A 72,089-nucleotide genomic window follows, 5' to 3' on the forward strand; every position below is an offset into this window, starting at 1 on the left:
TTTTAAGGCAGACTTGTTTAACTTATGTCTGTACTCAGATATTGTTGCTTCCGCTGACTCGTCTATGATCGAGCACTTGTATTCGAGCCCTCGAGGCCCCTGGCTTGTATTATGATGCTTGCATGACTTATTTATGTTTTAGAGTTGTGTTGTGATATCTTCCCGTGAGTCCCTGATCTTGATCGTACACATTTGCGTGCATGATTAGTGTACGGTCAAATCGGGGGCGTCACAAGTTGGTATCAGAGCCGACTGCCTGTAGGAATCCCCCTTTCCACACTCCTTGGCCGAAGTCGAGTCTAGACATTGCAAAACTTTTACTAACATGGCTGTGTGTCTTACGGGCCCACGTCGCCATTGGGTGGTATTAGGATCTTTTACTCCCTGCCTATACTCTGGGACTCTGATCTCTCTTCTATTCGGGTTAAGTGAATTTTGCTAAATCTAACATTAGGATCTCGTTATCACTTTCACCCGGAGAGCCCCTTATTACTGATGATCGTCGGCTGCACGTGAAGACCCTGAAGATACTCTCCGCTGATAACCCGAGAACTTGTGTTCATCGCTTTTGCAATTCCCTTTCATCGATAAACTCCTATGGATAACCGCGTATACTCGCCATTCATACAATGTTTCCCAGTTGATCTTGTTATTACAAGATACCCTGAAATTATCTCTGTTGTTCCGAGAATCCTTGAACTTACTGCCTTGCTGTTCTTTGTCACCTGAATACCCCTACGGATAATTCTCGCACTTACCGAGTATCCGCTCATCCCCAGTTGAATTCAAGTATATCACAAAAGTGTTCAGAATACCATTCGATCTTCCAAAAATCCTCAGGAGCCTATTGCTCTTGAAATTCTTGCTTACTAGCATTATGATTAATCCCATAAGTCTCGAAATCTTATTGGCACCCTTTGTCATTATCTTTTTGAGTCCATTGATTCAATATGTTGCGAATGGTCGCAATCCTCAATCAGATCCTAGAATTCATCCTTCCGGCTCAGACATCATTTTTAACATGAGCTGGATCTCGACCAATCAAATCGTCATCGATTGTACCCCTAAGCCTACTCAACTTATCCATCCTTGATCACATCGTTGCTTCTGACCCCCTGATTTGGAAATCATAATTCTTTTGCATTTGAACTTTGAGTTAGTCAGTTGTTTCTATAATCAGATCTCCTTGCATTCTTCATCCTCTGGTTGAGTACCGATGCTCACATCAGATCCCTTGTGGACCATCGGTTCCTTTGTTGGATTTTATCCGACAGTGTCCTTCCTATTGAATAACCTTGTGAGCCTTTCCATGGGTATATAATGCCTTTGGTAAATTGTATCATCTGCTTTTGAACAATGCTCTTCTTTCGAGCTTGTAATATTTACTCCGAAGTTTGTGGTATATGTTCCTAAAATGCCCCGATGGGTTGAACCTATGCCTTTCATAATATGTGTGAACTCGAAAGTTTTCATGAGTCATACTCTTCTGGTATTTTGCCAGATAAAAATTTTCAACACTGCAACTTCATCAAACGCGAGAAGTGAATGAAAGGTTATGCATTGAAGAAGTGGGAGTCGACCTTGAACTTTGTGTTCATGCCCATGAAAATGATTTAGACCGTCTCGGAAGCTTCTTGCAAAATGATTATCCAACTGTATGATTCTTTCGGTATTCTTGAAATTGATTCCTTATAGTTACGGTTTCGCCCATGCTGTCCTGATCTGATATATCTGAGGGAAATCCATTTCCAGTGCCTCGTCTATTTTTGGCAATGTTGAAGTATCTACTGTCATAGGTCAATGACCCGGTTCTACCTCTATCATGTCCTACCTTCGAGTATTACCCCCCTGGTATCTCGGAAATGTCTTGCCATTGCACCACATCTTACTAACTTTGTTGAAGTAATGTTTTTCCTTGTCGTAATCACTCTACGGGTTCTGGGTTGTTATCAACCGAGGACACCAATTAGTGAAATTATTCCGCACTACAAATCAAATACCCCTAGTATTTTTACTAGGAAACTCTGAACTCAATCCGGTCATTCCAAGACTATCGGCTGCATCCTGGTCTTGCTACCTTGGACTGTGCTACCTCGTCCTTCTCTGGTGCACGAATTCTTTAGTGTGTGAGCACGACTTACGTCAAGCTTTCAACATCATGTTGCTTGACTTGAAAGGCAACTTTGGTCCCGAGCTTGCATCTTATATATTGATCCTATAACTTGCCACTTCGTCATTCCCTTGCTGGTTGCCGTTGTTGTTTGATTGCATCCTCTTGAAACCTCCCGGCAAATGTGTCGGATCACCTTCAACACTTTGACTTCTTCCGAGATGTCAACTGTGTTCATGATGAGAAATACCCTCCTTGCCCTCGATGATTTTTATTATCATCGTCAACACCCTTGACTTCCTTTTCATCGCGAACTTGTCCACATTATGAATACAACTTGCTCTCCAGCTAGTGTTGTGTTCTGCCTTGAAGTATTACCGTCTTTTCTGTCGAGAATGTTTTGGGGATTGCTCCACCTCTTAGAAATTCTCGGTATGATGATACTTCTCACCATCACCATTCTCCTTGGTCCCGGTGTTGCTTTTAACCAGGATACCAATATGCTAACGATGTTGTTTGAGGTCTGTACTTCTATCAACCCTATTGCTTTGAAGTTAACGATCGACAGTTCATTCTTAGACTGTTGGTTATTGATTCGTCACTCTAACGTTGATCTTGCTACCTAAGCCCATATCTCACGTGCACCGTCAACCAATGTTTAATCGTGTATGTTTCCTCGAACATACCTCATTATATCATTTGAACTGACAAAAGCTATCTCCTTGTTCACATAATTGTGGAAATCCATCTTCTGGAAATCTCGATGAATTGTCGCTGAGTCCGTCAGCCACCTCCTAACCCTCTCCTTGATTTAATGATGAACTCTTGTTTCGGAACTCGCTTCCATGGTTTAATTCCCGAGAATCATACAATGTCACCTCGACAGTTTGTGTTGCACCTTTCTTCTCAGGCATCCTGAGTCTAAGGTATTTTGACACCAATCTGATCTGAATCTCGGTCAGATATGATGGTTGGAACATATTTTCAAGAGTTATAACATTGGTCCCTATATGCCCCGGTAAGGTGATGTCATGCCTAGCACGCCTGACCAGAGGACCTAGTGTTATAGTTTCCTTCTTAACAGGGTTAATCATTTTTCCATGAGGAAATTGAATGCCTTGTTTAATAAGTTTATCCTAATGGATCCTTTGTGTATCCAAAGTCCGATTTTTGCTTGAAGACCATGACAATGCTATCCCGAAGCATGTCTGTGGTAATCCAATTTTCAACAAGAACATTTGAAGCCCAATGCTAAATGTTTCTCGCTCAATTATCCAAACACCGTTGTATGGGTAATGTCATGAAATTTCTCTCACCTTACCTAAAGAGTTTTCTACATTATATCGTGTCCTGGATATCATGCTCTGCTTGTCCTTGGGAAGGATATACCCTTGAAATATGTGTTTAAATACATTTTCCTTTCCATTGTTCTGTTTAATCTGATGATGATATTTTCCTTTCCATTGTTTTGTTTAACCCTTCTTGAGTTCTATATGATCTAAGCAGTAATATTCTCCTGCTTATGTAAACACCTCGGTGTACAATTCTGTCAGCAAGACCCTGTTACTATTGTTGATGACATCCCGGTAGCCACCGATGGACGAGAACTTTGCCTTATGGTCCGCCTCGTTTCAACGAGCAGGAAAATGGTTCTCTTCGTCCCTCGCCCTTGGTACCAACGTGTTGCCGACATAACTGACAGGGTACTCTCTGACATGCCTTGCTATCATGACCGTGCAACATGTCACTGCTCCTATAAAAAAAACCCCACATGGTGGGCCCATAACCCACAGTTCCACAGGATCGAAACCTGACTCTCATGTACACCGTGTTGTCAGAGTTATTCCTCGCTCTTGACTTTGTATGTAATTCACGGGCCACCTGCCTAGTGATCTATACTCGTATTAGATGCAATGCTTATTCACATTGCTCTAAACCCCTTCAACACTTTGTTTCAGGCAATGAACGATTGCCTATGCGCTTGAAACTTCTATTTTTGTACCTTCTTACTTTGCTCTCGATAATTTCTTAAGTTGCAATTCGAGAGTTACTTTCCGCCACCTTCCCCAATGTTATCGACCAGATAGTCAACCTTACGGAGGTCCGTTCTCCCGGAATACCCACCCTTCATTCCTTCGTAAGTGCGATGGAGTTCCCGAAGAAAGGATGCCGACTTCATCATGATGACCTGAAGCAGAGTAATGAAGACATCCACGTAATGGATCGACCTCTTCGAGAAGAGCAACCAAGTCCGAGAAGTTTCGTTAGAATTTCATAACCAGATCTTCCCCCCTTACACACCCCTTAAATCTCGGGACGAGATTTCTTGTAGTGGAGGAGAATTGTGACGCCCGGATATTTAAGCTACAGCAAAACCCTGCTAATGATGCCACGTCACCACGATCACTGTTGCTAATCTCACATTACTTCATAACCGATCCAAATTCAAATTTGAAATAGGGGCCAACAACAAAAGTTTTGAAACATTAAAACTAAAATGTTCATCATGTGGCCAATAATCCCTAACTAGTTTTGATGGTGGAACCACCCTTTTACAAAGTGTTTAAATGCCCTGAACTAATTAAAAACAGTGGCTAAAATAATAACTTAATTGCTTTTGAAAGTACAAAAATATTAAGCTAAATAATTTTGGGTCCAAACTAGGTTTGGCAGTGGCCTATTTTGATAATACTAATTTAGGTGCTAACTTGGTATTTTAAAGAAACTAAACTAACAAAAGCAAATTAAAAGAAAACAGTAAAAAAAAGTAAAGAAACAGAAAGGAAATAAAAAGAGAGAGAGAGAGAAACCCCCTGGCCAACTGGGCCAAACGGCCCAGCCGGCCAGCCACCAGACCACCAGGCCGGCCCACTCCCGCACGCCCGTTGGCCTATTTGGTCAACCCCCCCGAAACCCTAACCCCTCTCCCCACGATCTCCACTCCCCCCACGAGCCCCCCACTCTCCCTCGTTCCCTCCCCGCGCCGTCACCCACGAAGACCGCACACACACGCATACGCACGGAGGAGGGGCGCCCCTGTTCGCTCCCCTCCTCTCGGAGCGCCCGCGCCCAAGGGCAGTCGCCGCCCGCCGGCGCCGAGCGCCGCCCTCCGGCCTCCTCCTCGCGGCTCCCTTCCTCTCGCGCCTCCACGCCCTCCGACGCTGCCGCCCTGTCGCCCGACCCTGATGCATCGCCGCCCCGCCGCGCCTTCGTCCTCCTCCATGGCGTCGCCTAGCTGGACGCCCCGCCGCCTCGACGCGCCGGACCCCGTCGCCTCACCTCCTCACCTCTCCCTCGTCGGCTTCGTCGAGCCTCGCCGACCCATTCGACTACAATGGGGGTGAGCCCCATCCTCCCTCTCTCTCCCCGTCCCCGTCGCCCGTGCTCCTGACCGGGGCCGCGAGCTCCGAGCGGTCACCGCGCCCGCGCCTGCGTCCCGTTCATCGTCGCCCCGCCCCTGTCCTCGTCGTCACGGCTCACTCGTAGCCGCCCGACCGCTCGCCGTGCCTCCCTCGCGATACGCCTCCCCTAGTCACCCCACCGCGCCCGCGCGCTGCCTCGCCTCGCCAGGCCTCGCCACTGCCGCCTCAGGCGGCCGGCCTCGTCGTGCCCGTGGCCGGCGGTTTCCCCCCTTCGATCTGGGGGTAAGCCCAATCGGGCTGGGCGCCAGCGCCCGTAACCCACATGCCCGCTAGGGCTCCCGTGAGCCACTGACCTTGGGGCCCCACGCCCCCCTGGAACGTTTTATTAAAAAAATTGAAAAAAAATGATTTAAAAAAAAATAAATTAATAAAAATAATTAATTAATTAATTAAGATAATTAATTAACTTAATTAATCCTATTAAGTTAAACTTAATTAACCTAATAACTAGTTAATCTAATTAACCACTGTTAATTAGCTAAACAGTCCCTGACAGGTGGGACCCATCTGTCAGGTTGACCAGGTCAACGGTCAATGTTGACTGCTGATGTCAGCATGACATCATGCTGATGTCATAAATCCATTTTCGAATTAAAATTAAATAATTAATTAAATTCCAAAAATTATCAAAATCTTTAGAAAATCATATCTTTTAATTCGTAACTCGGATTAAATTATTTTCAACATGAAAGTTGCTCAGAACGACGAGACGAATCCGGATACGCAGCCCGTACGTCCGCCACGCGTCCCTAGCATAGTGAACCTGCAACATTTCACCTCCGGCACCTCTGCCCGAAAACGCGAAACACCAGGAACACTTTCCCGGATGTTTCCCCCCTTCGTCGGTATCACCTCCTACCACGTTAGGGCTTACCTAGCACCGCGTTTTGCCTCCTTATGTTTTGTGATGCTTTGTTTGCTCCGTATTTACTGTTTCTTCCCCCTCTCCTTCTCCGGTAGACTACGAGACCGACGCTGCTGCTACCCAGTTCGACTACGGAGTTGACGACCCCTCCTTCTTGCCAGAACAACCAGGCAAGCCCCCCCCTTGATCACCAGATATCGCCTATTCTTCTCTATACTGCTTGCATTAGAGTAGTGTAGCATGTTACTGTTTTCCGTTAATCCTATCCTGATGCATAGCCTGTCCTTGCTTCTACTGTTGTTACCTTTACCTGCAATCCTACATGCTTAGTATAGGATGCTAGTGTTCCATCAGTGGCCCTACACTCTTGTCCGTCTGCCATGCTATACTACTGGGCCGTGATCACTTCGGGAGGTGATCACGGGTATATACTATATACTTTATATACATGACACATGTGGTGACTAAAGTCGGGTCGGCTCGTTGAGTACCCGCAAGTGATTCTGATGAGGGGGCTGAAAGGACAGGTGGCTCCATCCCGGTAGAGGTGGGCCTGGGTTCCTGACGGCCCCTGACTGTTACTTTAAGGCGGAGCGACAGGGCAGGTTGAGACCACCTAGGAGAGAGGTGGGCCTGGCCCTGGTCGGCGTTCGCGGATAAATAACACGCTTAACGAGTTCTGGGTATTTGATCTGAGTCTGGCCATTTGGTCTATACGCACTAACCATCTACGCGGGAGTAGTTATGGGTATCCCGACGTCGTGGTATCAGCCGAAGCTCTTCTTGACGTCAGCGACGGAGCGGCGCGCGCCGGATTGGACTGGAACGCCTACTAGGCTAGGTCTGCTTCCGGCCGCGCACGCAACGTGCAGGTGTGCAATGGGCGATGGGCCCAGACCCCTGCGCGCATAGGATTTAGACCGGCGTGTTGACCTCTCTGTTGAGCCTAGGTGGGGCTGCGACGTGTTGATCTTCCGCGGCCGGGCATGACCCAGAAAAGTGTGTCCGGCCAAATGGGATCGAGCGTGTTGGGTTATGTGGTGCACCCCTGCAGGGAAGTTTATCTATTCGAATAGCCGTGTCCCTCGGTAAAAGGACGACCCGGAGTTGTACCTTGACCTTATGACAACTAGAACCGGATACTTAATAAAACACACCCTTCCAAGTGCCAGATACAACCCGGTGATCGCTCTCTAACAGCGCGACGAGGAGGGGATCGCCGGGTAGGATTATGCTATGCGATGCTACTTGGAGGACTTCAATCTACTCTCTTCTACATGCTGCAAGATGGAGGCTGCCAGAAGCATAGTCTTCGACAGGATTAGCTATCCCCCTCTTATTCTGGCATTCTGCAGTCCAGTCCACCGATATGGCCCTTTACACATATACCCATGCATATGTAGCGTAGCTCCTTGCTTGCGAGTACTTTGGATGAGTACTCACGGTTGCTTTTCTCCCTCTTTTCCCCTTTCTATACCTGGTTGTCGCAACCAGATGCTGGAGTCCAGGAGCTAGAGATCCCGAGGATGATTCTACATGGAGTTCGGCTTCGAAGAGTAGTTAGGAGGTCCCAGGCAGGAGGCCTTGCCTTTTCGATCGTTGCTACTTTTGTGCTAGCCTTCTTAAGGCAGACTTGTTTAACTTATGTCTGTACTCAGATATTGTTGCTTCCGCTGACTTGTCTATGATCGAGCACTTGTATTCGAGCCCTCGAGGCCCCTGGCTTGTATTATGATGCTTGTATGACTTATTTATGTTTTAGAGTTGTGTTGTGATATCTTCCCATGAGTCCCTGATCTTGATCGTACACATTTGCGTGCATGATTAGTGTACGGTCAAATCAGGGGCGTCACACGGCTGTCGGCTCTGTTCGACCTCCTGAACTCGGCGCAACTTTTCACTGTCGTCCGATTCCAGAAGGATATGCTAGGGTGACTGTGGACGAAATAACGGAGGGATTTGAGGACCTCCAGCTTGACCACCCTACCGGTGAAGGGGAGACTCGGCTGGGTTCTGCTCTGAAGACTCCATGCCTATGGCGGAAGGAGCTCATCAGCCTTCCGAACTGGACGCCTCCGGCGAGTAAGGGCACTCCGCCTCCTCCTCCGGCGAGTGATCAGGGCACTCAGCCTCCTTCTCCGGCGCATGGCGGCACTCCGCCTCCTCCTTCTCCGGCGAGTGATCAGGGCACTCAGCCTCCTTCTCCGGCGCGTGGCGGCACTCCGCCTCCTTCTCCGCCTGCGCCGGCGCGCCCGAGCAGCCAGCCTCCTCCTTCTCCGCCTCGTCAGCAAGGGCGGAAGAGACCCGCCGCCGCTCCGGCTGCTCCGGCGCGTCGTAGTCCTTCTCCTCCGGCTCGTAAGCAAGGAAAGAAGACAGCCGCAGCCGCTCCGTCTGCTCTGCCGGCGTCTAGCAGTACAGCCAGAGGCGGGAGGCAATACAGATTCGGTCCTTCTCTGAAGACTCTAGAGAAGTTACCATACGAGAGGACCGAGGAGGAAACCACGAAGATTGTGCGAGCCGAAGTGACGAACTTCTTTGAAGGGGTGAAAGCAAAGAAACATCCACCTCCGGACGAGAAGGTAGATACGGTGAAAGCGAAGCGCACTCTGGCTGCCCTGACAAAACCACCAAATCTCCGCCGAAAGGCAACTATGAGCGCATTATTGCAAAGACATTTGTCGAAGCGGAGCGGTCGGGAAGTACTGTCAGTGATCAAAGGTTAAAAGAACGACGAGCTGGGAAAAAAATTGCCCAGCTCAGCGAACAAGCGAACCCATCGTGCCCCCGCTCAAGGTGTCTAGCGACATCGTCGCTAATGATCCGAGGATGGTGCCCGGTTATAGCAATCTTGGAGATTACCTGCCCGACGATGTACATTATGATTTCTTGGAGGTGGACGAACACAAATACCATTACGGGAAGCCTCTCGTCAAAGATGAAAAATCTCTAACAACGATGATGCGAAGATTACATGATTGGTACATGAAAACCTGCAGAGAGTCTGGCGGGAGGAATACTTTGACGCTGAGAGTTAAAGAGGAGCATGACCTCAGTTGGAATTGAACTGTTGAATGTTCCATTTGAGGAGTTCTTCCAGTTTTTCAATCAAAAGGCCCTCGATAAATCAACGGTCACTTGCTACTGTCTGTAAGTAGTACTACTTCTGTCATTAAGTCTCTCTATATAGGTCAGCTCTTTCATTGCATGTATTTATAATTATCCTCACTATATTATGCAGATTGAAGATCGCCGAATTGAAGAAAAGACAAATCGGTGATATTGGATTCATTAACACAAATCTCATAGATGCAACTGAAGTTAAATATCATGCCGAAAATACTGAGGCCAACTTGCTACGATCGTTGGTAATAAATGAAAACAAAGATATAATACTCTTTCCTTACAACTTCAAGTGAGTGTTACTGTCTTGTGCATATTCGGTTTCCCTTATTAGTCCAGGTTATAGTAATGTAATTGATGACTTATGCATGCGTGCGCAGCTTCCACTATATTCTCCTAGAGATTAAGCTTGAGCAGGGACTAGTAACCGTCTTAGACTCGAGACGAAAAGATCCCCAGGACTATGCGGACATGACTCAAATGCTCGAGAAGTAAGTTAAATCGATCATTATCCACCATATCGGCAACTTTGTTCATTTCCTGATATCAAGTAATTGTTTTCTTTGTCTGGCAGGGTTTGGAGAAAATTCACCAAAAAAGCTCCGGGACTGCCGAAGAACCTGCAATTTAGACACCTGAAAGTAAGTACTATAGTAGCATGTTCCGCGCATCTCCTAGTGATTCAAGCGCTAGTTTCATCAATACCATTTAGCATGCTTGCTTATCAGTTTGATTGACCTCTATTTCTTGTAAAGTGGTTGTGGCAGGAACAAGGTAATGATTTCTGTGGATACTATGTTTGCGTGTCCATCCGCCACACGACCTGTGAGCGGGGCTACTCTCACGAACAATATGAAGTGCGTAAGCAATAATATTCACAAATTTATTTTATTACCATCATTTGTGTTGAGTTTCATTTATTCATATATATATATATATATATATATATATATATATATATATATATATATATATATATATATATATATATATGTATTGACCCCCTTCTTCAAATTAGATCTTTCGGATGCGGGATGAACTCCTAGCACCAGATCGTATGCGAGCAATTCAAGAGGAATTGGCGGCATTCTTCCTTAACCACGTGATCACTGAAAACGGAGAATACTATGTGGACCCTGTGTTCATATATAATTAGGAGATTATATTGTAAGAGATAATTATTGTATATATGTAGCCGGTAGTGTCGGATAGATATACGAGAACTTGTTGTTCGACCAATCTCTCGGAGAAGGAGAGGTGGTCGATATCACTTCTCTCTGTATGCATATGTTCATGACGATCTTCTGTTTCCTTCATTTGCTTACTAGCTAGCGTGTCTAGTCCTCTCTGTACGTATATAGTACGTAGCGTCGACCAAGCACGGAGATAAGAGAGGACACTTCTCTCTATTAATTAGCTAGCTAACACAATATATGAAACACCTAAATTAACCCCCCAAAACCCCCAACCCCCCCCCCCCCCCCCCTCCAAAAAAAAAACAAAAACCCCAGCCCCTGAAATGCTGACGCGTGGATGCCTATTGGTCCCGGTTAGTGCCACCAACCGGGACCAAAGACCCTCCTGCCTGGGCTCACCGCACCGGCCACGTGGAGGCCCATCTGTCCCGGTTCGTGTAAGAACCGGGACTAAAGGGCTAGGGCATTAGTAACGACCCTTTAGTCCCGGTTCAAAAACCGGGACAAAAGGCCCTTACCAACCGGGACAGATGACCCTTTTTCTACTAGTGTTTCATCACTACCCTCCTTACCATTGATGCAAGGCTCACCAATTTTTTTCGATGGTGCGTGTGACGCCACTCTTCTCGAAAGTGAATATGGCCTCGAGCGAGTATGCTCCACTGCCATAGGCCAAACATGCACTACAAACAACCCTCATAACTCAAGCATGATCCGCACCTCCAGAGTCTCAACCATAATGTTGGTCCTACAGAGGGCAATGTGGGAAGCCATGATGAATTAGTATGAGCACACCGATATTATGAGTGTCAATAAGCTCTTCGCTAATACTCGGATCATGCTTGTTGTTTCTTAGTCCTGTATCAAAAAAACCTTCAAAAATTACTTCCAACCCCAAAACTTGTTCGCCACTGATGTCTTTGCTCTTTGTCTCCCCCGCTTTCTCTCCACCAAGAGACTATCCATGTCAAAATCCCACATAGTCGTGCTTTGCTGACGACTTTCCCTTCGGTGAGAACACTCACAAGTGATGTCAACGTGCTCCCTGCGACGCCACGCCATCCCAGGCGCAAAACGCCACGACGGCCGACGGCCCGCCCACCGCCGACGACGACTTTACGCTACCGTACGTCGTTCACAACGGCAGCGTTACTGCTCAGGTTAAAAAGTCAAAGCGAAGTCAGGTCAGAAACGCCCACCTGCAGCGTCAAGCCCCCTCACCAACCCGTTCGCTCACCGGAGACGCCACCCCCTCCCACCGCCAGGCGGGCCCAGCGCGTCATCCTCCCCACCCACCTTCTCCCCCGCCGCGCCGGTATATTTAACCCCGCTCCCAAATTCCTCCCTCCCCAGGAGCCGGAGCAGAGCACGCACGCCCACGGGATCCCGGCCCCCCATTTCTCGCCCCACGCCACCAATTCCGCCCGCCCGGAGACACGCCGGCGGCGAGATCCATGGGCTCCGTGGCGGCGGACGCGCCGGAGGCGCCGGTGGCGACGGAGACGGTGTTCCGGTCCAGGCTCCCGGACATCGAGATCCCGGCCCACCTCACGCTCCAGGACTACTGCTTCGAGCGGTTGCCGGAGGTGGCCGCCCGGCCCTGCCTCATCGACGGGCAGACGGGCGCCGTGCACACCTACGCGGAGGTCGAGCAGCTCTCCCGGCGGTGCGCGGCGGGGCTGCGCCGGCTGGGCGTGGGGAAGGGCGACGTGGTCATGAACCTGCTCCGCAACTGCCCCGAGTTCGCCTTCGTGTTCCTCGGCGCGGCCCGGCTCGGCGCCGCCACCACCACGGCCAACCCGTTCTGCACGCCGCACGAGATCCACCGCCAGGCCTCCGCGGCCGGGGCGCGGCTGATCGTCACCGAGGCCTGCGCCGTCGACAAGGTGCGCGCCTTCGCCGCCGAGCGCGGGATCCCCGTGGTCACCGTCGACGGGCCGGCCTCCGGCGACGGCGGCTGCCTCGCGTTCGACGACGCGCTGCTGCCCGCGGAGCCGCTCGCCGCCGACGAGCTGGTCGACCCCGACGACGTGGTGGCCCTCCCCTACTCGTCCGGCACCACGGGGCTCCCCAAGGGCGTCATGCTCACCCATCGCAGCCTCGTCACCAGCGTCGCGCAGCAGGTCAGCTCAGCCTCAGCTCACTTTCTCACTCCCCTTCCATCTCCATTGCTCCATTGCCACTAGCTGGACCGAGCCCGGATCCTTGGGGGCCAGGCGAGCTTCCCGTTTACGTTTCTCGTGGCCTCGCTTTACGCTTTCCAGCTCGGGAAGTTCCTTTTCCCATCACGCGCTTCTCCGTCGGCGCCGGAGCCAAGCGACCGACCAATTACTCCCCTGCTTAAAATAACGCCGCGCCATTTATTACTCGGATCGGATCGGATTGGACGGGGCGACGTGACCCACGTAGGACCCGCCAATCAGCGCCAAGATTCGCGCCCACGCACGATCACATTTTTCAGTTCAAAATTTTTATGTAAAAATGATTCAAATTTTCTGAACATTTTGTTTCTGAATTTTGTGTGTGCAGGTGGACGGGGAGAACCCGAACTTGTACTTCGGCGAAGACGACGTGCTGCTGTGCGTGCTGCCGCTGTTCCACATCTACTCGCTCAACTCGGTGCTGCTGGCGGGGCTGCGCGCCGGGTGCGCGATCGTGATCATGCGCAAGTTCGACCACGGCGCGCTGGTGAGCCTGGTGCGCGCGCACGCGGTCACCGTGGCGCCCTTCGTGCCGCCCATCGTCGTCGAGATCGCCAAGAGCGACCGCGTCACCGCCGCCGACCTCGCGTCCATCCGCATGGTCATGTCCGGCGCCGCGCCCATGGGCAAGGACCTCCAGGACGCCTTCATGGCCAAGATCCCCAACGCCGTGCTCGGACAGGTTCGTCGCGCATCGGCCCTGGTCTCACACTTCGAATCCATGTCCAATGATTGCTTGCTTAGTTATCCCTGTCATAGCGTCATGCACGCCAGTCACTGCACTAGCCTAGGTACAGTAGTATACATACATAACTGTATGGAGTGTTTGGGAGGGCGAGTGAACCTCAAAAGAATCATCGATGGTTGTTGGGGCATCGGGGGAGCGATTGGGATGGGTTGGCTAGTGGTGGCCCGGCGCGCGAGCCAAGGTCGCAGTTCTGGTGGGTGGGTGGCATGGCGGCGTCGTGCTTTTGGGTGCGGGATATGGCGACATCCCAACCTTTACGCTCCGTGACGGCGTCGTCCGAGCCGAAGCGAGCGCACGCCACCCCCATGAGGCCATGATCCCATCCCGGCGGGCGGGTTGCCGTCCCCGCAAGCCAGGGTTTTGTTGGCTGCCAACAAACTGCTTCTCATCAGACTTTTTGGGTGGGCAAGTCGCTCTCACCACGGATCGATCCCGGCCGTCTGAATCTTTTTTGCAATGCGTCTGTGTGCAGGGGTACGGGATGACGGAGGCTGGGCCGGTGCTGTCCATGTGCCTGGCGTTCGCCAAGGAGCCGTTCGGGGTCAAGTCGGGGTCGTGCGGCACGGTGGTGCGCAACGCGGAGCTCAAGATCGTGGACCCCGACACCGGCGCCTCCCTCGGCCGCAACCTGCCGGGGGAGATCTGCATCCGCGGCAACCAGATCATGAAAGGTACGTGACATGCGTGCGCGCACACTTCCAATGTAAAACAGGTTTATTCATTTCTCGAACAAAATGTCCAGCCAAAAACAGCACAGTACTACCGCCATGTCTGGTCACCGCTCAGGAGTGGCAAACGATGTGGATGGCACGACGATCTCCCTCCCTACGTGACCCACTGTTCCATGGCCAGTTGATTAGGTGAGTGGTTGGCGGCGACTAGGCCGGCATCGGTAGCTCGTGAGCAGGTGCTGTGCTACTACAGTAGTTGGTGATCGGTTCGGACAGCTGCAGGGCCCGAATTATTGGCCACGCCTAGCTAGGACAACTGCACCCCCATTGCTGACAGCAGTTTCGGGCAGATGGATGGGTACCGAACATGCTGCATTTTCCGAGCACCGGCAGCTCAGTCACCTGCACGCATGTGTGCTCGTGTTCTGTCACCGTCTGGTACGTACGTTTGGCCACTAGCCAGCGAACGAACGGACGGCTCACTAGACTAATCTGAGTGATCAGTAGCTGCACGGACCAGAGCTTCTTCCACCTTCTGCTCGCCAGATGCTCGGTGCACCGGTCGGTCGGTCTCCAGTTAGGTACGTAGCTGGTGACCGGTGAGCCCGCTCGATCCGACCCAACACGTCTCCTTTTAGTCCTCCGCAACTGTTGGCAAATCGTCGTCGGCTAGCCCATCGACGGCGACGGCGTGCGTCAGTCGATACGCCGGCGGTACTCCTTTGGCTTTAGCAGCAACATGCGCATCCTGACTGCTCTACCAGACTACCACCGCCGCGCTAGCTATCGTCGCACCGGCGCCTCACAGGTCAATAATGGAGTGCGCTGAACTGAAGGCTGAGGGCTGAGGCCATACGCATCCCTCAGATTCAGACGTACTTGCACCGCTTGGGCATTGGCGACAAGGAACCAAGCCGGCAGATGCGCGGGCGTCTCCAAAACCTGGCCTTGGCATGTTGCCGCATGTGTCGTCCAGAGCGTCAGCCACCATTTTCACCGAGTCCTCGGATGACCGGTTCATGTTCTTTGCTCTGCATTCAAGAGAAGCAGAGAGCTAGCTACGTTTTGGCTACCAGCCTTTGAGCCTGGCCCATCATGGGGCCTACACGGCCCCACTTCGTCTAGTCAGTTTTACTGGACTACTAGAAAAGATAAGATCTTGTTTTTCAGGAAGAAATGGGATATTTTTTGAGGTGCCGCCAATCGGACCGAACTGTTCTCCTGTCCAGCATTTTTGTTTTAGCTAGACTAGAAGGTTCCAAATTAAGTTGCAGGTCGCGATGCGCTACATGTTACACAGGGTTCCAGCAGTGCAACCCAGCATGAGTAGTAGTACAAAGAATCAAACTTGGCATCATCTTCTAGATGGCCCATACATACTTTGTATAGCTTGCACTCATTGATGCAGCATGCTGGCCATGTGAAGGCATTTTCCCCAAGTACTCCATGAAGAATCCACAACAAACTCCCATATGCATGACCAGTTATCTTTGCTTGAAAGTCTATGCTTATATTTTTGGGGGAACATGGCCAAGCTTAGGTCTATGATTAACATAAGAAAACAAAGCTCGTTTTTAATAGTTACAAGTAGAACTAAGTTGTTTGACCTAGCACATGTGGTGAGGTGGAGATGTTTAGCTCCTGCGTATGGATGGATACCTTGTACTATGAATGATTGGATACGTTGTGGCAACAGGCTGTCCTGTGGTGGGCTGTAGCCGCCCATGATTTTCATACAACCACACATGATGGCAACTGGATGGGAATGTTGATGATTCCTAATTTTGTCCATTTCCTATGTATGCCCCTTCATGCTCCGAAACTAGTAAGGGCAGAAGAAGCATTTCCTCGCTTCACTAATACATGAGAGTTTGCAAACTTTAACCCAGCAAAACTAATTTTTTGCTTCATGATCCCCATACTGATGTAACCCTTCATTACATGGAGTGTGGATTCTTCCTTCTGTTTGAAAACTATCTGAATACATCTAGAATTTGGATATGATCAGTATGTCGCTTTCGCAGACAGATGGATGCGTGTTCAGTGACTACGACATTCAATAATTACTCAGCATTTTAATTTTTCACAAAAATATGTAAATTCCCCCAAAAATTACTAATACTGCCATGGATAAGAACTATCACCATGTAGCATGTCTACCAGGTTTCACCCCTGAAGTTGATATTCACTCCATTCAGTAGCATTTTTACAGAAAATTCTAGCACTTGGACTATGTCTGTAATTTATTCAACCAACTGCACCAGCCGCACATGCTTAGCCATTGGTACAATTTATTTTTGCGGGAGAAAATAATAATAATCTTAATATGCACCAAGATGCTCAGAGATATCAACTCATGTAAATGACCAAGCCTATGATTGCAGGTTATCTAAATGATCCGGAGGCCACAAAGAACACCATTGACAAGGACGGTTGGCTGCACACTGGAGACATTGGCTATGTCGATGATGACGACGAGATCTTCATTGTCGACAGGCTCAAGGAGATAATCAAATACAAGGGATTCCAAGTACCTCCTGCGGAACTCGAAGCCCTTCTCATTACACACGCTGAAATCAAAGATGCTGCTGTTGTATCGTAAGTCGATGAACTGTTCAAAGGGATTTAGGATCCATTTGGTTCATGTCAAAGTAGGTGATTAAATTTAGCTGGTCTTCAATTTTTGCAGGATGCAAGATGAACTTACTGGTGAAGTTCCAGTTGCATTCATTGTGCGGATTGAAGGATCTGAGATCAGCGAGAGTGAGATCAAGCAGTTCGTTGCAAAAGAGGTAATGACGAGCCGTCCACTTTCCATATATTGAAGTATGCCACACAAATAGAGAAACAGACAAAGTTGCCACAAACAGTACATTTTTACAAAATTCTGAAGAGAGCATAATTTACAACATGTGATTTGTGAACTGTGAGGCATACCGACCATCCAGCATGTTATTTTACAAGACTGAAGAGAGCATAAAATGTTTGCATTGGTTCATGTATCTTCACCAATTCAGCGCAGATCTGAGAGTTCAAAAACCTAATAAGTTGTACAATGTTATTACAGGTTGTTTTCTACAAGAGGATCCACAAAGTTTTCTTCGCAGACTCGGTTCCGAAGAGTCCTGCCGGCAAGATCCTCAGGAAGGACCTGAGAGCAAAGCTTGCTGCAGGCTTCCCAGGCAGTGGAAGCACACAGTCCAAAAGCTGAGTCCCATCTTACACACACACACACACACACACCTCTGTCCAAAATCATGTAATGTTCTCAATGAAATGGCAATAATATTATTATTACATATAGAAGGGCTGGCTGGCACATGGTCGTCGATTCTTTCAGTTAGATGGCTAAGTTATATGATTTGTTTGTTCGCTCGTTCGATGATGTGTATCCTGTCATGTATAGATACCAAACTCTTTTTGACAACAAAGGCTGATTATAATATAATGTATACTGCTTATGATTTATACCACAAGTTGAATTAAACTCATTTGTTCTGGTGGAGGCCGACTTTCTGAGTGCTCACTGCTCTTGTTAATTTTTCTCCCTGTCTTATAGAACTAGGACTTCCCTTGCGCATCCGGATTTCTCCTTTAACGGATAAAATTGATCTTCTTGCATGACGAACAATATATTCTACTCAATTTTCACACAGCACGGTGGGGACTGTTGGATGATACCTGATCAAAATCAGTCCAGATGTTCTTTGGACTGGCTCTTCTGTGTTGTTGTTGTGTTGTTGTGGGTGGCTGTCCTTTGGACTAGCTAGCCGGGTGTGGAGTTGTTCGGAGCGAGTGGTAGTCGTCTTCTACTTGCAATTCTCTTCTATAAAGCTATGCCACGCAATTTGCGTACTCTCGAAAAAATCAGTCCAGAGGAACAGAGTGAATCTCACTGGAATCAGTATGTTTACTGCATGAATGAGACAGTTTTGCAGGGATTTTTTCCCACTGGAATATTCCTGTGTTCGAAACAGGGCCTATGCATTTTTGCAGGGCAACAATTTCGCTATAAAAAGGCACTTCATTCATATGGCTGCTGCTCATAGTATCAACAGAGAAGAGGTTACACGTTTTTTTTCCCGAGTAGAACACTTGTAATATTACTCAATCACCAACATGATTACAATCAGCTGTTGGGGGGTCCAGAACCCAACCAAATCATAGTTCTACCTTCTAAACGAGCATATAATTAGTGAATAATTGCTTGACTTTATTTTGGGATCGACTGATATGAGTAATACTGGTCCCACGAAGGCTCATAAGGTGCTGGAGGAGGTTACACGGTCTAGGAATAATACACAGAGAATACATACATACATACATACAAACACACTGATAAGTATTTTCTGCGGCAAATACGCTACTGCAGTACACATGGTCACGTCTTCTCACACTAGTTTTTTTTTTCAGAGCAGTATTCTCACACTAGTAGCAACATAACGAAACAGAAGAGAAGCCCAAGAAGAAGTAGTCGCTTGGGCGTAGCCGGGCCGAATGCCTCTGTTGCGGCCCAACAGCACTAGCTAGCTATCATCCATCGGGAGCCCACCGCGGTGTGGTTACTGCTGGGGTTGATGGGCCGGGCCGCCTACTTTGTGGAGGAGGAGCGGTGCGGGTGCGGGCGCGGGCGGGAGAGCGACGGGTAGAGGCGGAAGAGGTTGCGGGCGGAGAGCGCGGAGAGCAGGGCGGTGCCGGCGGCGGCGAGCCCGCCGCAGACGAGGCTCCCGGCGACCTGCTGGCAGAAGCGGGTGAAGATGTTGCAGACCTTGTTCCACTGCAGCGCCTGCGCGCCGTCCAGCGCGATCAGGCACGCCTGCGCCGCCGCCACCGTCGCCGCGAACGTCACGTACGCGCACCCCTGCACCGCCCAGACCATCAGGCACTTCGTCAGGCACGTACAGTTAATTTACGTGTTTTTCAGATCATAATCCCATTGGATTAACTCGATGAATGCCTTTGACACTGTTAACTCGGTAGCAGTAATTTTCTTCTGCTGAAAGATAGTAGCAACTTAAGCAGTTAACCCCCCGAAATCTATCCTGGAATAACCACACCTGACTCTTACATTTGTACCAAAAATGGTCAATGTGGCAAGCCGTATCTCAGAAACCAAATGAGCAAACCTCTCTTAAATTTGTGAGCTAGCCCACACCCACCCATATGACTATGTGCTGCGGATTGAGTGGATGGCTGGATGCAGTCTGCCTCATTTATTATTTGCGTTCTACTGTGTATGCCTAGGTTGTTTTCGCGGCTTTTTTCACAAAAGTTAGTACTAATAATTGTGTGTTTGCATTTACTCCTATCGTGAAAAATCAGAAGAGTTCTAGTGCTACAAGTTCATTGAGTGTTGCCGTGTTACGAATGCACGGTAGCATCCTACAAAGTTGTGAATTTATCGGGAAACAATTGAGTGTGTCATTAAGAAATTTGTCTACAACCCCATAAAATTTTAGAAATCCAAATTAGTTTTAAATTGGGAGACGCAAAAAAGGACAATTCTAGGTATACACAGTATCAAAAAGACAAACACGGATAAACTAAAATGTTCGACACTATTGATAACTGAAGTTGTCTAGCTGGTTGCTCCAATCTTGACACGACAACAAATATGCTATCTACAAGCAGCGTTCTAGAAAGAAACAATAAATAGTTAGTTTATCTGAAACGCGCGTGGTTCTGGACTAGCCTGATTTATCCACAAACAGTGTTCTAGAAAGAGACAATAAACACGCGGAGTATTTTTTTTATACTCTCTCCGTTCCTAAATATTTGTCTTTCTAGAGATTTCGAATAGACTACCACATACGGATGTATATAGACATATTTTAGAGTGTAGATTCACTCATTTTGCTTCGTATGTAGTCACTTGTTGAAATCTTTAGAAAGACAAATATTTAGGAACGAAGGGAGTATAAAAGAAAATAGAGAACTTGTAGACTTTGACTCTATTTATAAATGAAAAAGATTATCGACATGGATGGCACATGAAACTTGATTTTGCTAGTAAATCAGTTGCACATAGGCATGCATATGCGGCACCATGCACTTGGAGCTTGAATGCGCCGATCTTTTCCGATGGGGAACCAAAAATGATTTGGGATGGCCCTCGACGCATTGAAGGAAACATGAATGAGAAACAGCGGTGCAGCTGCAACCAACGCAGCAGTTCACCGCACTGTCCTGGTCTGATTTGCCAGTCCGGGAGACCTGCAGTGAGGAGCCGTTGGTGGATGGCAACGGTGACGGCGAGAAAGGAGGATGCTGGTCACCATTTGCAGTAGAATCGTTGTTATCACGACGGGACCGATCGATCACACGATAGCTCAGTGCTAACTGTTAATTATGCATAGCCTCCGAAAACTATTTCCTATTCCTGTCGCGGAATTGAAGGTTGTTGGTCCGGTCGCCGTCGGGCGATCAATGAGCTGCCCAGTTAGTGCCTATCTTGTTTAAACCACCGGTGCTCATCAGAATTCATGCATGTTGTTGTGTAGTTACTCCCTGTGTTGATTAATTAGGCGCCAGACACAGAACGGTCTCTAGTCCCTAGTGTGTGTGGGGGGTGGAAATGAGCACAGTGATATGGTTTTCACTTTCAGCGAGCCGTCGATGAAATTCACTCCTTTTCAATGATTTCAGCACGTGCTAAAATATTTAGCTTTCGGTCAAAATATTTCTGTGGTCTCATTAGTACTCAGGAGTTCAAATATTTTTCGAGTTTGTCAATATTTTTTGTAGAATCTCAAGTGAATGTTTTGGCCACAAACTGAAACCACTAAAATTCAATGAATTTCGGTCATTCAGGTTGTGTCTGAAATATTCCTGAAACCGAAAGTGGCAGAGGGACTGGCTGGTCATGGATACCGGACTGGAGACTGTGCGGAAGAAACATTCAGGGGCACCTGTGTGTGCTACGGTGGCCGGAGGTGTGGGCAAAGTGATGGGAGCAGTACCTTGTCGAGGAGGAGGAAAGCCCAGGCCAAGGCCCTGCTGTTGCGGCAGGGGTTGTGGGCGAAGCGGCCGAGGTAGAGGCACCGGAGCAGGTGCAGCAGGTGGTACCCCGCCGCCGCGCCGACCGCCGCCGTCAGCACCCTGCACGCACACACGTTACGCGCTCGATCGGTCACACGTACACTTACCATGGTCGTACGGTACATACGTACTGAGTGCTAGCTAGCTTAGCTCACCAGAGGGCGTGGACGTCCTTGACGGTGGCCTTCTTCCTGATGAGCAGCACCGTCTCCGTCTGCGTGTCCAGCCCCATGAGCAGCGCCGACGCCGTCGCCAGCGCCGCGCACGCGCCCCGCATCAGCCCCTCCGCCCTCACCTCCGACGAACCCCTCCTCCCCGCCTGCGCCGCCGTGTCCATCGCGCTCGAGTCGACGGTCGATCTCTGCCTGAGAGCTCGAGCTAGCTTGCTAGCTAGTGTTTTGTCTCGTGTCTATCGCACGCACGCCGTAGAGAGCGAGGGGGGTCACGGAAGCTTTATAGGCGCCGCGCACGGCGAGTGGAGAGGGAAATGAGTGGCTGCTCTAGGGAGTGCGGCGATGGGCGAGAGTATGTGCGCACGGGTGCGGTGGCGGGGTGACGTGGTCGATCGTGGCGGTGTGCAAGCAGTGCTCGGTGCGTGGGTTTAATGCACTGCGGTTAACGGGCCTGACCGCCCAAGGCCGATTTCACTGTTCTGACCCTTTTCGTAAATATTTGCGGTAGACCTCGAAGCTATAAATTTCGTGTTTTACCATGTACATACTACCGAATGTCAAATCCCTAGCCCATTGTACCGGCCGGCAGCTTGGTGTCAAACAGATGTATCTTAACATGAAAATCCCGTTGAGAAGTCCCAATAATGTCAAATCTACATGATTTAGCACCCCCAAGGACCGCTCCTGATTTGCCTCTAGCTGGAATCCAGTGCCATGAAATTTGATCAAGAGGATCAATTTTTCTGAAAAACTGGGAGAGTAATTCCTCTTCATTTTCTCTTGTAACCCCACAAAGTCAACCTCATGGTCTCTTATAATTTCATGTAAGTAAGTAGCCAACCCTTTCTTAGTATAAACCCTACAATTCCAAATGAGACCTATCATTGAAATTTTGTATTTCTTTCTCTTTCTCTGGCTGTGAGATTTCCACCATACAAAGCATGATTGATTGCAGCTGTCAGACCCTTTTTTATGATACCTCTGGTTTGAATACCACCACTCCTCACAAGAACTTGTTTATCTTTCCTGTTCCTCATCTTTTCCATCTTCTTCTGCGTTTTCAAACTAGATTTGGATACCACCAGAGTAAAATCATCATCCAAGCCCCTTCCCTTTCTTTCCCAATGCAATTTTTTTACAGGACTATTATCCTCACCAACACATATATCAGCTTTATCATGAAAATTAGGTCTAGCACATTCTAAGTCCCTAATCACATTAATAGTATCTAAGTTTGAAGAATAGAATCCCAAGACCTTGATCCATGATTCCACTGACCGAATCCCTTGTGGATTCTTTGTTGACTTGTTACTCTTGGAGTTGTTCTTGTTCCTTGACAGTTGGAGTCACTCGCGGATTTCCAATGGATTAGCTAGGGAAAAGTTTGTGAAGGTTGAAAATCACCCCAAGATATACCCTTAGTGGTTGATTTAAGACTATGAACAAAACTCAAGCAGAAGAAGGTTAGGCCATGGTGGCGGGAGCCTTCGTGTCCAAGCTCATGCATGATCATGATGGTATTTTAACATGAACAATTTCCCAATTGGATTCATATCTGATGCCTACTGCATCATGCGCAATTGCGGGATTTATGGTTCTTTGATGCAACTTATGGAAATGGTCACACATGGTTTATTCACGCAGTTTCTTTATGTGGTGTGTTAGTGTAACATCCCAAAATTCTAAATTTTGGAATGTTATAATAAATAGATAGATTTGATTGATTGATTGATTGATTGAAAGTGAGTGAAATTCGAAACTTTTTGAAAGTTAAATGAGAGGGAATACAAAGACTTTCCCAAATTTCATTTTGCTTTTATGAACTCCGTGAATTCAAATTCTTTTCAGATACAAAACCCTAGAGAGAAGATGACATGACTTCTTCCATTTAAATAAAATGAAAAGGGTTCTGAAAATATTTGAATTTCATTTGGAAATATTTCAAATTCTCAAACTTGAAGCAACTCAATGATTTTCATGAGAGAAGATAAAATGACTTCTTCAAAACATATGAAATATGAGTTGGGAGTTTCGAAGAATCAAATTCAAAGTCCCTTTGAAATTATTTTCCAATTTGGAGTTATTTGGTTTTTATTCAAATTATTTTTCTCCAAAATAAAAATATATGGAAAATAGGGTAAAATGATTCCCTACATCAGAAAATTGGAGATAAATAAATGTGAAACCATTTTGGTATTTTTTAAATGATTTTATTGGATTTTAGTAGGGCAGTAGCACTCTTTGAATTATTCTCGATTTTATTTGACTTGACAAAAATGTTCCCGTTGAAGAAAATAAGTTTCTGAAAATTTTGATATATTATATGCCTATATAATATTTTTATTTCATTGGTTTTATTTATTTATTTTTGTAAAAATAGATGTTTTAAAAAAAATCTCTTCTCCGCCGAACTGGGCCAGCCCAGCCCAGCGCGCCGCTCCGTCAGCCCCGCGCGACCGACTCCAGGCAGGAGTTCGCCGCTGCCACGGCTCGCCGGAGCCGTCTCCCCGCCGGACTCCTCCTCTCCTGCCCCCCCTCCACGCCTCGCAGCCGCCCCTCCCCGCCTATATAAAGGTCGCAGCCCCGGGCCCCGTCTCTCCTCTCCCCTCGCCCCGCATCTCGCCGCCGCACTCACCAACCGCCACCGCCGCTGACGAGATCCGCCGCCGCTACCGCGCCTCGCCTAGCCGCGCCGCCCCGCGTAGCTGCCGCCGTCACCCCGCGCCGTCGCCCGCCGCTGCCGTCGCTACCCCAACACCGCTGCCGCGCCGCCGCGCCATCGCCTCGCCGGAGCTCGCCGTTGTCGCCATTCGACGCCGTCGGTTTTTCTCAACGAGCCGGCCGAACCGGTATAACCCCGATCCGGTTTATTTTCGTATTTGGTTTTTCTTTAAAATCGGTTTTTTTATTTAGTCTAGTTAGTTAGCAAACGCTCACTGTTTAACTCTTTGCTGCGAATGGATTCGTTCGTTAGCGTTCTGTACCGAATGTTCGTTAAATAGCCTTTTCGTTTTATTTTATTTCTGCTAGGGACCCATCTGCGATTAAAGTTTTTACAAATTAGTCCCTGATTTTCAAACGATTACTACTTTTTACTCGTTTGTCCAAATCCAATGAAACCAACGCCCACTTCTTCGTTATGATCTCCTCTATCCAGTAATCCAACTCAAACATGTTTTTGAAATTTTGAAATTTTAATTAGACCAGATTTGAATTCAAACTTCGTTTGATCGTAACTTGAGTTTTATAACTCCGTTTGAGTTGATTCTTTTTTGCAAATTAAAGCTCTTGACCTAGACTTTTTGATAAGGCCAAATTCACATAATTTTGGTAGTGCTAGAAATTATTTTATGTTGCAAGAGTTATTTGCTTGGTTTTTGATGTTTTCCGAGTTGTCTTCTTCGTTCTTTCCGATCTTTTGAGTGATTGCTTATGTGTGGTTACTATTGCTTGCTTACGATAGATTGACCGGAGTGTGACGAGTAGAACTATCAAGAGTTTTGAGTGTGAATCATCTTCATCAACAGTACAGGCAAGTTCACACTTTGATCATATCCCTTACATACCCAGTTTTATGCATTAGTTTCATCCTCAAACACTTGCATGGTTAGGATCTAGTTTAATTTGTGGGTTTGGGAAGTAGATGAGGTAGCACATATTCACCTGTTTATTATCAAACCTATGGGAGTTACTTCTACGTTGCTTATATTGCTATGCTATGCTCGTAGACGTGGATTGGGTTTGAGTGTACTCATGACAGATGTGAGCATTCTTAATTAATGGTTAACTTAAGGTGGCAACTTTAATACACATCTGGGTGGATTGAGGCACCTGGGGTATCCAGTGATTGCCTGTATTTTTTGGAAATCCCGGGGTACTGTGTGATTCTCCTATGGACTGCCACCCAGGCTCAAAGGGATCATGAGATTATTCATGCTAGAAACTTTCGTGTGCAGCCACAAGCCATTATGGGCTCTGGCATAGTTGAGTATGTTGTGTGACCTCTTTCAGTGGTAGACTAGCAGATGTAGGGGTTATAGGTGGTACGGTCTACCCATCGAAAGAGTTAATGCTTCTGAAAGACTGTGTCTCGGTCATCCGTTTCTCAAACATCTTGTAGTGCGAGAAATCCAACGGAGGAGATCGAGTCTTGTGGGGAAAAGTGCGCAAACCTCTGCAGAGTGTACAAACTAATCATGATTAGCCGTGTCCCCGGTTACGGACATCTTGAGTATCTGGTTCTTGGATTATCATGTTGATCTCATCACTCTTAATATAATATTGATTGGGTTATTAATTACTTTTAATTGGGATTGAGATGGGGTTTACCATTCTCAATGTTTTCAACAAACTTTGTAGTTAAATAAAATATATTCCTTTGAAGTAGGAAAAAATTGGCTTTTCGCAAAAACATTATAGCCATAGAGCCTCCACCAGCCATATATGCATGTAGTGATAGTTATTATTCATCATTATCCTATGGTGTGAATTTGCCAGTACATTCAATGTACTGACCCTTTGTGGCTGCAACGTCTCATGTTGCAGGATTCTTACGACGAGTAAGTGATACGTTAGGGTTACAATTTCTACACTCAACTTTGCCGTTGGTGTTGATGGGAATCCACAACCTTGTTGTTACTTCCGCTGTTTGGATTGAGGTAGTAGTATTTACGTTACTTTATACATGTGATTTACCTCTGTTATAAATCCTCGAGTACTGTGTGTGTCAGCATACCGATCCAGGGATGACACTTAAGCACAGAGACTTGACCGTCTGAGGTCGGGTCGCTACAAGATGGTATCAAAGCACATGTTGACTGTAGGACGTGACCATAGAAACTGGCAAGCCCATATGAAGGATTTTCTCTAAAACTTTCTTTTTCAAAAAGAATATTTTACCTCTCTTCTCTTTTGAGCTTATTCAAATATTCCCTTTAGTGAGACCATATCCCTTTCCCCCTTTGACCACTCGAAGATTCGACTGATGAGACCACTCCAAGAAGTACAAGATATCGGACAACCACGACCACTACGGAATGAAGGAGATTTTACCGTGCATCTGAATAATGGAAACTACAACGGTTGAAGACTTCGAAGACTAGGAGAATTTGAAGGCTCTAAAGGATTTCCAGATTGGCGTGACCTAGGAAGGCTACCCTTATGGAACTTGGCAGACTATGGAAGATGTCAATACCCGAGATCAAGGTGTATCGGAGAAAGACCGGAACATGGAGAGTTAAAAACTCAAAGTTCTGTCAAGGAAAACCCTAAGGCAGGAGATATCAACTATGGAGAGATAGCTCATGGAAATGACAAGAGCGGAAACACGGCTACCCATGATGTTATCGCCCGCTTATGCTATTGTCACCGTGCTGAGTTAAGCATGCATATGCATGGAAGGATTGGATGGTAGAAGGCTGATGGAGCACCTATCAGCAAGATGAAGTTTTAACCTTAGCCGATGTATCACCAGGATCTGGAGTGTTACATCAAGAAGTTAAGATGGACCTACAAGAAGCAGTATTTGATAAGGAAGCGTTTCGTGAAGAACTCAGGACCCAGAAGCTGAAAGTAGCCAAGCTAGAGGAGCAAAACCTTGAGACATCAAAGATTCGACAGGAACTGAAGGACAGTAGGATCATGGTTCATGTCGAGGTTGATGAAACCAGAAGTTTGGAACGCAACTCCAGAAATATTAAAGGACGTCATGATAGACTTTGCGACAACAGAGATGATCTGGCAAAAGAACTTGAGAAGGTCAAGCACGATCAGAAGAAGCCATCGTAGACATGAACAAGACTTGAAAAGTTTGGCGATTTTGAAGATTTATTGACCTTTAGAAGACCAACCCCTGTTATACCTACGATAGATGCGACGTTAGTGAGCTGTCTTTTGTTTGATGTTTTTCCCGACAGCCACAAATAAAATCTGCCTTTTCAAAACTTTTGTTTGTATTGTGTGCATCCCTCTCTATCTCTCTTACCCCACCCCAAACCCCTGGACCCAATAGAGGATGAATGGAGATGAAACCATATTTTCTGGACCGATGAGTCAATTGGAGACAGACCGATGGATTCAGAACATGGAGGATCATATGGATAATAACACTATAACCGGAAAGGATATGGCCCAGCATGCTCTTAAGTGTTTTGAAAGAGGTGCTGCTACTTGGTGGAGGATGTACCAAACCATCAATGGATGGCAAGGAGTAACCACTTGGAAAGAATTTAAGTTGACTTTGCTAATGTCTCGGTTTGTGTCCCAGAAATTGAAGCCTTCTGAAAAGGATATGAAGAAACCCTGTGCATGCAAGCTTTGTGGAGAAATAGGACACAACCATAAAGAACACAAGGATGAATGCCCTAATTGTGAAGGAAGTCACCCAGCTGAAGAATGCCCAACTAGGCAGACCACTTGTTTCTTGTGTGAAGGGACTACCCACTACCCTGCTCGGTGTCACATTTACCCCATGGTACAAAGAACCATCCAGCAGAAGAAAGAAGCAATGAAAGGAGCTCTCACGAAAAATTTAGAAGAATTTGGGATGAAGGAAGAGGTGGAGGACACACCTAAAGAAGACCCGATTAAACCCTGCACTAAGTCTTGCTATTCATGTGGAGAAGAAGGACACATCTCCCAGAATTGTATGAGTGGGGATCTAGTAGAATTCCCGACAGAGGAAGTAGAGTATGATCCACAGGAAATAGAAGCCCTGATTGGAACAGAAAAGTCCAGGAAGAGAAGTAGATTGGATTCCAGGAAGGACCTGAGTCATATCACCTGTTACAGGTGCAAGGAGTCAGGGCACTACCTCAGCAGTTGCCCAAAAAGGAAGCCGAGGACCCAAGGAGGCTATATAATCACAAGGAAACCACGAGACTTGTCGGAAGTAATATGTTTTCATTGTAATGAAGCAGGGCACTTTGCCAGAGAATGCCCCAAGGAGAAGGAGACTCATGATAAATAGTTGAGTCTGTAAGAAATATAGTAGTAGCAGTGGGAACAATTCTTTTAAGGTGTTGAGTTGAGGCATGTAATGGGAAATGCAGGAGATTGTAATAATTTGAGGATCAATAAAGTTAGCATCGTTGGTACTGATTTGGATTTTATGAGTTGTTATTCTATGAAGGAAGATTTTTGACCATTTTCGAGGATATGAGAAATATGGTCTATGGAAGAATTGGAGCATTTTAAGGGTGGTAGTTCCTTGTGAGGACACTTGACCTTTGGAAAGGATTATGATATTCCACGAAGTGGACTTTGGACAAAATAAGGAGTTTTGTCTCGATATGTGGGGTATCCCCAAGAGTATGAAGGGATGAAGTACTATTGGATATAAAGGAGGTTGAATGTCGGTAATATGGAGCAAGTGTAACCCCATGAGGAGTTTGAGTAATCACGTATGAGTTGGTACAATAGAAGGAAGGGAAACAGTACAATTGGATGGATTTAAGAATGCTAGGAAGCTGGATGTTGGAATAATGATCAGTTGGCCTCGATGATGAGTTCAAGGTTTACAAGTGATGAGATGGGCCATAACCCACTGGCCCCAGGACCTGCCAAGAAGCAAGCACATTCTTGCTGAAGGAAAAACCATGGAAGAGTTACGATTTTAGCAACAGACGATTTTATAGGAGTTTACGCAAAACCTGAGAGTTGTGAAGTACGATAGATGTTTGTTTGGCTTGCAGAATCAATGGATTTATCCGAATTTGGTTCGTCGACAAGAGAAATTCTGCAATGCTTGTGAGGATGACCGAGTGTTAGAATGCGAGATTCACTAAATCATATACAAGGTAATGATTTGGGTGCAGGATGGATTGATCACCATACCGACTTACTCTTATTATTCGCCTTGCTATATGGGATGGTAAATCTGAGTGACTTACCTATAGTAGAGAGACGACGATATTAAACCTTGTTTGAACCTTAGAATGGTATAAGTATTTTCCCTTGTACACGGCAGCTGTTGCCAACCGTAGGACATACGGTGAGGTTCAACCCAGACCCATTTCCTGCAGGAGAAACCATAAATGGTTGACCACCATGAGATATTGATAGTTGTTTAGTATTGGCGCCAGACCCGTCGGCTAAGAAGACCCAGTCTCGGAATAACCTTACCAAGAGGAAAGGACAGAAGAATTGAGGAAAAGGTTATGCCGCTACCGGAAGAGCTAGAGAAGGAAATTTTCCCGAGAATCTGAGAAGACCGACACTGTCATGAATAAGGATGGAGTATATGAGTTTTGATGGAACCGTAACAATGTTTCTAATGGTGGTAGCACCCCAGACCCCCTGTGATGATCGATGGATTTCGAGAAGACCCCAAACCAAACCTATTTCTTGCTAGCCTCTCCGAATCTCGAGGACGAGATTCATTTTAAGGGTGGTAGGTTTGTAACATCCCAAAATTCTAAATTTTGGAATGTTATAATAAATAGATAGATTTGATTGATTGATTGATTGACTGAAAGTGAGTGAAATTCGAAACTTTTTGAAAGTTAAATGAGAGGGAATAAAAGGACTTTCCCAAACTTTCATTTTGCTTTTATGATCTCTGTGAATTCAAATTCTTTTCAGATACAAAACCCTAGAGAGAAGATGACATGACTTCTTCCATTTAAATAAAATGAAAAGGGTTCTGAAAATATTTGAATTTCATTTGGAAATATTTCAAATTCTCAAACTTCAAGCAACTCACTGATTTTCATGAGAGAAGATAAAATGACTTCTTCAAAACATATGAAATATGAGTTGGGAGTTTCGAAGAATCAAATTCAAAGTCCCTTTGAAATTATTTTCCAATTTGGAGTTATTTGGTTTTTATTCAAATTATTTTTCTCCAAAATAAAAATATATGTAAAATAGGGTAAAATGATTCCCTACATCAGAAAATTGGAGATAAATAAATTTGAAGCCATTTTGGTATTTTTAAATGATTTTTATTGGATTTTAGTAGGGCAGTAGCACTCTTTGAATTATTTGAATTTTTCTCGATTTTATTTGACTTGAAAAAAATGTCCACGTTGAAGAAAATAATTTTCTGAAAATTTTGATATATTATATGCCTATAGCATATTTTTATTTTATTGGTTTTATTTATTTATTTTTGTAAAAATAGATGTTTTTAAAAAAAATTCTCTTCTCCGCCGAACTGGCCGGCCCCGCTAGCCGCCAGGCCAGCCCAGCCCAGCGTGCCGCCCCGTCACCCCCGCGCGACCGACTCCAGGCGGGAGTCCGCCACCGCCACGGCTCGCCGGAGCCGTCTCCCCGCCGGACTCCTCCTCTCCTGCCCCCTCCTTCACGCCTCGGAGCCGCCCCTCCCCGCCTATATAAAGGCCGCAGCCCCGGGCCCCGTCTCTCCTCTTCCCTCGCCCTGCATCTCGCCGCCGCACTCGCCAACCGCCGGCGCCGCCGACGAGATCCGCCGCCGCCGCTGCCGCGCCTCGCCTAGCCCGCGCCGCCCCGCGTAGCTGCCACCGTTGCCCCGTGCCGTCGCCCGCCGCTGCCGTCGCCGCCCCAACGCCGCTGCCGCGCCATCGCCTTGCCGGAGCTCGCCGCTGTCGCCGTTCGACGCCGTTGGTTTTTCTCACCGAGCCGGCCGAACCAGTATAACCCCGATCCGGTTTATTTTCTTATTCGGTTTTTCTTTAAAATCGGTTTTTTTATTTAGTCTAGTTAGTTAGCAAACGCTCACTGTTTAACTCTTCGCTGCGAACGGATTCGTTCGTTAGCGTTCTGTACCGAACGTTCGTTAAATAGCCTTTTCATTTTATTTTATTTCTGCCAGGGACCCGTCTGCGATTAAAGTTTTTATAGATTAGTCCCTGATTTTCAAACGATTACTACTTTTTACTCGTTTGTCCAAATCCAACGAAACCAACGTCCACTTCTTCGTTATGATATCCTCTATCAAATAATCCAACTCAAACATGTTTTTGAAATTTTAAAATTTGAATTAGACCAGATTTAAATTCAACTTCGTTTGATCGTAACTTGAGTTTTATAACTCCGTTTGAGTTGATTCTTTTTTGCAAATTAAAGCTCTTGACCTAAACTTTCTGATAAGGCCAAATTCACATAATTTTGGTACTGTTAGAAATTGTTTTATGTTGCAAGAGTTATTTGCTTGGTTTTTGATGTTTTCCGAGTTGTCTTCTTCGTTCTTTCCGATCTTTTGAGTGATTGCTTGTGTGTGGTTACTATTGCTTGCTTACGATAGATTGACCGGAGTGTGACGAGTAGAACTATCAAGAGTTTTGAGTGTGAATCATCTTCATCAACAGTACAGGCAAGTTCACACTTTGATCATATCCTTTACATACCCAGTTTTATGCATTAGTTTCATCCTCAAACACTTGCATGGTTAGGATCTAATTTAATTTGTGGGTTTGGGAAGTAAATGAGGTAGCACCTATTCACCTGTTTATTATCAAACCTATGGGAGTTACTTCTACGTTGCTTATATTGCTATGCTATGCTCATAGACATGGATTGGGTTTGAGTGTACTCATGACAGATGTGAGCATTCTTAATTAATGGTTAACTTAAGGTGGCAACTTTAATACACATCTGGGTGAATTGAGGCACCTGGGGTATCTAGTGATTGCCTGTATTTTTTGGAAATCCAGGGGTACCGTGTGATTCTCCTATGGACTGCCACCCAGGCTCAAAGGGATCATGAGATTATTCACGCTAGAAACTTCCGTGTGCAGCCACAAGCCATTATGGGCTCTGGCATAGTTGAGTATGTTGTGTGACCTCTTTCAGTGGTAGACTAGCAGATGTAGGGGTTGTAGGTGGTACGGTCTACCCATCGAAAGAGTTAATGCTTCTGAAAGACTGTGTCTCGGTCATCCGTTTCTCAAACATCTTGTAGTGCGAAAAATCCAACGGAGGAGATCGAGTCTTGTGGGGAAAAGTGCGCAAACCTCTGCAGAGTGTACAAACTAATCATGATTAGCCGTGTCCTCGGTTATGGACATCTTGAGTATCTGGTTCTTGGATTATCATGTGGATCTCATCACTTTTAATTATAAATATTGATTGGGTTATTTAATTACTTTTTAATTGGGATTGAGATGGGGTTTACCATTCTCAATGTTTTCAACAAACTTTGTAGTTAAATAAAATATATTCCTTTGCAGTAGGAAAAAATTAGCTTTTCGCAAAAACATTATAGCCATAGAGCCTCCACCAGCCATATATGCATGTAGTGATAGTTATTATTCATCATTATCCTATGGCGTGAATTTGCCAGTACATTCAATATACTGACCCTTTGTGGCCGCAACGTCTCATGTTGCAGGATTCTTACGACGAGTAAGTGATACGTTAGGGCTACAAATTCTACACTCAACTTTGTCGTTGGTGTTGATGGGAATCCACAACCTTGTTGTTACTTCCGCTGTTTGGATTGAGGTAATAGTATTTACGTTACTTTATACATGTGATTTACCTCTGTTATAAATCCTCGAGTACTGTGTGTGTCAGCATACCGATCCAGTGATGACACTTAAGCACAGAGACTTGACCGTCTGAGGTCGGGTCGCTACAGTTAGTGTGATTGCAGAACCAATTCATGAGGAATGTCAAAGCTTGTTGAATGATTCGTGAAGGTTCTTATTGCACATTGTAACAGAGAATCGAACATGGTAGCTCATGTGTTAGCTCAACAGGGATGTGTTGATCCACCGTCTGTGTGGTTGGAATCACCCCCTGTTTTTGTCGCTAAATTTTTAGCAGATGATGTAAGCGTTATTTAAATTAATAAAGCTAGCCATGCAGGTCCTCCCATAAAAAAGTAATAAAACATGCGATGCATAAATTGCATCATTTAATTTGTTATCGTAAAAGACATGGTTGATTGCGTTATTACCGAAAAAGGCTCCCGCTCTGTTTTATACATAAAGTGCCGACCATCAAACAAACCGACACACACGCACACACATGCACGCACGCACGCGCGCGCGCACGCCCACACACACAGATACACACCGAAGGCAAGATAGATAGGTGTCGGGCACCGCCAAACGACCCCAACGACCACCAAGCAAACTACAGATGTGCCAAGAAGAACCACTTGGAGCCAGTAGAGACCTCCACCAAGAGCTAACCACCGAGGAGAGGGGAAACGGACAACGACGGAGCATGGAGTCCAACATGGTGCCTCAAGAAGGGCATGACCATGGATAGCCGCCACCGTCCAATCCCGAAGATCAAGTCTTCACCCGAAGCATCACAAAGGGAGTGGGAACAACCATGACGGGGCCTTTAGAAAGGTAACGACGCCTGCGACGGCCGCTGCCATCGGCCAATACAAAAACTGGGCAAGTAATGCACCCTAGCGCTCACACCCCTTCGCCGCACCTAAGCTACGTCAAACACCAGCAACCATGCCGTACTAGTGGCCATTGGTACGTGCCCGCACCTGAGACGTACGCTCCACCAACGAACACTGAGACTCCCACCGCCAGGGCCACCGCACTGCATCCAGACACCCCAAGACCAGCCAAAAGGTAGCCCCCAACCGACAGAACAACAACATACGCCCCACCTTGAACATCGTCGGAGCTGCGTCAGTACGCGCACGACCGAGGAAAGAGGGAGGAGGGCGAGCGGACACATCCATGGCCAGCACACCCCTGTGCCGGCAACGGGTGGCCTGGCCACATTGGCGCTGCCCATCCCTCCAGCCTACCTCCCAACCGGACACCCCCTGTGACACCCAACCTTGGCGGTCAGCGCAAATCCACACGAGGCCACCAACGAACACCCGTCCATGGGCTAAGGAGACCCCATGGACCACCACCATCAGCCAAGAATGCTCATCGGTGATGCCAACCCGCGTCGCCCGGTCCTGTCAAGCCGCCGGAACAACTGGGGCCCAACCAGCACGCCCGCCAGCCCTCAGCTGCTGCGCCTCCACCACTACCAGCCGACGCCACAACAGCGGTGGACGCCCACAGCCCGCGCTGCTCTCGGCCTGCACCCCCTGCACCCAGAACTGGTTGCCTAGCCGCATCGGCCTCCGCCGCCGTTCCGGCACAACCGTCCATCTTGCTGCTTGGACCGGTTGACGGATCGATACATGTCCACGTTGGATGGCAACACGTTTGGACCGGGCTGCAGACGGATTTGAGAGTCGGCCTTGGGATGCCCTAAGAAACAGTTTGGGAGTGGTTTCATTTAACACTGCCACCAGAACCTATACCCAGCTCGGTGAGACTAGCCACTTCTCAAGTCTTCTGAAACGAAAAGAAACCACTCGTCAAGTCCCATCGTAGTTTAATCAGTTTTATGGTTCAAAAACGACCGATCGATTTTGCAAGGAAAAACAAATGCGGTCTTCTCCTCCACTTGCAGATTAACTGTGCCCTGGACCTGTTGACGAGCATTAATTCAGCGTACGTCAAGGAGCACACACGCACAGTAGCACGAGCCAGAACAAACTACAAGGCTCGCAGCAGTAGAGCGTGCGGAGACGGCAACAACAGATCACATGCTACAACTGTTCAAATTTACTGCTGCACAATGCACATCCATCACTGCCTATGCCTAGCTTTGCCCTCTGCACAGGGCACCTCACTTTCAGATAGCAACCAGAGAATTCATTCGTTCGTCCTTCCCGATCTCCGGCACCCAAACAAATTCAGACGCATGGATTATTATTATCAATAGCACTCTAGTCCTCCATACACGTCTACTGTAGCCGTGTAGGAAGTACAGGTAAGTAATTTGTGGAGCTGACGAACTTACATGATTCAGGGGTCCTGCTAGCTAAGCCACCAGAACTTGAGACTGAAATGAATTTGGCACCTCGCCCCATCTTGTACTACTATTTTCATTACCTTCAGAGAGTGCTGACATTTCTCCATGGCTTGGGCGATCTGGCGTATCTTGAGAATTGATGGAGCCTGGAAGTTAGGTGTATTTTGTCTGTGTGGTGCGTCCAGACACTGTTATTATCAATTAGTGTGTCCTTTCGTATCATGAATGGTGGCTACAGTCGGTGTACAATTGTTATTACAACATCATATCACTCTTGAAGAGAAGAAGAGAGAAGGTGAGGTGACTGGTTTCTGGCCATCGAGAAGTTTCTTTTTTTTTTTTGAAAAGGAGGATATACCCCCGGCCATTGAGAAGATGGGTAGGAGCAATTGTTTTCGCTTTGTTAAACTGTTGGTAATTCAAAACTGCAGCCTTGGTTTTGCAGATGATCTCTGTCTGCCATGGCTGAACTGACAGCGCCTTCATTCATCGATCCCCGAAGATGACAGCCTTTTTACTTTTCGAGAGGAAGCAGAACACCACCGTTGCACTGAAGGAAAAAAGAAAACTCACAATAAGAGCAACTCCAATGTGACGACCCATTTCGTCCGCTGCCGTCCGTTTGGTTCGGCGCGGATAGAAAAGTCGGCCCAACGCGCCGATCCAAACGGATGCGCGTCCGCTTTCGTCCGCCTGCCGACCCATTCCCGGCCCATTTTTGAGCCGGATTTGCGTCGGCGCGGACACAAGGCGGACGCGCGCGCTCGCCCTCTCTCCTCCCCGGGCCCGCTGGTCGGTGGCACATCCAACAGCACACCCTCGCCCGCCTGCTTCGTCGCCGACGCCGCCGGCCATTTTTCCGATAGAAAAAGGATACATAGATAGTTCTAGTGTACACAGATAAAAAAAAAGATCAACTGCTCGTCGCTTTCCGACTCCGACTCAGTAATGTCCTCCTCCGACGTCTGAATGTAGGCGTCAGCATGCTGCTCGTCCTCGAAGTCCCACCCCGACGTTTCTCGTAGCTTCAGTTTCAGTTGAGCAGCCTGCTTCCGCGCACGCTTGTCCTCCCGATAGGCGCCTCGCTCCGTCCTCCTCGCCTCCCTCTCCGTCCTCCTTTGCTTGTAGAACTGGCGCTCGTCGACGATGTCCTGTGGGAAGCATTCGCGCCACACCACCATGGCTTCCACGTCCATCTCAGCGATGGCGAGGCGACGCTGCCGCCTTCGGTGGACACGACGATCCTCGTCGGTGAAAAGCCGCGGGAGAGGCGCGAGATCCTGCGCCAGTTGGCTCGACACGTCAGGAAAATTCATCTCCCGACGAGGCCTCAGGAGGCGCCACGCCGCCGCGTCGTGCGCGCGGGCCGCCTCCTCTGCGATGTCGAAGGTGCCGAGGATGAGGCGTTTCTCGCCAAAACAGATCTTGGAGGAGAAGGCGCCGGAGCGGCGCTCGTGGACTCCGCGAAAATCCGAAGCGCCCAGGCCGCGCATCGACATGGTGGCGCAGAGGCGGCGAGAGTAGTGAGAGGGGGCGAGACGAGTGGGCGGCGGACAGAGTGTGGAGGGAGCGCCTTCTTATAACGAGCGCCGGCCGCGGCGCGCTAAAACAAGTGTGCGAACCTTTCCCGTGCGCTGAAGCGCCAAAACCAAGGCGACGACATGGCCGCTGGCATGATCTAAAGCGCGCGCGGTCATGAAATGAATCGGCACGTTGGGCGCACTGCCGATCCAAATCTAAAAGAGGGCGGACGCCGGGAGAGCGACCGACCCAAACGGACAAAAAACGGACAAAATCGCCGTCCGTTTGGGTCGGCCCGTTGGTTGCTCTAAGGGACAAATTGAGAAGACAAGTTTACTGTAGCCATGGCTGAAGTCACAATCATGGGTCATGGCTGCATCTGAGCCATGTACATATTATTCTTATTTGAGAGTTAATTAAGGGCCCCTCCATTCATGGGGGACGACTAGTACAGAGAAGAGATGCATGCGTGTATATACACTTCACTTCGCTTACTCCTACAGTCCTACTTCTGCGGGTGGTCCGTTACGGATGTACACCATACATAGTCAGCCAAGTACATACAATTATCGATTGGGAATTTCCTTTCAAATCTATTTTAAAAGTTAATACATCCATTTTTATGCATTTTTGCGACAAGTATTAGGAGTACTACACTGTTTGCAATCTTTTGGTCATGTTTTTTTGCGGGGAATCTTTTGGTCTTGTTATTTTCCAGCCATGCTTTTGGCGTGAAAACTGTACTAGTATATACACACATTAATTAGTTATCCATCAATTCCTGTGTATAGGCAGTTAGGCACGATGGCGATTGAGCAGAATAGGTCACCCCTCTCTGACAGCTGAAACTGAAGCAGCTAGCAAGCTCCGGCGGGAACAAATTGGTTGGCAAGCGGAGCTTAATTAAGTGCCACTTACTCCAGCCATCCTGAAGCGCAAGATGGGTCGATCGAAGCATCAGGCATCGAGCGGTCGAGGGACCAATCCAATCTGCAACCTCTGGAATCAAATTTTTTAAAGATACAGTAGCTAGGTAGCTAGCTCTGAAAGCGATGCGCCGATGGACCGATCATCCGCGAGCGCGCGTTAATGCCGCGGCGGCCGGCGGTTGGTCGACGGACCATCGGGCACGCCGCGCGCATCGCGTGGTCGACCGAGGGCGCTACGTGGGCCGCGGTCCTGCGCCTGTGGCCGGAGGTGCATGGGCCACGCTACGTACGTACGTGCGCGTGTAGCTCGCTCGGCCACCGCTGGCGCTGGGCGCCGCATGGGAGACGAGTGCGCGCGCGCGCGCGTGCGTGCTGCTGGCATGCATGTCGATTATTGTTTCGCGTGGAAACTTGCTTGGACATGGAACGTCTCCGGCGAGTTTGCACTAGGTAGGTATAGGTACACGTGTTGCACGGGGATGGGAGGGGGAGTCCATGCATAATATATATACGCGAATAAAGTACGCAGGCAGCATTGCCAACATGTACGTAATAGACACTCGTGGCCAAGCTAAGCCACAGCCTGTGGGGAGGGGCGGTCAGGCTAGCTCAGAGAGTTCTGGCCTTCTGGGACCTTCAGTGTCATTAGTGCGGCGACGTTAAGCAGGCAAGTTATGAAGCTAGCTCCCAGCTGCCAACGCCAGGATCCGGCGCCCATACGGCGCTATGCATATCTAGCTTGCTGCTCGCCTGATCGCGTCGCACGAAGCAAGCAAGACGAGGAGGGTGGAAACAGGGGAAGGGAGCACGGTGAGTGGCCGAGAGAGCGCGGGGACTGCGTGTCTCACCAGCCGGCCGGTCCCCGAGGAGAGGAGGCCAAGCCCAGATGGCGATATGGAAACAGCTCCCTCATCAGAGTTCATCAGATGACACTAAACAAAACAGGGTGCAGAGGTGTTGGATTCACACGGTTACATGTACTGATGTACACCAAGGCAGGGTGTTTGTGTCAACCGTGACCTGAAGAGAGCCTTTCTCTGACTACGCAGGACGTTCTGCACCAAGCAGTTCGAGGTCAGCAAAGCAGGTTGTATCTCCAGGTAGCTTAAAAAAAAGGTTGTATCTCCAGGTCCAGGGTAATAAAGTCGGTCCAAAACGGTACGAAATTCGGCAGTTAGGGAAACGCTCTGTTCAGAGTAGATAAGAGCGCAAGCAACATCCATTTATTAGTAGTGTATATATAGGGAGCAGTAAAGCATCGTAACCAGTAGTACTAGTACTTACAAAGAAGTAATCACCCCGCAGATTCTATTCGCTATGAAAAATTGTCATGTCTAGGCAAGTCGTGCTATCTCCTTCCTCGTGCATATGCTATTACACGTTGTATATCGCTAGCAAAAAAGTGTAGCAGTTATGCACCGGATGCAGGAGCAGTAATACGTCTTTTGGAAGTTTCAACCAAATTTCAGTGGGGTCCGAAATATTTTTAACCCCGAAATTTCGAGATAGATTCAAACTGATTTCAAAATAGATTCAAATTATGTTACAATTCATTAAAATTAAGTGAAATTTGAAATCTCAAAATCCGAAATAATTTCTGAAATATGCAAAAATTCCGAAATTTCGCATATTTCAGTGAGGTACGAAATTATTATGTTTCCGGAAAAAAAAAACCTTGCTCCAACACTCCATAGGATATCACCGAAATGTTGATTGGTGTTGTATCAGTTTCACAAGCACCGGAAGAGGGATTACTCCTCCGGTTCACTAGATGATGATGTGTTCACTTGCCTTGTGTCAGGTCCTCAGGGAGGCTGAAGTAGTTGAAGTGCAAGCAATGCTACACATACGAAGAAGTTACATTAAGTTTTACGTAATTACCTAGTTGGCAAATTTTGATTCGGAGTAAGGAGAGGAGGGGCCCACCCCCCCTTGAAATTCTGGGGGGCAAAGAGAATTGTTGAAGGAGATCCTACACCTATGAACAAGTTACGAAAGGCTGCGTAACTTTCCTTGGTCCTACACTTATGAACAAGTTACGAAAGGCTACGTAACTAGGGGCTGGGCACCTCCTCCCCCTTCTCTCAATCACAATTTGCCAACTAGCAATTTACTAAAACCTAACGTAAGTCTTTATAGGTGTAGCATGATTCGGCTCTCCATACGATTCAGTGATGATAGCCAGAGTGAACCTTCAGATAATGGGCGAGGAACATTCTACTCCATAAACCGAAAGTTTATTTGCGGCGTTTTAATTAGTTTTATGTTATTTATTTTGTACTCTCGTTACTTTGGTACGAGTTACAACCCTTGATTACTTCTTCTCCGATACCATACGAATCCCTATAGACACCAAAATAGTTAATTCACATAAGCCCAGTGACAACTTGTGTGCGTAAAAAACGCGCAAATTAACACGCTTTTCTGCTCCTCGTTTGGGGTCGATACTATTTGGGATACTTACACGGATGCTATACAACTATGTGTGTCTTGCAAGTCACCAAGCAATTTTCATACACTCCTGGCGCTAAGCGCCTGAGTGTTAGTTCTGTAACTGATTTGCAGGTATTACTATTGTAGTCTTGTAGATGCTCGCTCTAGCAAGCTCGGGGAAAATGTATCTACCAGGCTATATTGAAAAGAATCCCATTGGGTAGACGTGAAGAATTCATGAAAAGATTACAAAGGTCTCAAACTATTGAGATTAGCTCTTTATTTGTAGAGATCAACTCCAAAAATGAAAAGGACTCTGAGGTAGTATGGTGCACCATCTAGATTGGTCGCTAAATCTCCTATTATTTATCCTACCAATTATGCTGCATTTTTCATTATAAATACTGAACTTCTTTGCCAAGTACAAAATCACTCTTTTTGAGGAAAAGAAAATGAAGACCCTCAAGCACACCTAACAAACTTTTCTGCCCTATGTGATACTTTTAAACCAATGATGTACCCAGAGTAAACCTAATCATCAGTCAGGTTGGGTTGGGTTTCGGGCCGGGCTTGCATGATGATCCAAATTATGTGAAGTTTTTACCCTTTATTTTGTGTCTACACATTAGGATTTGTGAACTTTGCCACGTTCGCACACTACTTTTTGTCGGTTTTCCCCAATATATGTCTTTTGGAACAAAGAGAGCATTATGAAAGAAATCCCATGTAATTATGGTGGAATTGAGTCAATCAATGTGATTATCACCTACCATAAAAATATAAAAAGATTGGAGGCATTTGGAACCTGCGCGGCTCATCCAGGGCGTAAGACGGCCAACCATACGAGCGCGTGCGCTCATATTGAGCGGTCGTATGAGCTACCATTGCTGCCTCCCGGTCGACTACTTCACCCTCATTGTGACGAATCGAGGATCAGGTGCACACAGCCTACATAAGTGCATCCAGAACACATAACCCTAGCGTTCGGAAGGCATCCGGAGGGGTAATCGATCCAAGGACTTCGTTGCTGCAACGCTGCATCAAGAGGGCTTCACCATCATCCTCATCAACATTACCATCTCATTCCTATCCATTTGTAGTACAGTAGTTGAAGTGGATTCAATCGTGTACTCCCTCCTTTCCGGTTTATAGGGCTCATCTCAAGAAGTTTGTTTTTCCGTTTATAAGTCCCAATTCTACTACGTACCATCACATGTTTAGATTTCAAGGTGTATTAAATCACTGCATGCAAGGATGATGAAAAAACTCACCAATGCATGTAGAAGTTCTTGGTCATTAAGTGGTCATGCATGCATGTGGTGTAATTAATGCATCGGTTTACACAAATTTTTGAGAAAAACGAGAGTACTAATTAAGTACTTTTGCAAACTACGGAATTAATTCCACCATTCATCATCCACTTTGGTTGAAGAGATTTTCAAATTAAACCCTATAAACCGGAAAGGAGGGAGTATTACCTTTGTGAACTCATCATGATCATAATAATTCATTTTGTTTCATTCACGCCCTTGATGCGCGAGTAGTTTCCCTAGTTCTCAGGGATATGGAGGAACCCTAGTATGTAATAGATCATTTTGGTATTAGAAGTTAAGACCCTCTTTAGGTTGGACGTACGACTGCAAGCGCTCTGACCAGTCCTCATACCCAAGGGGCTCAGAAACTTTCATTGACTCCACAAGAGAAGATGGGGCACGGGACGAGCACAAGTGCTCATACCGACCCTCATACCAAGTACCCCAGAAACTATAATTTGCATTTTACATGCAATACGGCGTGTGAGACAAGCACAAGCGCTTGTACCGGTGCTCATGCCACGTGAAATTTGGCTCTTAAGAGTCCACCAACGGAGGTAAGGGCTAATCCAACCATTGCCCCGCGATTCTCTCTCTCCTCTCTCATACTCACACTCTAAATCCTCACAAACCTTCATTTCTTCGCCGTTTTCGTTTGTCTGAGTCGTAGAATCTTCTCTACAGTAAGTTTCTCTAGCGATGCATGGTTTATTTTTTGTAATCCTTGGTTATTTCTCTTGCATTATGAACTTAGATGAGAATGGTAATACTTTGATTTCCTGTTCGATTTAAATGCTAGAGTTTGTAGAAAATATATGGGATATATGTGTTGTATGAACTCGATAACCACGTAAATTTCATGGGATTTCGTCATTTTTTCGTAGGTGAAGATAAATCACCTTTTGGAGGAGCCATGGGGAAGAAGCCTGCGGAAGGGAACCCCCGCAGACATAGGCGTTTGAGGAGACAAGATATCTCTCTCATCGCGAAGGTGAACGAGGCCTACCACAAATAATGCGCTCGCAAGGTAGTTCCCACGAGGTGAAGGTACGATATCAACAAGGAGTTGTCGCGAACTTTGATAGTATGGCCTAAAGTGCAGGCATGGGTGTGTTTGGTCAACTACACAATGGTGGAGCGTGGGTCAACAACGACTGGGTGGCAGCCACGATGCCGATTCACATGGACGGAACCGTCGAACACATTTGTGTCTGTCCTACCTACCCTAAGAGCATCTCCAGCCGCGCCCCCAATAGGCCCCCCAGACGACTTTTTCAGCGCCGGCGCCAAAAAAACGGTCCAGTCGCGCCCCCAGGACGACGAAAAGCGCCGGTTCGGCCCTTTTTTCCGCCCGGCGGCCGCAGGCCGAACCCGGCGCGCTGGGGGGCGCTTGGGGGCTCCGGCGCAAGGGAAAAGCGCGGCTGGCCCACGCCGTCAGGTGAAAAGTCAAGATTTTCTTCCCCGACTCGCCTCCCACCCCCCGCGCTCTCGGCCGCCACTAGGTATATCCCGGCGCCGCCCCGCCGCCCTTCACTGGTAGATAGCCATTCCCCGCCGGAAAAATAGCAGAGGTTCGCTGCGGCAGCCCTCCGACACCAGCTGGGCGTTTTCGGCCGCCGTTTCCGGCCGCAGAGGGGCAGTTTAGCGGCGGGTGCACGCCCACCGCGCGCAAGGTGTTCGGCGATTTGCCTGCCTCGACAATGGACTCGGATGACGAGGAAGTGCTCGCCGCGCTGCTGGAGGAGGAAGCCGAGGCCGACGTCCAGGAAGAAGAGCATCTCATGGTGCTCGCCGCCCTCGCCCAGCTGCTGGCGAGCAATGAAAAGCCGCGGCGAGGTGGCTCGGCGCCGGGGCGGGTGAAAGCAAAGAACCGGCATCGTCTCGAAGGCTACTGCATGCTCTACTCCGACTACTTCGCCGATGCTCCACTTCACGGCGACAAAACATTTCGGCGCCGTTATCGGATGAGCAGAAAGCTTTTCCTCAGGATTGTGAATTCCATCCGGGAGTTCGACAACTACTTCAAATGCAAGATGGATTGCACCGGCAAACTTGGATTCACCTCCATCCAGAAATGCACGACAGCGATGAGGATGCTTGCATACGGAGCTCCCGGTGACTCACAGGACGACTATGGGCGCATGGCCGAGTCCACCAGCATAGAGTGTTTCTACAAGTTCTGTCGGGCAGTGGTGGCAGTGTTTGGACCGCAATACTTGAGAACACCCAATGCGGAAGACACTGCTCGGATCCTAGCACAGAATGCAGCAAGAGGATTTCCTGAGATGCTTGGAAGCATCGACTGCATGCATTGGAAATGGAAGAATTGCCCATTTGCTTGGCAGGGGATGTACAAAGGCGCCAAAGGCGGTTGCAGTGTGGTACTTGAGGCGGTGGCCACACAGGACCTCTGGATTTGGCACTCCTTCTTTGGTATGCCAGGAACTCACAATGACATCAACGTGCTGCAGTGCTCTCCTGTCTTTGCCAAGCTTGTTGAAGGTCATTCTCCTCCGGTGAACTTCGAGATCAATGGGCGGCACTACAACAAGGGGTACTATCTAGCTGATGGCATCTATCCGAGATGGTTGACATTTGTGAAGACCATCAAAAACCCTGTGCCTGGAGGCAAGAACGCCTGGTTTGTGAAGATTCAGGAGGCTTGCAGGAAGGATGTCGAGCGGGCATTTGGTGTGCTCCTATCTCGATTTGCTGTTGTCCGGTATCCCGCTCAGACCTGGTCGAAAGATCAAATGTGGGAGATCATGACCTGTTGTGTCATCTTGCACAACATGATCATTGAGAGCGAGCAGGAAGAGCCAGTGTTTGACACTGAACCATACCACAGGCAGGGTCCTCTTGCCCAAGTTGATCACCAGCTACCGGCAACCTGGACTGTCTACCTCAGTATGCGTCAGGAGATCCGAGACCCACAGGTGCATCATCAACTGCAGCAAGATCTGATAGAGCACCTATGGAGGCTCAAGGGCGACACCGGGCGCGACGTGTGATGAAATACGAGTTTTTATTTGTTGAACTATATAATTTGTATTGAACTATTTGTTGTTGAACTATTTTTGTTGAAGTATTTGAATTTTCTGTGATGAAATATGTGATAAAAAATATTTATGTTGATAATTGAACGCCGAGCCACGGCGAACCACGCCGAATATGGGCCTATTCTCACCCATATGGGTCTTTTTCGCCGAAATGGGGCTTCAAAAGTGGGCCAAAATCGGCGACTGGGGGCGATGACTGGGCGCAAAACCGCCCCCAGCGCCGAACGAATCGCCGGCTCGCCCCCAGGGGCGATTTTTATGCGTTCTGGGGGGGCCAACGGCTGGAGATGCTCTAAGAACCCAACCATACCGAAACAACATAACATCACACAAGAACAAAACAAGTTCGAAATTTCATGATCAACACGCACACAACAACATCACACAAGAACCAACTTAAAAAAACACAAGAAACATGACAACAATGCATGTCCATCTCGATCATACAGCAACTCGATCATGGTGAAGTCTGAAACATAGCTAGTAATACAGAATAATTGTGCGATCATGATGACTTGTCCCTCTTAATGATACAACAGCGCTATCACTCTAGAGAATCATGCATTGTTGTCACCGGCTGCAAGAGGGCCTCGACTCCTTGAGGGGATGCAATTGCGTCGCCGACTGCAAGAGGGGCCTCGTTTCATTTTCCTGATCGTTGGGTTCTTTTTTTTGTAGGGTTTACTTAGAACACCGCCAATTTATACTAAAAACTTTTACTTTTTGCAAGTCACTTTTTAACTAGATCTTATATTTAAATATAAACTTCACATATAAGTTTAATTGATATTTCTTTATTATGTTTAAGAAGATTGAAGACAAAATTATATTCGTCATAGTCTAAATCATGGTTCAGAACTATAAAATTCATCCGTCGTTTAAAAAATACACTAGTGCGATCCCCTCAAGTTTGGAAATTTTTGTTGAATTGAATTATGCCAACCTAAGAAAAACACAAAAATATGACAAGATCATATTTATCTACAGATTATTTTGCGATGCTTGGATTTAGTGTAGTGTGTTTATATTGATTTTAGTACTTCTAAATATCTTGATGAAGTTTTCTGCAATGTATGGGTCCAACAAATATCCTAACAAAGATTTGTTGACTAGCTTAGTTGCAGACACTAAAAGATTCTGGAGCATGTGAATGTGTACAAGTTATTTTTCATCAGTGTCACTTCTCTCGTCTTGGTCGGATGGTATTGTTCATTTCTTGTGACGGTGAATCTTCGCCTTAGCGAACATCCATGCCCGTTCCTCTGTCAAGGTAACAATATTAGGGCATTTCCAGCCGCGCCCCTAGAAATGCCTCTTTAGGCGATTTTTTCGCGCTGGCGCCGAAAAAACGGCTCAGTCGTGTCTCCAGGAGCCCGATTTTCGCCGACCCTGGGCGAAATTAGCGCCGGCGGACCCAGGCCGAACCCGGCGCGCTGGAGGCGCCGGGGCGAGTTGTTTTGGCACGAAGCAGCCATGGGCCCGCCGAGTCAGCGAGGCCGCCGCTTCGTCGCCCTCATCGCCTCGGTTGCCGCGGGAATCAATGCCAAGGCTGCCGCGCTGCCGCCGCCGGTCAGCCTTGCCATTGATTCCTCACAGGCGGCGCGTCACGGGGCGGCGCGGCAACGCCTCCCCTCCCGCGCACGCGTACACACGGGTGCGGCTATATAAAGCCGGTGGCCTCCCTCGCCTCTGGCCACACCAGCCCTAGCCGCCGAGCTCTCCCTCTCCCGTGCGCCGCCGCCGAGCCCCCCCTCTCCCGTGCGCCGCCTCCGAGCCCTCCGAGCACTCCGACAGCCCCGGCGATGGCCGAACGTTTCCCCCGCGACGAGGCGGCGGCCAACGACTTCGGCCGCCGCTCGCTCCGCGAACAGGAGTCGTGGATCCTGTTCGAGGCCAACATCCCGGCGCCGCCGGACATGCGCGCCGGGTCGACGGGGTGGAGGCTCAGCAACGGGGGAGTGCCCGTTCCCCCGTTGCCCGACGCCGTGGCGTGCGCCCCCTACTTCGCCGCCGAGGTAGAGCTCGTGCGCGCCTCCCTCACCGACGAGCAACTCGCCCTCCCCCAATACACCGCCGACAACCACGCGGCGTGGACGGCGTACTTCGAGCGCCGTCAGCAGCAGAGGCTGGCGTCCACCAACGGGGCGTCGGTGGTGGGCGGCATGAAGAACAACGAGGGGCGCCACGTGTGGTGGGGCGTCCCCGGCCGCACGCTCGAGGGCGTGCTGACGCACCTTGAGGGCGGCAACAACCCGCCGCTAGCTGGCATACCCTCCCCCGGCGAGGGCCGCCGCCCCGGCCCACCGCCGACGCGCCGGGCAATGGATGCCCAGGAGGTTCGGCTCCTCCCCGTCTTCCTCCTCGCACTCCTCCTCACGGTCTTCTTCCCACTCCTCCAGCTCTCCGGCGCTGCTCGGCGTCAAGGCCGAGCCCGCGGCGGAGACGCCGTTCGGCCCGCGCACTCGCAGCGCCGGCATCGTCATCAACGAGGGCGGCCGGCGCGCCTCCTCGTCGGCTCCTCCGCGCTTCGTCAAGCCAAAGACGGAGCCGGGTCTCGCGCCGGTGAAAACGGAGCCGGGTCTCCCCGCCGTGAAGACGGAACACGGCGACGTGGAGCTCGACGATGACGCGGCCCTGGAATGGGCGCGCCAGGACTCCCTGAAGATGGAGAGGGAGCGCCAGTGCGCCGCCCTGCGGCGCTTCGAGCAGCGCCGCCGGGGCCGCGACGAAGGAAGAATCGTCGTCCTCGACGATAGCGACGACGACTACGCGCCGCCGCCGCCGCCACCAGTCCGCCATGGCGACGCCGGGCAAGGGTGCACCAGGGACGGCCGCTTCAAGGAGGAGAAGGACGACGATGACGGCAGCGACGACGGCGACTACTCCGCGTTCAGCAAGTTCTTTTTTTAGATATATTTGCTATGTAAGCCGCGAACATGTCTAATATATGCCAAAGTTTACCGAAATTTAGACGTGTTTAGCCGAACTTTGCCGAACGTTTTCTTTTTTGAAAAAATTTAGACGCGTTTAGGGGCGGCCCTGGGGCCGGCGGCTGGGGAGCAACTCGCCCCAGGCCGTTTTTTTGCGTCGGCTTGCCCCCAAGCGGCGATTTTAGGCGCCCCTTGGGGGGTCAACGGCTGGAGATGCTCTTATGTAGCAAGTATCAAACTGGGCTTGGCTTGAAGGTGTAAGAGAATATATGATGCAGCTACCCGACTTTACTTTTCATGCCTTGAAGGTGGAGAAACGTAATCGAGGAGGAACTCACAAGCTTGGGCTTTCTCTACGCAAAGGCGTCCTGGATCAAGCAGCTCCAGGCTTCCAGGTTAGCAAATGAAATTGTATCTCCAGGCCCAGGGTAACAAAGTCAGTCCAAAACTTTACGAAATTCGGCAGTCAGGGAAACGCTTTGTTCAGACTAGATAAAAGCACAAGCAACATCCATCAGCATGCAAATAGACTTTCAGCGTAGCTGTATCCCCGTGTATAGAAAGAAACCAATCTTCGTAAAACATTGTAAAGGGAAATTGTATGATTGTGTCCAGAGTAGAAAAGTCAAGAATTCGGCAGTCCTCTGTGAGGGAAACGCTTTATTCAGGTTAAATAAGAGTACAAGTAACATCCACTGACAATAGACTCTCACTCAGCATAGCTGTATCCCCGTGTATATAGTCAGTAACTAATCGCCGTAGAGCATCGTAACCGGCAGATGCTATTCGCTATGAAAAATTGTGATATCCAGACATGTAATGCTATCTCCTTCCTCGTGCATACGCTATCACTGTACAATATATACACGTTGTATATCGCTAGCAAAAAAGTGTGCTCAGTTATGCACCGGATGCAGGAGCATTAAAATACCGTGCACTCCAACACTCCATAGGATATCACTGAAATGCTTGGTGCGTTGGATCAGTTCACAAGCACTGGAAGAGGGTTTTACTCCTCCAATTCGTTGTACGATGATGTGTTCACTTGCCTCCTGCTGTGCCGCTCCGCGATCATCTTCAGCCCCATGTACCTGTCAAATGTCAATAAAAGCAATGAAAACATGTTGATTACTATCCCAGTTAGTAGTATATAACATTGCTCAAAATGAATACTAGCAGAAGAACTATATATATAACCCAACTCATACCTGCCCATCATCATCACCGTGGCCTGAGGATTCGTCCCGGGAGTCACACTGAACGTCGACCCATCCACCACGCGAAGAGACTGGGTGCCCATGACCCGGAAATCCTTGTCAACCACCCGTCCAACCACACACCCTCCATGGTAATGCCACAGCGTAGCCACGGTTCGCCTGCAGAAATCAGCCACAGAAGTGTTGTTTGTGCTCCAGTCGAGTGGCAGGGTCGCCCCAACGATCCTGAAGTCCCTCCTAGCGCGCCCTCTCCTGCCCTGGCTCGCCGACCCAACTGACGAACGGAATATGTCCATAGTCCTGCTCTGGAGCACCTGTGCCACACGGCGCACGCCGACGACGCACTGCGCCAGGTCCTCGGGGCGGCTGAAGTAGTTGAAGCGCACCGAGGGGGTCTCCACGGGATTGGGTGATGATAGCCAGAGCGAGCCCTCGGATAACGGGCCAGGAACCTTCTCCATGATGGTTGCCATGGTTACGTAGAGCGGCGAAGTCGGGCTGATGAAAGGGCCGGCGGGGCGCAGCATGGGAGAAACGGGGACGATGTATGATGCAGCCTCAAGGTAGGAGGCAGTGCCGTTGGCAGAAGGGATGCCGACCACCTGGATGAGGGAGTGGTCGATGGGGACTGACGGGATGATGGAGATGCCGTTGCGAGGGTTGTCGAACATATGCTTCCCGACGTCAGGGGCATCCACAGAAACAGGGATGCCGAGGGACGTAAGATCGTTAGCAGGGCCAACGCCACTGAGAAGCAGCAACTGGGGACTTCCAAGTGTACCTGCAGAAAGTATGACCTCCCCACCTGGACGCAGCAGGGCATGGTGCAGCTGGAAAAGACGGTCCTGGTACACGACGCCAACTGCTGCCACTGCTGGTCGTGACCTTCCACGGCGTGCGGCTGGATACATACAGAAAGAAGCAAAAAGTTTACCCATACTTGCACATTGGTTTAGAGCTAAAAATTATGTGCTCGTAGATGAAACACCATCTGTTCAGGATAATTCTTATTGTAGCTAATATGGAAAAGAGTTAATCCAGTACAAGTATATTCCACCCTTAAGCTTCTTTTTTCCTAGGAAAATTTAAGCAAGCGTAAGTGAACATCAATAAATATCCACAAAAGTTTTATTTTGCAGTGGCAGTTACACAAAGAGTGTAAGCTGTGATCAGTTACATAAATATTTCTGAAATGCGTGATCAGGTCGGCATGTGGGCAGTGGGCACTGATTTTGGGTATATTGCTCATTTTGGATCCATAGCTCAAACAACAAACTCGTTAAGATGGTAAGTTCTTCTGTCACCTGGACACTTTGAAAATAAGAAATAATAGACACCCTCAAAATGTTAATTAGTGCTCTATGCAGAGTACTTTGGAGGAAGCTCCGCAGACGCTCAAGAACTGGTGCTTGCTGTGCTGGGACAAGGTTGTGCAATATGCATAATTTTAGCGAGACTTTGTGGCGAAAAGCGCCGGCACCACTAAGAGTAGGAATGTAGGATGGCTCTGACGAAACTGAACACAACAGGAGGCAGTTATGTAACTTGAAGACAAATATTCAGGGGGCAGAGCTAAGAGGAAAAAAACCAAGTTTTGGCATTCAACACGTAAGTCATTCAATCTGACATATCCTTGGGGGAACAATTGCCATAACAGGAACACAAGAGAGGGCTGTTAATTGTGAACAGAACTAAGTCGGAACACTGCTAATGTTGTTTTGTTAACAGATACTCAAGCATTCATTGAACAAGAAAAGACGCTTAACTACAAGAAGATACACAAGTCCCAAAACGAATTGTTTAGTTTGTAAAACCTACAAGATCAAACAAACTGTAACCAAACTGATGGTACCACTATGGCAAGTAAATTGATTGGCAAGTAAATTGATTTACAAACTAATGCAGTTATGGCAAGTAAATTGATTGGCATTCCAGACATAATTTTATTGCAATGTAGTTATGCACCAATATGGCAACCAAATTCAATATTTCCAAAGTAGAACCATGTGGACAAACACGCAAGAAGTAGAACAATGCATGACTCACCAGGATCAATAGGGTTAATTATGACGCGGGTAACGGCGGCACGGACAGCGACATGGAGACGGCCAGGGCGGGCGAAAGCAAGGAGGTCCGCGGCGCTGTGGCGGCGTCCTGACGCATCAAAGGTGGTGGCACCAATCTTTGTGCCAGTGACATGTTCCACCGTGAAGCCGTTCCACGGCGTCACGTTAGCTTCCAGCAGTGCGGCCCTCACCGCCGCCTGCCACCCGTGCACCTCCGGCTGGAATGTCAGCTCCTGCTCCACCCACTCATATGATGAGTTCACCAGCCGCATGTCCCAATCCGGCACCTCAGCACCCTGAATCTCCAATAATCAACAAAGAAATGTCACATTCGCAGGTGTTATCGTCATGACCCTTCTGGGATGAATGTTCTTGTTTTGGGTATCATGATTGGGCTTTATTACTACTCAGTTCTGTGTGAATGGATCCAGATAACCGAACTGACAATCCTTCTGGCTAGCTGAAAGCCTGAAACAAAACAAGGATTTGGAGGAGCAGACCTCCCCGTGGCCGTGGAACCAGCCGGGGTGGGCGCGGGAGTAGAAGCCGGCGTTGATGGCGGTGCCGCCGCCGAGCACCCGCGCGCGCACGTTGGGGACGCCGTCCTCGGAGCTGAAGGCCTGCGCGGGCGCGTCGGAGTCGGGCGAGGGGTCGGCGAGCGCGAGCGTCCTGACGAAGCCGCCGGCCGTGGCGAGCGCCGGGAACTCGGCGGGCGCTTCGCCGCGCTCGAGCAGCAGCACGCGGCCCCCGCCGGGCCCCGCGAGGGTGGCGGCGAGCGGGCACCCCGCCGCGCCGCCCCCCACCACGATGTAGTCGTACTCCTCCTCCGCGCCCGTCGCCGTCGCGTCCGCCACGTACCGCGCGTACCCAGGCGGCGCACCTGCGAGCGCAAAAGGACCGCACAGTACACGAATCACGGGATCAGCGACCCCGCCGCGAGATCTCAGGGATTTCAGTTCCCCGGCCAGAGTTAGTTGGGGCTCGGTTAGTTACCTCCGAAGGGGCGGGACTGGGCCGCGGCGAGGGCGGCGAAGAGGAAGGGGAGGGCGAGGAGGAGGGGTGTGGGGGTGGGGGTGGGGGTGGCGGCCATGGCCGTGGGGTGGGGGTGGGGTGGGGAGGAGACGGTGGCGGGGAGTGTGACGAGCGGAGAAGACGAAGCGGAAATGGGGTTTAGCTGTTGGAGATGGAGGGAAAACGGAAATGGGGTGGGCCAACGTAGTTGCGGATTACGGTTTTGTTTTTGTTTTTTAGGCAATGCGGCGGATTACGGGGTTCTCTCGCATCCGAGTCTGTTGGGCCTTTGAACAGAACGGGGCAAAAGCGGGCCCGTCCCCAGTGGGCCGCAAAACGGCGCACACCCCCACTCCGAACTGGGCCGGCCAATTTTAGCATTTTTATTTTCTGTTAGTTAAAACTGCAAAATCTGCAAAAACGCGAGCGCGGTGACTCCACCAGGTACCTCTTGTACTAGATAAACTCCACCACCACCCGGCCACAGCGTGTTAACATCTCCCTTTCCCTATTTCTACTTTCTTTTCTTTCATTTTTATTTATTTGCTTTTCTTTCCTTTTCTTAAATTCGTGAATTTTTTACAAAATCAAATAATTTTTTCAAAACACTGGTGAACATTTTCCCAAAATTGATGAATTTTTTTCGAATTCCTGATTTTTCTCCAAATTTTATGAATTTTAAAAAATTACGAACATTATTTCAAGTCCGTGAACTTTTTAAGAAAAAATGTGAACATTTTTCCTAAATCAGTGAACTTTTTTCAATTTTTGTTGAACTTATTTTCAAAATTGATGAAATTTTTCCATAGTTTGTTAACTTACTAGTGATCGGTACTTTTGTTTAAATACAGATTGAACATTTTCATATACAGGTTTTCGGATACACATATAAATTTTTTAGTACATGCTGAACATTTTCGTAATACACGTTAAACTTTCTTCAGAACATGTTCAACAGTAATACTCATCGAACATTTTTCATGAATGCGATAAACCCATAGTTTCTACATGTGCAAAATATTAGTTAAGTGTCAGAACATGGTTTTTCAATGCCATGAACATTTTCTGAATGGTACAATGCATTTTATTATAAATTACATGAAAATTTAATTTATACTCCCTCCGTCCCAAAATAAGTGTCTTAACCTTAGGGTCGCCCTATTCGTCATCATGGGTGAGGAATAGTTATTCTTCAGCCTTCTCTATTTTGACATCAGTGCACCATATTTTTACGTTTTGTAAATTTTGTATTATTTCATACATAAAAAGAGAACGTAAGAAAATATGTACTCGCCGTAAAAAATATTTTATGTTACGTAAAATTACGAATGTAAAAACATAGTGTAAAACATACATAAAATGTGATTTTTTTGGTCTTATAACCTATATTTTTGTTTTTTATACCAAATTTTACATATTGAATCAATATACATGTAACTATTTATATTCTAAACGTAATTTATTTAGGAAGCGATCGTAAGATTACTTCGGGTGAAGAATAACTTATTCTGCACCCTGCGTGATGAATAGTAACACTACTTAACCTTAATACAATTTTGTACTAAAGTTGGTATAAAGCTGAGACACTTATTTCGGGACGGAGGGAGTAGTATATAACATTATTTTTTAATGTCACAAGTATATTTTTGGAACGCATGAACATATTTTGAAATTCCATGAAGACTGTTTTTTTTTCTAATGCCACGAGCAAATTTTTGGATGGTACAACATTGTTTTAATTATGCGAACATTTCTATATATTGCATAATTTTTTTAAAAATGTCACAAATGTATTTTAAAATTGGTAAATGTAATTTTTTTTAATGGTACGAAACAGTTTGTAACTTACCTTAACATTTTTTGTTGTATAAATTATTTCTAGAAATGTAACAGACATTTTTTTTAAATGTGCGAACCTTTTTGTGACTGATAGTGATGTATTTTAAATATTGCACGAGCAAAGTTTTTAACAGTGTTAATTTTTTTTGATTCATGGTAAATGGTATTGCAAATTTAAGTAAATTAACTTATCAAACATACCCCCTCCGTTCAGAAATAACTGACCACGTCAGTTATGTTTGAATGGTGGTAATATGTATTTATAATATTTCAAAATATAAATAAGAAACAAAGAAATGGGATGCACCAAGGTAGTTGTGGATTACGGTTTTATTTTTCAAGCGATGCAGATTTTTGTAGGGATTAAGCAATGCGGACCACGGGATTCTCTCGCTTCCAAGTCTATTGGTCCTTTGAACAGAACGGGACAAAAGTGGGCCTCTCCAGTGGCCGGTCTGTGTCTTCTTGTTTGTCGCTTCGTGCGAGATCTAGGTTTGTCTCGCCTGGATTGCTCAATTTAGCGGTCCGGTCAAGGATAACGGTTTTGGGAAGAATCTAGAGATCGGTACTGGCCGTTTTTAGATCCTCTATTGTGTTAAATACAGATGAAAAATGCCCGCAATAAAAACAGATGAAAAAATTTAGTACATGTTGAGCATTTTTATATACAGGTTTTCAAATACATATTTACTACTCATTTATCAGTGAACCATACTTTTATTTCAATACACATTGAACATTTTCATATACAGGTTTTCAGATACACATTCAACATTTTTTAGTATTGATCAGTACTAATTGGTTCTTTTATTTGAATACACATTGAACATTTTCATACGCAGGTTTTCACATGCAAAGTCAGAATTTTTAGTACAGGTTGAACATTTTGTTAATAGATGTTAAACTTTCTTTAGAACATGTTCAACAGTAATACATGTGGAACATTTTTCAAAAATGCCACAAACCCATATTTTCTAAATGTGCAAAACATTAGTTAAGTGTTAGAACATATTTTTTCAATGCCATGAACTTTTCTGAACGGCACAATACATTTGTTTTTTGATAAATTTTGTGAAATTTTCTTTTACAGTATGTAAACATTAATTTTTTTTAATGTCAGAAGCATATTTTTGGAATGCATGAACATTTTTTGAAATGCCTCGAAGATTGTTTTTTAATGTCACGATTAATTTTTTGGATGGTACACCATTTTTGTACATTGCAAAACCTTTTTAAGAATGCCAGAATGTATATTAAAATTGGTAAATTTATTTATTTTTGTTACTTTTGAATGGTACAAAACAGTATGTAACTTACGTTAACATTTTTTTATTGTATAAATATTTTCTAGAAATGTGACAGACTTTTTTTTCAACGTGCAAAAATTTTTTGTGGCTGACAGTGATATATTTTAAATATTGCAAGAACAAAGTTTTTTACACTGAGTATTTTTTTTCAATGAGTGGTCAATGGTATTGAAAAGTTAAGTTAATTAACGTATGAAATATACTCCCTCCGTTGGGAAATAATTGACCACGTCAGTTATGTCCGAACGGTGGTAATATGTTTTTATATTATTTCAAAATATAAATAAAAAACAAAGAAATTTTGTGCACGAAGGTAGTTGCGGATTACGATTTTTTTTTTCAAGCGATGCAGATTTTTTTAGGGATTAAGCAATGCGGATAACGGGGCTCTCTCGCTTCGAGTCTATTGGTCCTTTGAACAGAATGGGACAAAAGTGGGCCTCTCCAGTGGGAGGGTCTACGCCTTCTTTTTTGTCACTTAATGCGAGACCTAGCTTCGTCTTGCCTGAATTGCTCAGCTTAGCGGTCCGGTCAAGGATACGGGTTCATGACGAATCTAGAGACTAGTACTGCCAGCTTTAGAGCCTCTCCTGTGTTAAATACATATTGAACATTTTTAGTACATGATGATCTTTTCTATATAAAGGTTTTCAAATACGCATTTATTACACATTTATCACTGATCGGTACTTTTATTTCGATACACATTGAACATTTTGATATACAGGTTTTTAGATACACATTCCACATTTTTTAGCACTGATCGTTACTGATTGGTTATTTTATTTGAATACACATTGAACATCTTGATATACAAGTTTTTTCCATACACAGTCAGCATTTTTGTACAGGTTGAACATTTTTTAATACACGTTAAACTTTCTTAAGAACAAGTTCAACAGTAATACACGTTGAACGTTTTTCATAAATGCCACGAACCCTTATTTTCTAAATGTGCGAAACATTAATTAAGTGTTACAACATATTTTACCAATACCATGAACTTTTCTAAATGGGACAATACATTTGTTTTTTTATAAATTGTGTGAAATTTTCTTTTACAATATATGAACATTATTTTTAAATGTCATGAGCACAACTAGGGAATGTATGGAAAAAAAATCAAAAGCCATGAAGACTTTTTTTCTAAGGTCAAGAATAATTTTTTGGATGGTAAAAAACATTTTTCTAAATTATGCAAACATTTCTTTACATTTCATAAACTTTTTAAAATGTCATGAACAATTTTTTAAATGGGTCAATGTATTTCATTTTTACGTATTTCTTGAATGGTACAAAAAGTTTGCAACTTATGTTAACAATTTTATTTTACATTGTTAAAAAAGTGTGACAGGCATTTTTTAAAACTTGCAAACACCATGTCAGCAATTTTTCTTAAAAATCATTTAGTATATAGGGATGGTGCATCAACCAATTCTCATCTGTTTGATTGATCACGTGTGGCCGGATTTGTAGCTCACGGGTTCAACCTCCTGCACTCTATTCCCTTGCGTTTCGTTGTCTCCACCTTCCTGGGCTCCCCTCACCTCCGAGAAATGCTCTAGCACCATCACAGCCCTAGACCCGGTGGCTTCCTGTTTCCCTTGCAAAGTATTTAGTATTGAGTTGTCAATATCTGCAGTTGACATTAATTATCAAAATCACCCAGGGAGCACTTGTTCTTTCACTTGTTTTGGTATGTGTGATGTGACTCATACTATGAGTAACTAGCTATATTACCACATGCCTCTCTTTCTTTATTAATTACTTGCCACATCATCTATTTTTCCTAAATATGTGTGATGTTACCATCTATGTTACTCTCATTGTGGGTAGTCTTATTCCATCTATTAATTCACATCAATGCATCGTGGCACTCAGCTGCTCCTAATAATTTGGCGTGAATCCACCTGCATGAGTTTTAATATGGAACGCTCATAATGACCCCAAGAGAAAGCGGGGGGAACTAAACACAAAAAAATGCTGGTTTCATCTTTTCAAGTTTTGCTTCATAAAAAGACAAAATTACAGCAGACAAATCCCGGTTTTGCTGAACCTAAGCTGATGAGGGTTTATATTTTTCGACAAAGGAATATGAGTTATGTATGTAAATGGTAAATTGTGTATACAATTGAATATGTATTTAAAATGAAATATTTATCCAATATATTACTATCTCCGTTCTATAATATAGTGCGTATAGATTTTTGAAAAAGCCAAACATTGCAAACCTTGAACAAGTTTATAGAGAAAATTATTTATATGTATGATATGAAGTATATAAATTATGAAACTACATCTTATGATGAATCTAAAGATATATGTTTGGCATTCCGGATTTTTTTTCACAAACTTGGTGAAAAATATTTTGGAATGGAGGGAGTATAAAACATGCCACAAACCAAAAATGAAAATTTCATGTATTTATAAAGAGTTCATCTCATAGAGAAGAGTTGTTCATATGTGCAAGATATGTTGGGGAACGCAGTAATTTCAAAAAAATTCCTACAAACACGCAAGATCTATCTAGGTGATGCATAGCAACTAGAGGGGAGAGTGTTGTCTACGTACCCTCGTAGACCGAAAGTGGAAGCGTTATGACAACGCGGTTGATGTAGTTATAAGTCTTCACGTTCCGACCGATCCTAGCACCGAAGGTACGGCACCTGCGCGATCTGCACACGTTCAACTCAGTGACGTCCCACGAACTCTAGATCTAGCTGAGGTCGAGGGAGAGTTTCGTCAGCACGACGGCGTGATGACGGTGATGATGAAGTTACCGACGTAGGGCTTCGCCTAAGCACTACAACGATATGACCGAGGTGGAAATCTGTGGAGGGGGGCACCGCACACGGCTAAACAATCAACTTGTGTGTTCTAGGGGTGCCCCCTCCCCCGTATATAAAGGAGCAAGGGAAGGGGGCCGGCGGCCTCATAGAGTGTGCCCCAAGGGGGGAATCCTACTCCTACTAGGAGTAGGTTCCCCCTTTCCTAGTCCAACTAGGAGGGGAAGGAAAGAGGAGGAGGGGAGAAGGAAAGAGGGGGCCGCCCCCAAGCCCTAAACCAATTCGGTTTGGGCCTAGGGGGGCGCGCCCCACAGCTCCCTTGCCGCCCTCTATTTCCACTAAGGCCCATGAAGGCCCATTGACCCCCCCGGGGTATTCCGGTAACTCCCCGGTACTCCGGTATTTATCCGGTGACCCCCGGAACCTTTCCGGTGTCCGAATATAACCTTCCAATATATCAACCTCTATGTCTCGACCATTTCAAGACTTCTCGTCATGTCCGTGATCTCATCCGGGACTCCGAACAACCTTCGGTGCATCAAAACACATAAACTCATAATACCGATCGTCATCGAACGTTAAGCGTGCGGACCCTACGGATTCGAGAACTATGTAGACATGACCGAGACACATCTCCGGTCAATAACCAATAGCGGAACCTGGATGCTCATATTGGCTCCTACATATTCTACGAAGATCTTTATCGGTCAAATCGCATAACAACATACGTTGTTCCCTTTGTCATCGGTATGTTACTTGTCCGAGATTCGATCGTCGGTATCTCAATACCTAGTTCAATCTCGTTACCGGCAAGTCTCTTTACTTGTTCCGTAATGCATCATCCCGTGACTAACTCATTACTCACATTGCTTGCAAGGCTTATAGTGATGTGCATTACCGAGAGGGCCCAGAGATACCTCTCCGAAACACGGAGTGACAAATCCTAATCTCGATCTATGCCAACCCAACAAACACCATTGGAGACACCTGTAGAGCATCTTTATAATCACCCAGTTACGTTGTGACGTTTGATAGCACACTAAGTGTTCCTCCGATATTCGGGAGTTGCATAATCTCATAGTCAGAGGAACATGTATAAGTCATGAAGAAAGCAGTAGCAATGAAACTGTAACGATCATAATGCTAAGCTAACGAATGGGTCTTGTCCATCACATCATTCTCCTAATGATGTGATCCCGTTCATCAAATGACAACACATGTCTATGGTCAGGAAACATAACCATCTTTGATAAACAAGCTAGTCAAGTAGAGGCATACTAGGGACACTCTGTTTTGTCTATGTATTCACACATGTACTAAGTTTCCGGTTAATACAATTCTAGCATGAATAATAAACATTTATCATGATATAAGAAAATAAATAATAACTTTATCATTGCCTCTAGGGCATATTTCCCTCAAGATATATATTAGTGTAAAATATTCATGTGTTTACACAAAAGATAAAAAGAAAACAAAAAATGTTAAAGTTTTGAAAAAAGAGAACAAAATAAAAACTAAAAAAAGAAAAGAAAAAGCAAAAGCAAAAGAAGAAAATGTCAACCTTTATTGGGCCACTCATAATCAAGTGAATATGGGCTGCAATTTCCTATAAGAAGTTTTGTGAAAAAAATAGGAAGTCTTTTGCTCACATACATAACAACATTGCTCCAAAAAAACATACATAATGGTATCGCAAAAATTCGACTGTGGTTGAAACTGAAACACCGAAAGTGAGCAGTCGATGGCTGCGTTGGCACATAGTTTGTTTACTATCCCCTAGCAGGATCTAATGAGAAAAGCGTAATCTAATCATCAAGAGAGATTCATTTGGATGCTTCTCCTCGTTAAGATCTAGGCATAGTGCATGCACGTTTACATAACATTTGTTGGCAATGGTGGATGCAAGCGACGACGTGGGGATAGATTTTCCAATGTTGAATATAAATGTTTGTTCTCAAATATTTCATTTAAGAGGTTCTACCTAATAAAATGCCAATGAATAAATCAACGCCATTGTGGAAATTATATAGAAAGACCAAACTATAAACTTCATTTAAGAAACTAAGAATATTCTAATGAACATGCGACTTTTTTTATAGTTTTCCATTATGTTTTATTCCTAGATTTTTAGCTTTTGGTTTATTATCATCATCATCATCGTCATCATCATCATCATCATCATCATCATCATCATCATCATCATCATCATCATCATCATCATCATTATTATTATTATTATTTCCCTTTTTTCATTTTCTACAACAAAATTTCATATATTTAAAAATATTCATGTTTTAAAAATATATTCAAAATTCTGACAAAATATTCAGGAACTTTAAAAAAGTGCATCAATGTTAAAGAATATTCACGAACGAGAAAAAAAGACACAATCTGAAACCCTAGCAAAAATCAGAAGAAAAAAAGGTCAAAAAAATCCGGTGATATCTACTGAAAATATAGAGGCGAAAATAGAAAAGAAATGGGCCGACTGATTTGCAGTGAGTATTCTTAGTACTATGTCCGACCTACTAGTATTTTGGGCTAGGCCGAAAGGGGAGATGCATGTTAGCCCATCACTTTTTTGACGGGTGTTGTTAGCCCGTCTCAACCTTTGCCTCACAAAACAAACTTCTCTCTCGACTCTTTCGCCTCACCGGCAAACCAGCACGCCACTCCATACCTTTTCTTGTTAGCAGCAGAGGGCCTTTTGTGCCTCTTAAGATCCCAGAACCAATCATCTCAGCTCAGCGGCATTAAGGTGGCACCGTCGGCACCGACGGTAAACCATCTTTTATTCGCGGATGATAGCCTGCTGTTTTTCAGGGCAAGTGTTGATGGAGCTGAAGCAGTGTCAAACCTGTTGGACACGTATTGTATGGCATCTGGTCAAAGGATAAACAAAGAGAAATCTTCAATTTTCTTTAGCAAGGGCTGCCCAGAGATAGTTCGAGACGTTGTCAAAGGCCACTTGCAGGTACCCAATGAATCGTTGAGCGACAGATACTTGGGCATGCCAACGGACGTGGGTCATTCTAAGAAGGGGACTTTCAAATATTTGAGTGACAGAGTTTGGGACAAGGTGAAGGGTTGGATGAGCAAATGCTTGTCTGCGGTGGAAAGGACGTGCTAATTAAGTCGGTGGCCCAAGCTATCCCGGTGTTCTCTATGTCATGTTTCAAACTCCCAAGAGGCTTGTGTGATCATATCAAATCCATCATCAGAAAATTTTGGTGGGGCTGCAAGCAGGGTGAACGCAAGCCGGCTTGGGTGTCATGGGATGTGATGACACGTCCGAAACACCTAGGCGGGCTGGGCTTTAGAGATCTAGAGATATTCAACCTATCTTTGTTGGCGCGCTAGGCTTGGAGACTCTTGCAAGAACCGATGAGTTTGAGCGCAAGGATTCTGAAGGCTGCATACTACCCTGACAGGACGATCCTTAACGCTGAGTTGGGGTCTAGACCTTCTCAGATATGGCGAGCTATCCTGGAGGGGCTGGATTTGGTAAAGCAGGGAATCATTCGCAGGATTGGTAATGGACAAACAACGGAGATATGGAACGATAACTGGATACCAAAGGAGATGACACCACGGCCCATCACGTCGCTGGTTGCCAATCCCCCAAGGCATGTATCGGAGTTGCTCTCCCCAGCAACAGCCTCATGGAATGAGACTCTAGTCCGGACAGTTTTCCTGCCTATAGATGCTGATGCTATTTTGAAGATCCTGGTATGCACGAGTAATATAGAGGATTTTTGGGCTTGGTACCCGGACAAGAAAGGCAAGTTCAGTGTTAGCTCAGCCTACAAATTTTTGCTCAAGACAAAGTTGCAGAGGGAGGAGTGGCTGAACGGAGGGAGCGGAACATCTCACTCTGATAAAGATGAAAAACCTTGGACCTCTGTATGGAAATTGAAAATCCCGTCGAAGGTGAGAATCTTCCTATGGAGGCTAGCTTGCACATCATTCACTACCCACAACGGATGTTCTGAAGAGGCGAAACATGTCAGATCGAGATGTATGCCCGCTGTGTGGATGTGAGGATTCATGGCGCCATGCTTTGCTTGCATGCACGATGGCCCGTTGTGTTTGGGCGCTTTCGGATGAAACATTGGTGTCACTCATGTCTGAAAATGAGGAGTCCAATGCAAGAATTTGGTTGTTTGAACTCAGTGAGAAGATGGACCATGCTAGCTTTACAAGGATGGTCATCACGCTGTGGTTATTATGGTATGCTAGGAGAAAGGCTATTTATGAATCGATTTTTCAAAGCCCTCAACATACGGCGTCCTTTATCAATAACTACATTGACGAGTTGGGCCAAGTTAACGTCGGAGTAGTGCATGAAGGTACTCCTAGTGTTGCACCACCACGACCGAAGCGGTGGCTTCCTCCACCGAGTGACAATGCGAAGATTAACGTTGATGGGGCTATGGTGAGATCACGGAGAGGTGGAGCTGTTGCAGCTCTATGCCGCGACCAGGATGGACAATATTTGGGGTTATCGGCGGTGGTTTACTATGGGATCACTGATCCCTTAACTTTGGAGACTTATGCATGCCGCGAGGCCCTTGCTTTGGCGGACGACCTCGGAGAGCAGAAGGCTTGCGTGGCCTTGGACTGCGAAGAGGAGGTGCATGACATCAACAGGGGAACAGGAGGCCCCAATGCTGCGTTGGTACATGAAATAATGAACCACTGTAATAGTTTTATTTCTTGCTCTTTGTCTTCGAGCCTAGGAATTTTAATTTTGAAGCTCATAATCTCGCCAAGTTTGCATGTAACATAGATATAGATACACATGTTTGGTTGGGCACCCCCATGACCCAAACCTTGTACCTATGACAATTGCTCTTGAATAAATAAAGCAGGCGAGATTTCTAAAAAAAAAAAAAGCACGCCACTCCCTCTCCACATAACTGCCTGCCTCCCCCCGCCCGGCACCATCCCGATTGATTGGTCATTGGTGGCAAGATCGCACTGTCCCCGTGAGACGAGACACGCGGTTCCCCGACCCACCCGCCGAGCTCGCGCGCAGCGCATGCAGCAGCTCGGTGGATAGATCGTACCGGCCAATGCCATCCCGTGCATCTCCCCTGGCTCGCCGCCAACACCTCGCGACGCACGCCGGAATCCGCACCTCCTCCACCACCTCGACCTCGCCCCGCTCGCCCACATGCCAGCACGCGCGCATCCGTGCCACTTGCGGATTGCCGGCTGCGTCGTCGTCATCGATCCCTGGATCGAAAATTAGATCCGTGACGAGAGCACGAGATTCCCATAAGTTCGGTCGGGTTGCCGCTGCCGGCGGTGACGTCGTTTCTCTTCCTCCACTCGTTCCATCCACCCCGCGCCGTATAAAAACTCGGCATCGAGATCTCGCATGCCAGGGGCGCGTGTCGGGTCGCGGGAGCGCGCGCCCCCGCGATCTCCACAGAATTCTGCTGTCGGCCGTCGTTGGAACCGGCCGGAACACCCGATCGAGGCCGTCAACGTACGCCGATCCATCGAGGATCTATCCACACGTCGTGGTATGCGTCGATCGATCACTGCCAACGAATCAACGTTCTTGAAAACCTACGGAACGAGATCGCACTCAGAACGTTTCTTTTCCTGGTCTCGAGGAGAGGCCGCCCTATCTATATATCCACTTGCTCAGTTAACTACTCTGAACTCTGATGATGATTACGCTTCTGTCATTAGATCTCGCCGGCGATAAAATAAGTATGGAAATCTGCATGACGAGCGAGCGAGCGAGATCGATCGTTGAGCAACGACCGGCAGCAGAATATAATCTTTAACGTGCTTATCTGAACTCATAAAACAATGCGAGATGGTGCAGGACTGCTGACGCAATGTTCATAGTCAAATCAGAGATAGGAACCGTTGAGAGGAAACAAATCACAAATAGGACAGGTTCTTTTGCATGGCACGATTTACTCATATTCTCCATGCATATCTAATACTCCTATGCGAGCTAGTGGCAAAAACAGTTAAATTAGCAGAAGGTTCTCTCATTGCCGCAAGTAGGCGGCGTGCTAGGGTGGTGAGTGAGTAGCCCCAGCGAGCTGTCACAACCGCATGTGTCTCTACTGCTGCGCTTGTCTTTAGTTTAGTGGCAATAATTGGAAACCAGGAAATGGTTATGTTCCCTTGATAGGGGAGTGAGGCAGCAACTTGGATGCATCCAAGGCAAGTTGATGCCATCTCTATCATGCTTGTAATATCAAAGCACGTACTGGGGGGGGGGGGGGGGGGGGGGCAATGGGCTATATTAGAGGTTAAGCATGAGACATGAGCAGAGAGTATTGTTTATGAGATGGTTCCTCTCACCGGTACTGATTCTGTTGCCCACTATACTCTGGGATTGCTCGTGGCTAGCTACTCGCAGAATGCGGCTCTTTGCCGCGGCTTTTAATTTATTTGGCTATAGTAGCTCCGATGATGCATACCCAGGAAATTGATCCCTTTTTCTTTTTGGAATTCAAGGAATTGATCCTTATTTAAGTCTTTCAGTTCACGTCAATGCATCCTGGCACTGGCCTGGGATGCTACTAATAATTTGGCGCGAATCCACCTGCATGGATTTTAAATATGCAACGCTCATAATGATCCCAAGAGAAAGCGGCGGCAACTAAAAATTAAAAATCCAGATCAGGTGGTAGTGGTGCTTCCATTTTTTCCAAGAAAAATGCAAAATTACAGTAGATACAATTTACCTTTTTCTGAAGATTTTTTTGATAAATAATAAATATTTACATATAGAAAAAGAAAAATTATTTAAAATGGAATCTGCAGCTCATATTATAAATGTTCCATCAACCCAAAAAGTTCATCTACCAGACAAGAGTTGTTCATACGTTCAAGATATATGTTAGTGTAAAATATTCACATGTTTACCCAAGAGATAAAAAAGAGAAAACAAAGCAAAAGTTAAAAACCGGAAAAGCCAGAAACAAATCAACGAAAGAAAAGCGAAAGAAGAAGATGCCAACCTTTATTGGGACGGCGAATAAAGGAGTGAGTATGGGCCGCGATTTCCTATTTGACGCACAAATAGGAATGTTCCTGTGCTTGTTGCAAATAGAAATAAGAAAATGTATTATCCTCATCCCCTAAAAAAAAGTCTTATGCTCACACTAAAATCACACCTTTTTTTTCGGGGCCATTAAACTCACACACATAAAGGCATCGCATGCATGGATCATCGGCACCGGGCGATCGACGTCGGGTGGATTGGGGCAAGGAAAATTATCTCCCCCCAAATTATGCTGTGGTTGGAACTGAAACACCCAAAGCAAGCGGCCGATCGCTGCTGTTGGCACATACAGTTTGTTTATCCCTGTGACAGACAGAAATGTAATGTAATCATCACGAGAGATTCATTAGGATACCTCTGCTCGGTCTTGACATGGCGCATGCACGTTTTCAGAGAATGGCCAATTGTGCAGGCGACGACGTGGGGATTTGATTTGCGCGACGAGAGAGATCGTTGAGTATCGATCGGATCGGAAGCAGAACATATAATCCTGAGGGACGTGCGTGTCTGAACAGACAAAACAATGCGCCGAGATGGCGCAGGACTGCAGACGCGATGTGCATGAATAATCTCATCGATCATGACAGGTTCTTGAACGCACGATTACTCGTCTTCTAAAGCATGTCTAACCATCACGGGGGTGCTAGCGCCAGCATTATATCATGGGCTGCTTAGCGAGATTGTTTGAAAATTGTGTGGCCACTGAACTGCGGGAGAGAATGATCAGCACATGACACCATCTACGCATATCGTGCCCATCCATTAGCTGAAAGGACAGGCAAAGGGTCCGATCGACAGGAAATGACCTGTGGATGCAAGTGGCAAATGCGCGAGCACAGCCCGTCATGTCATGCATGTAGGCGGGACTGGGGAATATGCCGCTGCCTATGCCCCACGACCTCGGATTTGATCACGCGACGGAGTGTTGGAGTAATTATGCATCTATGGGATGCCATTAAAAGATCAAATTGCATCTAGATCACCTCACAACATGAACATAGAAAGGTATAGGGATCCTTTACATGTCACGGGAGTGGACATGATCGCCTGCTCGGTGTAGGCGTGATGCAGGGGTGATGTAGTCGAAGTAGAGGTTCTCCTCGACGTCCTGATTCCTTCAGGACGCCACCGGGACTAGCCGGGGACAGCGGCGGCGGCTGGCTTAGGTCTTCTCGTCGCTGCAGCGCTCCCCCTGGTCGGATGGGGTGAGGATATCGAGAGGAGAGTAAACCTTACGTGAATAATGATCTCGCAGGTGGCCAGCTCTCTCCCGTATCCTTTTAATATGGCGCTGGCGACGGGGGACCCAAAACCTGAGTTGGTTTTTGGGCGCCCCCGATCAGGGCGCGTTAGTTCTGATCGAGGCTCACGTACGTTGGTACGTGGATCCCTTCACTTATCGTTATCCCTTTTTTTTCTGTTAGACTAATAGATCTAACTGGCTTGTTTAGGCCGTCAGATCAAAACCAACATTCTTCCCCTCGATCGTTAGGCTTAACTTCATTCGCCCATTCTACATAGGAATGATGTACCAAAGTAAGGTGTTACAACAACTCGAAACGCCATAGAACTTCAACACTTAGAGCATCTCCAGCCGCGCCCCCAGAAAGGCCTCCCCAGGCGATTTTTTCGCGCCGGCGCCGAAAAATCGGCCCAGTCGCGCTCCCAGGAGCCCGATTTTCGCCGGCCTGGGCCGAAATCAGCGCCGGCGGACCCAGGCCGAACCCGGCGCGCTGGGGGGCGCTCGGGGGCGCCGGGGCGAGCGGTTTTGGCGCGAAAGAGCCGCGGGCCTACCGCGTCAGCGACACCGCGCCTCGGCTTCCCCCAACGCCTCGGTTTCCCACGGGGAATCAATGGCAAGGCTGCCGTCGGTCAGCCTTGCCATTGATTCCTCACGGGCGGCGCGTCACGGGGCGGCGCGCCGACGCCTCCCCTCCCTCGCACGCGTACACACGGGCGCGGCGCGGCTATATAAGCCGGTGGCCTCCCTCGCCTCTGGCCACACCAGCCCTAGCCGCCGAGCTCTACCTCTCCCGAGAGCCGCCGCCGAGCCCTCCCTCTCCCTCTCCCGTGCGCCGCCGTCGAGCCCTCCCTCTCCCTCTCCCGTGCGCCGCCGTGTAGCCCTCTCTCTCCCGATGGCCGAGCGTTTCCCCAGAGATGAGGCGGCGACCAACGGCTTCGGCCGCCGCTCGCTCCGCGAACAGGAGTCTTGGCTCCTGTTCCAGGAGAACATCCCGGCGCCGCCGGACATGCGCGCCGGGCCGACGGGGTGGAGGCTCAGCAATGGGGGAGTGCCCATTCCCCCGTTGCCCGACGCCGTGGCGCGCCCCTCCTACTTCGCCGAGGAGGTAGAGGTCGTGCACGCCTCCCTCACCGACGACCAGCTCGCCCTCCCCCAGTACGCTGCCGACAACCAAGCGGCATGGACGGCGTACTTCCAGCGCCGGCAGCAGCAGAGGATGGCGTCCACCAACGGTGCGCCGGTGGTGGCCGGCCTGAAGAACAGCGAGGGATGCCACCTGTGGTGGGGTGTCCCCGGCCGCACCCTCGAGGGCGTTCTGACGTACCTTGAGGGCGGCAACGAACCGCTGTTGGCATACCCCCCCCGATGGGGGCGGCCGCCACGGCCACGGCTCACCGCCGACGCGACGGGCAATGGTTGCCCAGGAGGTTCGGCGCCTCCTCTTCTTCCTTCTTATCACGCTCTTCTTCGTACTCCTCCGGCTCTCCGGCGCTGCTCGGCGTCAAGGCCGAGCCCGCGGTGGAGACGCCGCTCGGCAGGCGCACTCGCAGCGCCGGCATCGTCATCGACGAGGGCGGCCGGGGCGCCTCCTCGTCGGCTCCTCCGCGCTTCGTCAAGCCCAAGACGGAGCCGGGGCTCGCGCCGGTGAAGACGGAGCCGGGCCTCCCTGCGATGAAGACAGAGCACGGCGGCGTCGAGCTCGACGACGACGCGGCCCTGGAATGGGCGCGCGCGGACTCCCTGAAGATGGCGAGGGAGCGCCAGTGCGCCGCCCTGCGGCGCTTCGCGCAGCGCCGCGACGAAGGAGGACTCGTCGTCATCGACGACAGCGACGACGAGGACGCACCGCCGCCACCACCAGTCCGCCATGGCGTCGCCGGGCAGGGGTCCAGCAGGGACGCCCGTGTCAAGGAGGAGAAGGCCGCCGCCGACGACGGCGGCGAGGATGGCGGCGACGACGGCGACTACTCCGCGTTCAGCCAGTTTCTTTTCTAGATTAGATATAGTATGTAATAAAAATCCGCGACTATTATGTAATATATGCCGAACTTCGCCGAACTTTGCCAAAATTTGCTATATATTTGCCTTTTTTGAACGTGCCTGGGGCGGGCGGCTGGGGTCCAACTCGTCCCCAGGCCAATTTTTTGCGCCGGCTCACCCCCAGGCGGCGATTTTAGGCGCCCCTGGGGGTCCAACGGTTGAAGATGCTCTTATAGCACACCCGCCTATTTCGAAATGGAAAACATTTTGCTAATTGGGGAGTGGTTTATTTTAATGGTCCTCTTATTCCAGAATCATAAGGCTTCCAGTAGTCCCATGCCAGCAACATGCTCACGAAAAATACTGGGTGGTAAGCCTTTTGTTAGCGGATCCGCAAGCATATGCTTCGTTCTTATATGTTTAACATCAATTGTTTGATCCTGGACTCTATCTTTCATAACAGGATACTTTATGTCAATGTGTCTGGCAGCACCACTTGACCTGTTGTTACTCGTATAGAAAACTGGTGGTTCATTATCACAGTATAATAAAATTGGTTTAGATATGCTGTCAACCACTTTAAGTCTGGGAATAAAATTCTTTAGCCATACAGCCTGCCCGGTGGCCTCATAACATGCTACAAATTCTGCTTGCATCGTAGATCCAACAGTTAACGTTTGTTTGGAGCTTTTCCACGATATAGCTCCTCCCGCGAGCGTGAATATATGACCTGACGTGGATCTCTTACTATCCACACACCCGGCAAAATCAGAGACTGAATAACCAACAATTTATAGGTTATCATTTCTTTTATATGTAAGCATGAAATCCTTAGTTCCTTGCGTGTAACGCAAGACTTTCTTTGCGGCCTTCCAGTGGTCCGGTCCTGAATTTGATTGGTATCTGCCAAGCACCCCGGTTACAAAACATAAATCTGGGCGTGTACACACTTGAGCATACATGATGCTTCCGACAGCTGAAGCATAAGGAACCGACTTCATCTGATCAGTTTCATATTGGTTCCTCAGACATTGAAATGTCCCAAACTTATCGCCCTTAACTATAGGAGCAGGTGAGGGTGAGCACTTATGCATATTGAATTTTTTCAGTACTCTCTCAAAGTATGCCTTTTGAGATAGTCCTAACGTTCCTTTGGACCTATCTCGATGAATCTCGATGCCGAGGACATACGAGGCTTCACCAAGATCTTTCATATCAAAACTGGATGAAAGAAAATTCTTGGTCTCATGCAGCGTATCCTTATCGCTACATGCCAACAATATGTCATCAACGTACAGGACTAAAAATGTGAACCTACTGCCTTTAAACTTAACGTATATGCAGTTGTCCACAACACTTTTAGTGAAACCAAAAGTTTTGATAATTTTATCAAACTTGAGGTACCACTCTCTTGAAGCTTGCTTCAAGCCATAAATTGATTTCTTTAGACGACATGCTAAATGTTCCTTCCCTTCCACAACAAAGCCTTCTGGCTGAGCCATGTAAACGTTTTCTTTTAAGTCACCATTCAAAAATGCCGTTTTAACATCCATTTGGTGTAGTTCTAGGTCATAATGAGCTACTAATGCCATTATGATTCTAAAAGAATCCTTGGTTGACACAGGAGAGAAGGTTTGCTTATAATCAATGCCTTCTCTCTGTGTATACCCTTTTGCCACTAGCCTTTCCTTGAACCGTTCGACATTCCCTTTGGAATCATACTTGGTTTTGTAGACCCACTTGCAGCCTACTTTCTTAGCTCCATCGGGAACTTCTACTAAGTCCCAAACGTCGTTTGAGCCCATAGACTTCAACTCGTCTTCCATGGCAACCAACCACTTGGACGAATTCTCGCTTTTAATGGCTTCCTTATAAGAGGTTGGATCCTCCATCTTTCCCAGATCATTCATATCCTCAATCATGTATGTGATATAATCATCTAATATGGCTTTCCTTCTCTCACGACGTGGCCTGCCCACAGGAGGAGGTGGTGGAGGAGCATCATTGTTCTGAGGGTCATCTTCATTACCCGACTGGTGATCCTCTTCACCTTCTGGATTGACATTAGTTTCAGAATCACCATCAGCCTCACACTACTAGGGAAAAGCCTAGCAGCAGCGCGGGTTTTAGGCCTATCAGTAGCGCGGGCAGGAGCGCTACTGGTACGGCGCTACAGCTAAAGGTTAGCAGTAGTGTTGGTCAACCCACGCTACTGCTACACCGACTTAGTAGTAGCACTTTCTCCACGCGGCGCTACTGGTAATTACTAGTAGCGCTTCTCCCAGCCCGCGCTACTACTATTATTCCGTATTTTATTTCTTTTTTATTTCATGTTGTATTCATACACCTCTATACAAGGTTTCATACAACAACAATTTAGAGATTGTTTTTACATCATAATGAGTTATTACATCACTGGGTGAAAGAACCGTGAACTAGTTTCAAGTGGATGGACATCCACTTGAAACTAATCCGCGGTTCTTTCACGCAATGATATAATAAATATCATCATCATCATCATCATCATATCATTAACAACTTATCATCATAATACATCATTGTCATATAACACCTCCTCATGATCATCGTTTTCATCGATGAGACATCACATAGCAAGTTGGTCACTAGTCATAATCACAACTACTCCTCATCATCAACTCTAACACATTGTACCACATAATAAACATATTGTACCTCATAGGACCTACTACATTCTCTTAGGACCTACTATATTCTCTAAGGTAAAATAGCAAAAAACAAGATAGCCTCTGGCTCTCCATTATGGAGAATGGAGATTATCCTGTCTTCAATTCTTGCCTTTCGCTTAATGTTGCTTCCAAGAACCTCCTTACGAATGTCCAAACATTTTTTCCATTCTTTGATTACCATGTGTTCACCGGTTTCAGAAATCCGATATGCATAGGTGAGATCCATAGGATGACCTGGCTGCATTTTCAGAACTTCAAGGCGACCATTCTGATACATCAGATGAGGCACACAATCCATCAGGATTTTCTGTTGAAAAACATAGTAATAACTTCGTAGTTAGCAATGATGTACTAGTTTTAGAAGTATGCAAAAGATGCACGGATGTCGTAATAGTAAAAAATCTTACCAGGGTATCTCCATAGAAGTTATCGTGGTTCAACACGTGCACTAGTGGCACATATTCACCATAATTTGGAGGAGTTCGATAATAGGTATTGTAATTCTCAAAGAAAGTACAAAATCCTCTCCAAGACATAGCATCTTGCATGGCATGGGATAAACTAGTCGAATTGTACAAGATGAAAATTAGACGTTGAAATAGTTGAAGTCGTGCTTAATTACGAAAAAAACACTTGTCGTCGTTGCGTACCGTTTCAACGTCGAAGGTCTCCTCGAGCTTAATGCTGAAGCGCCGATCTTCGTCCAGGTGAGGGCACCTGTCGCTGCTACCTCTTGAGCACTGCGTTGGTTTTCCCTTGAAGAGGAAAGGGTGATGCAACAAAGTAGCGTAAGTATTTCCCTCAGTTTTTGAGAACCAAGGTATCAATCCAGTAGGAGGCTACGCGCGAGTCCCTCGCACCTACACAAAACAAATAAATCCTCACAACCAACGCGATAAGGGGTTGTCAATCCCTACACGGTCACTTACGAGAGTGAGATCTGATAGATATGATAGGATAATATTTTTGGTATTTTTATGATAAAGATGCAAAGTAAAATAAAAGCAAAGTAAAAAGCAACAGAAATAACTAAGTGTTGGAAGATTAATATGATGAAGATAGACCTGGGGGCCATAGGTTTCACTAGTGGCTTCTCTCAAGAGCATAAGTATTTTACGGTGGGTGAACAAATTACTGTTGAGCAATTGACAGAATTGAGCATAGTTATGAGAATATCTAGGTATGATCATGTATATAGGCATCACGTCCAAGACAAGTAGACCGACTCCTGCCTGCATCTACTACTATTACTCCACACATTGACCGCTATCCAGCATGCATCTAGAGTATTAAGTTCATAAGAACAGAGTAACGCCTTAAGCAAGATGACATGATGTAGAGGGATAAATTCATGCAATATGATAAAAACCCCATCTTGTTATCCTCGATGG

General features: G+C 47.0%; 3 protein-coding genes across 3 annotated transcripts; 1 reads left to right on the forward strand and 2 right to left on the reverse strand.

The window, feature by feature from the left end:
* The first annotated feature begins 12,049 nt into the window (after positions 1-12,049).
* On the forward strand, positions 12,050-17,824 carry LOC123169286 (4-coumarate--CoA ligase 4). The gene is made up of 6 exons (XM_044587126.1): positions 12,050-12,836; positions 13,243-13,596; positions 14,135-14,333; positions 16,718-16,931; positions 17,023-17,125; positions 17,401-17,824. The coding sequence occupies exons 1-6, from the start codon at positions 12,168-12,170 to the stop codon at positions 17,542-17,544; spliced, it is 1,683 nt and encodes a 560-aa protein (XP_044443061.1). The 5' UTR covers positions 12,050-12,167; the 3' UTR covers positions 17,545-17,824.
* A 698-nt stretch (positions 17,825-18,522) lies between these two features.
* LOC123169287 (CASP-like protein 2C3) lies at positions 18,523-21,809 on the reverse strand. Its single transcript, XM_044587127.1, has 3 exons — positions 21,527-21,809; positions 21,293-21,431; positions 18,523-19,194 (listed from the first exon to the last, which is right to left on the reverse strand). The coding sequence occupies exons 1-3, from the start codon at positions 21,706-21,708 to the stop codon at positions 18,925-18,927; spliced, it is 591 nt and encodes a 196-aa protein (XP_044443062.1). The 5' UTR covers positions 21,709-21,809; the 3' UTR covers positions 18,523-18,924.
* Positions 21,810-48,116: 26,307 nt separating this feature from the next.
* On the reverse strand, positions 48,117-51,839 carry LOC123171371 ((R)-mandelonitrile lyase-like; the record flags this gene model as incomplete). Its single annotated transcript, XM_044588899.1, has 5 exons — positions 48,117-48,590; positions 48,708-49,617; positions 50,763-51,078; positions 51,283-51,662; positions 51,776-51,839. Coding segments are annotated over 5 exons (1,752 nt in total), but the record flags the coding sequence as incomplete, so codon positions are not given.
* Between the last annotated feature and the right edge of the window lie 20,250 nt (positions 51,840-72,089).

The sequence above is a fragment of the Triticum aestivum genome, chromosome 7D, assembly GCF_018294505.1.
Source record: "Triticum aestivum cultivar Chinese Spring chromosome 7D, IWGSC CS RefSeq v2.1, whole genome shotgun sequence".
Lineage (NCBI taxonomy): Eukaryota > Viridiplantae > Streptophyta > Magnoliopsida > Poales > Poaceae > Triticum > Triticum aestivum.

What these genes read in the sequence shown, in the direction of transcription:
- LOC123169286 (XM_044587126.1), top strand. Translation starts at nt 12,168, where the DNA reads ATGGGCTCCGTGGCGGCGGACGCGCCGGAGGCGCCGGTGGCGACGGAG. An exon ending in TCACCAGCGTCGCGCAGCAG is followed by an intron (nt 12,837 to 13,242) that starts GTCAGCTCAGCC and finishes TTGTGTGTGCAG; the next exon opens with GTGGACGGGGAGAACCCGAA. An exon ending in AGCAGTTCGTTGCAAAAGAG is followed by an intron (nt 17,126 to 17,400) that starts GTAATGACGAGC and finishes ATGTTATTACAG; the next exon opens with GTTGTTTTCTACAAGAGGAT.
- LOC123169287 (XM_044587127.1), bottom strand. Translation starts at nt 21,708, where the DNA reads ATGGACACGGCGGCGCAGGCGGGGAGGAGGGGTTCGTCGGAGGTGAGG. An exon ending in AAGGACGTCCACGCCCTCTG is followed by an intron (nt 21,432 to 21,526) that starts GTGAGCTAAGCT and finishes GTGTGCGTGCAG; the next exon opens with GGTGCTGACGGCGGCGGTCG. An exon ending in CTTTCCTCCTCCTCGACAAG is followed by an intron (nt 19,195 to 21,292) that starts GTACTGCTCCCA and finishes TGGGCGGTGCAG; the next exon opens with GGGTGCGCGTACGTGACGTT.